The sequence below is a fragment of the Benincasa hispida genome, chromosome 12 (genome assembly GCF_027475165.1).
Source record: "Benincasa hispida cultivar pf3 chromosome 12, pf3_genome.v1.1, whole genome shotgun sequence".
Taxonomy (NCBI): Eukaryota; Viridiplantae; Streptophyta; class Magnoliopsida; order Cucurbitales; family Cucurbitaceae; genus Benincasa; species Benincasa hispida.
In genome coordinates this window covers 78993476-79065564 of record NC_143489.1, presented here as the reverse complement: position 1 = coordinate 79065564, position 72089 = coordinate 78993476, and the positions used below count along the sequence as shown (strand labels likewise).

Genomic DNA, 72089 nt, shown 5'->3' with positions numbered 1-72089 from the left:
TGCGATCGTTTAGTAAACATTGAATGATCGTTTAGCTCACACTTGTACGATCATTTAGCTCCCCAAACTGTCGTTTAGTAAATCCGAATTTACTTGATGATGCGTGAGTTTCTTTTTTGCCGGAGAGAAAACTCAAAATCCTTTTCAATCTTTTGTAAATACTTCTTTTCAAAAAAGGAAACCACTTTCCTTTTAAACTCACGGTTACCATGTTCCAATAACCACCCACTACTTTGGTTATTTAAAAGAAAAAGTATTAATTATCTAATAATTAATATTATTATAAATATAAATGATAACCAATTTATCATACTATATTTATAACCTATAGTTTTAATATTTCATCTCATGAAACATATAAACCATAGTTCTTTTTCTATTCTATGGTACTTAATGTAAATCTCATTTACATCAATCCTCTACTAGATGTATCTTATACATCATACTGATTATATCATATATAATCAAAATACCTCTTTTCAATTTGAACATTTCAAATCAATACTAGGAACTGATCCTCAACTGAATCCAAGCTACCAAGGGGACCTCATGGACTTGTAGCTTTGAAGCTCCAACGGTACGTGAATAACTGACTAAACACTTTAGTCACGGGATCCACCATCCATTAACTGCCAAACACTCCATTAAAGACTGAGAACTGAACTCTCCTTACCACAAATATATTATATGTCCATCTTAACCAATTAGCAGTGCGACAACCCTTCACAGATCGTTTGTAAGTACAGCTGGGCCAATAACCGTTATGCCCCTGTAGTTACATCTATCTCCTTAAGTACCACTGATCCCTCTAATGAACATAAGTCATAGTCCTACTATGACTGAGTCTTGTCTTCCAAAGAGAAGCTGTGGTCACTATGTTCAAGCCTCGGAATCAGTTCTTAAGGGAGCAATCTCTCTATTTATCCCTGCTTCGGGAAAGGAGTGAATTCCATCAAGTGAATTGAGTTCCCAGCTCCCAGATCAGACAAGTCCCTAAATAGGCAGGCATGTTGAGTTGACAATCTGGTCATTCTCACCCATACTATTAAAGGATCGTCTTGATCGCCGTCCAGTGATCAACATTCTCTATTGCTTTCTTAAAAGACAACGGATCCTCGACCCCATCATTCGTAATGATGTTTTGGGCTTCAGTCAAACCCTTGTAGGGATCCAATGGGTTCAGAACCCTCCTACTATGTCGAGGCAGTCTCAACTCTTGAGCCGGTTGACTAGATGTCTCGAGCTCAACAACTCTCGTTGATCTATCGGTCTGTTCAACAACTCTTATTGAACCCTCAACAGTCTCAGTCTCACTTGATATCTCATGTAAAACGAGCTTACTTCGTGGCTTATGATCCCTCATGTAATCTTCTAAGAAGATAACATTAGTAGAAACAAACACTTTGTTCTCACTCGGATCATAGAAGTATCATTTTCTCATTTCCTTGAGGTAGCCCACAAAGAGGCAAACCTTTGAACGTGGTTCCAACTTCATTGGGTTGTCGCTAGCACATGTGTCGGACAACCTTAAAGTCCTGAAGTGGCGTAAACTACCTTTACGGCCTCTCCATAACTCAAAAGGTGTTTCAGAAACATTTTTCGAGAGAACGTTGTTTAGGATATAACATGCAATCTGCACTACATAACCCCAAAACGAGTCTGGAAGATGAGCATAAATCATCATAGACTGAACCATGTCCAACAAGGTCCAATTTCTCCTTTTTGATACACCATCCTGCTGAGGTGTACCCGGGGCCGAGAGTTGGAATGCAATCTCATGTTCTATCATATAGTTCTGGAATTGAAGGTCTATATACTCTCCACTATGATCAGATCGTAGTGTTTTTATCTTCTTACCTAACAAGTTTTCAACTTCAGCCTTATATTCCTTGTACATGTCAAGGGCTTCAGACTTACGTTGCATTAGGAAGAGATACCCAAACCTTGAATAATCATCTATGAAAGAGATGGAATATTCATACCCACCTCGAGCTCTAACATTCATCGGACCACAGAGGTCTGAATGTACAAGCTCCAAGGCTTCCTTGGCTCTGTAACCTTTTCCAGTAAAAGGTCGTTTGGTCATCTTACCTTCCAGGCATGATTCACATACTGGCAAGGAGTTTTCTTCTAAACTCTTTAGATGTCCATTTTTTACCAACTTCTCAATCCTATTGAGGTTGATGTGACCTAACCTTAGATGCCAAAGATGGGCGTTTTCTTTTGGAGAAACCTTTGGTCTTTTAACTGTTGTTGTTGCACTGAACATTTCAGTGTTAAACAAGGCTTTTATGACAAATGGCCTTAGTACATATAATTTATTTTTCATTTAACCATAAACAATCTCCATTCCATTCTTGAAAATAAAAAATTTATTCTTAGAAAAGGAGATAGTATAACCTTGTTCAATAAGACAAGAAACCAAGATTAAGTTCCTCTTAATATGAGGAACTAAAAAAATATTATCCAGTAACAGATAACGTTTCTTGTCAACAAATAACTTTAGCCTGCCTATAGTAACAACTGAAACAACCTCACCAGTATCGTCTCGAAGAGTCATCTCTCCCTGTGGCAACGTTTTCCAGGAACTGAATCCTTGGAAAGAGGAATTGACATGATTGGTAGCACCTGAATCTAGGATCCAGGCAGAATCATCATTCTTTACCAGACATATCTCTAAGACCAATAAATCATATTTACTGTCTTGCCTCCTCTTTTCGAGACTAGTGGGATGGAAGTCGTTTGCCATGAAATTCGTTTCACATGATTCTTTCCACTGTAAGTAATCGGTCATTTTTAAAAGTTTAAACGGAAATACTAACGAGTTGCTGAAAAGAAAAATACATTGACCTTCGTTAGGTTTAAGCAAATACCCATTGTAAAACAAAACAACATCCAATAAGGTTTTAGCAAAACTAACATGAACCCCGTGTGACATCTAGTTTCACAATGACACTTCAAAGGTTTAGGACAAAAGCCGCCGGAGGGAGGTCAGTTATCCCTCCTCTGAATTGAGAAGATCTCAACCAGTCATTAATACCAGAACAACTCTTGCTCCTATAACGACTAGCCATCATTGATTTGGCCAAGAGATCATTAACTTACTTAACAATGTCCTGTAAGTGTGACTTGTCATTTTAAGTCCTAGAGGTTCGTCCCAAAAGGCCAATCCGAAGGGAAAAAATCCGATTGGGGCAAAACCTAAAGAGACCCTATCCATTTTTGGAGTTCACCTTGATATTGACCAATTGCACAAAACCCATTATAAGGGAGACGCTTCTAAGGCGACACATGGGCGTACAGAATGATCTCACGGTGTGAACCAATGACAGAGTTCATAGGACGTGTTGACACACACCCTTCACCCACTTACTATAAATACTCTTTCCGTCCACCTTGTTATTGACTCATGTAAACACCATCCGAAGGGGGATGCATCCTGGGCATCTCGAGGCCAAGCATGAATCTCACGGTGTGAACATACAAGGAGAAACGTGAGTGGAATCAAAGACAGATTTGATACGCCTCTTCCTCCCACTGAGTATTTTATTACCTAGGGTTTAGCTTACTTAGAAAAAAACATGACTAAGGATTTTAACTAAGTGACTTTTAGGTTTTCCCAAGAGTAACTTTTACCTTGGATAGTGAAACAACTTTTAATCATCATCCATTAAACTCTTTAATGGAGTCTTTGACCAAAACGTCACATGCTTCTTGAAAATCTATCTAATTCACCTTTCCATGTATGTTCCTAGGTAGGGATGTTACGTTTTCGTCAACTTAAGAACCCCAACCTAGCCAAAACCCGCTTTAGACAAAAGGTCCCTTATAGATAGATTTACAAAAAATTGAATCTTTTATACCAACCAATTTAATCCTATTAAACCGATTTTAAAAGATTAATCTAGGTTACTAAACTCTTTAGAACTACTTGAACTCAGGTCTATCTCAATCGAATTTTAAAACCCTTTTAAAAACTTGAGTTTACCCTAAGTCTGCATGCAACTCTGAATTATTGATTTTAGGTCTAATTTCCTTTATAACACTTATAAACGGAAACAACCACAATGCTAAGCTAAAACATGCAAGGCATTCATAACGCTTATAAACAGCCTAAGTTTCATGCTCAATGCATTATCCATTCATTGCTACTTATTTTACATAACACTTATACAAAACAGCAACGAAACAAGCAAAATATGCTTCCATTCACCCTTAGACTATAACACTTATAATAAAAGGATGATGCATGATAATGCTCACAGCATGCAAAATATAATTCTTATATTTCATGATGCATGCACATGCTTTCAAGTAATTTCTTCATGCAAGATTATAACATTTATAATACATGATGCATGAATAATTGCACAACCTAAGGTGGGTTTTTAACTATATGACAAACACTTTGGCATATAAGAACCATACATCACATGTATAAGCAATAAAAGTTGATGAATCGTGTAAAATATCCTTAAAACACTAAAAAAAAATAAAGCTAACTATTACAAAGACAAGGAGTCTCCGGTTCAAACAGGCGAACTGGGTCTTGAACCGCTCAGCAAAGCATCGCTTCTCCAACCATCGTGTACTAAGCACCCCGTGATCGTCTACATGATAAAACAAACACTTCGTTCTATCGCTTACCAGAGCTCCAGAGTTAAACGATCGTTTAACATTTACTATACGATCGTCTAGAACAATCCGAACGATAGTTTAGTTATTACTACACGATTTTGTACCTTTACTAAGCGATGAAACATGAAGTACACGATCGCTTAGCGTGCTCTGCAAAATGCCTGCCTTTTACGACCGTCTAAACGACTACAATGCCGCGAAGCACCATCGCCTAAGCAATCACTTAGCTAGCGTCTCTGTATCGCATACGCGCGATCGCGTAGGATGTAACTAAGTGACGAAGCTTGCTAACTACACGATCGTCTAGCGTGCGCCTTTTACAAAACGACGAGCATTGCATGCTCCCACTACAATCGCCTACCTCTAGTGCCTAGACGATCACGCAACCAATGCTACGTGACATGGTAAATGATTTACCCCATCACTTAACATTAGCTAAACGATCGTTTAGAAAATACTACACGATCGTCTAGAAAAAAAAAAATCTAAACGACCGGTTAGTTAAATCCCAATGATCGTTTACCTGAGGCAACACGATCTGACCAAAGCTTAGTCTTCTTATTCGTTGCGAACTGCATCGCCATGCACCGAAGCTTCATCACGAATGACTTGATGAACTCGAACTTTTCGAATTACAGACTCGATTACAAAGTTAATTTCTTCCAAAAACACAGGGGCCCTTACAATTAATACTTTGTAATATTGAAAGCTTTAACAAAAAAGGTTTTTAAACCCGAAATGTTCATCATATTCATCCACAAATGCAAAAAACGGTTAACCATAAATGCAGAAACCTACGCGACTAAAAAATGTGTTTGATTCAGATCTGTAATTTGGAATATCAGAGAACTTGACTCTGATACCAATTAAAGGAAATCGGATCTGAGATTTCCATGAGCAGCGAAACAATATTATTTCAAATTACAATCATGAATGAACATATATTTACAGTCGTCTTTAATACAAACGGTTATACAATTAAGATGCAGAAATTACAGCATGAACAACAAATGAACAGAGGTCAAACTCTACGCACATATGAGAATGCGTCTCCACGCTTCGTTGCGCATGAACACTCGAACAACAGCAGCCTTGAACGCCTGATTTACACGACCGCAACACTGCATGAATATAGCATGAACACTTCGTGCTCGTCCTCGATGATCTTCTTAGTCACAAACTCCTCCGCAACATGAACGAACTCCACAGCACCACGAACGACCTCCAGAAAAATCTCGACGGTGTCGAGTTGAGTCTGACACCATCAACATGGCGACCTGGGTATTCTCGGTGTGAGAATCCAGAGGGTGGGCTCTGTTCAGACTTGGTATGAGGTGGACAAACGGAGGAAACAACGATTGCATACACGATTGGGCAAGTGGGAGATGGTTGAGACCTATCGTATTAGTCAATGCCCAATCATTTAGATAAAGCTATGCGATTGTCTAGCAAATGTTATGCGATCGTTTAGCTCATCGTCTAGCTCGGTCTGTCGCCTACAGACTCTACACGATCGTTTACCTTGGGCAAGCGATCATCTAGCAAAGCTATGCGATCGTTTAATAAACACTGCACGATCGTTTAGCTTTCACCTGTACGATCGTTTAGCTTACCCAGCCATCATTTAGTAAATTCAAATTTACTTGACGACGCGTAAGTTTCTTTTTCGCCGGAGAGAAAACTCAAAATCCTTTTCAATCTTTTGTAAAAAATTCTTTTCAAAAAAGGAAACCACTTTCCTTTTAAACTCACGGTTACCATGATCCAATAACCACCCACTACTTTGGTTATTTAAAAGAAAAAGTATTAATTATCCAATAATTAATATTATTATAAATATAAATGATAACCAACTTATCATACTATATTTATAACCTATAGTTTTAATATTTCATCTCATGAAACATATAAACCATAGTTCTTTTTCTATTCCATGGTACTTAATGTAAATCTCATTTACATCAATCTTCCACTAGATGTATCTTATACATCATACCGATTATATCATATATAATCAAAATACCTCTTATCAATTTGAACATTTTAAATCAACACCAAGAACTGATCCTCAATTGAATCTAAGCTACCAAGGGGACCTCATGGATCTATAGCTCCGAAGCTCCAACGGTACGTGAATAACTGACTAAACTCTTTAGTCACGGGATCTACCATCCCTTAACTGCCAGACACTGCATTAAAGACCGACAATTGAACTTTCCTTACCATAGATATATTATGTGTCCATCTTAACCAATTAGCAGTGCGACAACCCTTCATAGATCACTCGTAAATACAGCTGGACCAATAACTGTTATGCCCCTGTAGTTACATCTATCTTCTTAAGTACCACTTATCCCTATAATGAACATAAGTCATAGTCCTACTATAACTGAGTCTTCTCTTCCAAAGAAAAGCTGTGGCCACTATGTTCAAGCTCTAGAATCAGCCCTTAAGGGAGCAATCTCTCCACTTATCCTTGCTTCAAGAATGAAGTGAATTTCATTTTGTGGATTGAGTTCCCAGCTCCCAGATCAGATAAGTCCTAAAAATGGTAGGCATGTTGAGTTGGCAATCTGGCCACTCTCACCCATACTAATCAAAGGACCGCCTTCAAAGGCAAGAGTTCCCAAAACACTCAAGATTGAGGTCGTGTCACCTATGGTCGTTTAGGTGAGATGCAAAACTCTAGTATCAACGGCGTTATATACAAAGTCTAGTCATCTTGTGGTCCAGGTCTTATACAAACTCTTTGTATAGGACACCCCCGATCCACGTCTCTATACGAATGGTCAGGATCTACCATCTGTAGTAGTTTACAACACTTGCAAACCTCTACAAAGTGGGTCGTATCCGTAATGTCATCAGGATCAGGTATCCCACCTTAATCCTTATACTACAGACCGATTTAGGTTATCACTTAAGGCATGATCCACTTGTATATCACATATACATACTTAAGTTCACATAAGATAACCAAGGAGCTTTGTTTATTGGGTGGCCATTTTGGGTATTACTGTTTCTGTTCGTAATCCAAGGAGATTAAGTGTTTATGGCCAATTAGAAGGGAATACGTGAAGATTTGTGACTTCAAGAGTTAGTCAATCTAAACCCTATTTTCTCTTCTTTGCATTGTGATTAAGCATGCTATATATATATATATATATAATGCATAATGTTGATCTTTAAATTGTCAATATTATGTGAAATTAAAAACTTGGGACCGATCCTCGCTTCCACATCGAATCTCATAGTCCATCACTTCGAGAAGTCATCCACATACAAAAGGACATAACACTTCCTACCAAGACTTGAAAATTGCATTAGACCCTTGAGATTCATGTGTAGAAGCTCCAATACTCTGTCAGTGGTAATGTAAGAAACCTGTTTGTGAGAGGCTTTAATATGCTTTCTAGCTTGATAGTTCCCACAAAGGACTCCGTGAACATCATGAAAAGAAGGTAAACCAACTATAGCATTCTTTGCTAAAGATTTTTGAACAAATCTTATATTGACATGACCAAGACGTTTATGTCACGACGCAGTTTCATTTTGTTTAGAATGTTGCAAACAACATTAATAACATTAGGAGACCAAAGATAACAGTTATTAGAGGATTGCATACCTATCAAGAAAAGAGTTCTAACATCATCTGTAACAAGCCATGTATCTTTAGTGAAGTTAACATTCAGTCCCTGATCACACAACTAACTTATGCTAATTAAGTTAGTAGTGAGCCCTTCAACTAACATTACATCTTTTAGTAGTGGGAGGCTAGGATATTGCAGTTTTCCTTTTCCAATAATTTTTCTAGTAGCACCATCACCAAATGTCACTTGGTAGATCTCACAAATTTGAGATTTGTCACAAAATACTTTTCCCTAGTCATATGCCTAGAACATCCACTGTTAAAGTACTAATCATCTTTTTTGGACGATCTACAAGATGTAAGTACCATATTATATCTAACTCCTGCTTTTACATGCCACTACTGTTGTAGCATAGGAGCAAAGGGCTTTCGAACAACACTTTTGCTGACCTGTGTAGAGGATAACCAAGATAAATTGTTATTAAAATGATGCAATTTAAAACAATAAGGTCTAACATGACCTTTTTTACCATGGCATGTTTCACAAACTTCAGAGAGGATGTCAAAGCAGATGTTGAGGACACATGTGTTGCCATCTACTTCTGATCACATCCACTAGTAATATTTTGTTTTCTCTTAAAAATACACCGATCATTAACTCTTCTATTTATTCAGAGTTTCTAAGACCTTTTAAACCACCAACTTTCTCCTCTTGAAGGAAGATCTTATCAAGATCATTTGTTCTTGAGGTCAACATCTTTATGCACTTATATATAGATTCTAGTTCAGTTTTGGCTTAATTCAACTCACGTTTAAGTTTAGAAATAGTGGTCATTAGTTTATGATTGTTAGAAAGAAGTGATCAATTCTTCCTTTCTAATTATGCATGACTTTTACATCCTCTAAGCATTGTTGGTGCAAAGTACAATAAGAAGTTTCAATCGATTCATGGGGATCTTCATTTTCTTCATTACTACTATGCCTACACAACTTTTCTTGATTTCTGCCCCTATGAATGTCACTAACAAGGGCTCTGACGTTTTCTTCAGATTCACTGGTATCTTCAGAGTCTTTATCAGGCAAAGTTAACACATAACTCTTATTCTGTCGTTTGAGATAATTTGGACATTCAGGCTGATAATGACCATATCCTCCATATTTCCTGCACCAGAAGGTTTTTTTTTTTTTTTTTTAATATTATGATCAATACTACTTGAATTATCAACATTCTTCTTCTGATTCTAAGATATGTATGGATTTGAATATGTGCTTCCGCTTTCTTTAACATATCAAGACACATAATTACCATATTTATTTTCAAAGTACTTTAGAACTTTGTTAAACTGTTGATATAGCAAAGATATCAAGTTTGCAAGAGATTCTTCTGATTTTATAATTTTACCTTCAAACTGATCATTTATAGAGGATTGTAGAGCAATACCTTGGTTTCTCTTGACACGTTTCCTATTAAAATTCATCTTAAAAGTAAGTAGTGATCTCGTGAATTTCTCTAGTTTCATATTGGCAATATCTCAAGCTTCTATAATAGTTACTTTCTTATTAAATCTCTTAATCAGAGATCTGAGAACTTTTCTAACCAGTTTCTCTTCTGAGATTTTCTCACCCACGACAAAAGATTCATTAGCAATGTCAAGTAAGCAAACATTAAATTCAACAATAGTTTCAACTTCAAGCATTTTCAAACTTTCAAAATTAGTGATCAATAATTGATGTTTAGACATCTTGACTCTTGATGTTCCCTCATAAGCAACAACCAAAATGTCTCAAGCTTTCTTAATAGAGATATATGTGTTAATCAAACAGAAGATATTTTTGTCCACACCGTTAAAGATAGCATTAAGCGCATGAGAGTTCCTTGTGGATGCCTTGTTCTCAACATCAATCCATTTGGTTGCAGGCTTAGAAACGTTCACAACATTAGGAACAAGAATCTGAGGAGTTCATCTAGTTACCACTTCTTTCCAAGTTGTATGATCAATAGACTTTAAGAAATCTATTATTCTAGCCTTCCAATATGAGTAGTTTGTTCCATCTAGAATAGGGAGATAAGTGATGGAACCACCTTCTTTTATTCCCTTCATGATCGAAGCACCTGAGATAAAGGTGATCTGCTTTGAAACCAATTAAAAAAGCGATAGGATGACTCGTCATCAATATATAGATGTTAAACGGAAAGCACTGACAAGCACTATAACAATAAAAATACTAACAATAAGTAAACAAGTAAAGGCACACAGAAGTTGGTAACCTAGTTTGGCGATTATCCACCTATGTCTGGGGGGCAGTATGCCCAGGAAGAATAATCCAATAATATTAAAGAGTCAGATAATTACAACGTAATACTTATATGTAATATACAACTACTATAATGACTCACATAGAGCTCAACTCACTGATCATCTAGGCTCGCCTAGATGTGAAACTCTCTCACAAATGCACTTAGGTTCTCCCTAAGTTTAATAATATTAGTATTGAACACTTTGACTTCCGATAGTGTATAAGACTCCTCTCAACATTGTTATCTTCCCTTCAAGTTAGCGAGCTCCTTTCATTGATTAATCTTAGGATCTCCCTAAGATGGAGAACTCCTTCTCCGCAGCTGAGTCTTAGGCTCTCCCTAAGACTGAAAATCCCTTCTCAATATCAATGGCTTAGGCTCCCCTTGAGATTGTGACTAACTTCAATATGTTGCACTTCAACGAATGAAGAATTTGCATGGTGGAATAGTGAACAACAAGCAAGAACACAATGATGCACAATAATGGCCGTAGAGCAGAAAATGTCTTGCTTGATTAACCAAAGCGACAATCCTAAATGATCAGCATGGTTCTCCTTTAATAATCGAGTCAAAGAAAGGAAACAAATCCTCATTTGGAAAAGAAAAGTTGCGGCTCAATAAAGGAAAACAACCTGATATTTCCAGATAGGGAAAAAAATATTATACAGAAAAATAACCTCTTGTTTAAAATAGATATTAAGACTATATTTAAGACAATTGCAAAAACCACTAAGCACCTCAGAAAAATATAAAGCCAATTAACAAATCTCCAACAATTGGATTTCACAACCAAAAGTATAAATTTTAACCAATTGAACTATGAAAAATTGAACAAATTGAACAAAATGAAATTCATCACCTCATTGACTTATTTACTTTTCATGTTTCATCCTTGTAGTATATAATTTATTTATTTTATTAGTATATTAATTAATATTTTCTTTTTAGCATATTACATTTTACCATTTCGTTAAAATTGAATCCTTAAACTTAAATAGATGTTGTCAATTTTATCATCTATATAGTTTATATGAAATTTTATCCACTACGATTAACAAAAAGGAAGTAATAAAAAAACATCTCTTCAGAGTAGTAACATGAAGATACAAGTTTGCTATAATCCAAGACAACATGAATCAACGACGGATCCACATGAGGACATAGTGCCGAGGGCACTTGCCCCTTTAAATTATCGCTTTTTGTATTTTTAATATAGATGACAAGTTAATAATATATAAAAGTAAATTCATAAGAGAGAAATTATTTCAAATGGTAAAACTGTTAAAAATATTTATAAGATATAACAAAATTTTAGAAATATCAATGATAGACTTCTATCAGTGATCAATGTCTATCAATGACATTGATAGACACTGATAGAAGTTTATCAGTGTCTATCAACATCTATCATTGACAGTTTAAAAATTATAATATATTTTGTAAATATTTTAGTTCATTTTTCTATATTTAGAAACAACTCTTCATAATATTTAGTAAAACAAATGCGCGAAGAATTGATAATGTGACGCGTTTTTGCTTGCACACCAAAATTTATAAAAGTTAAAATGCACCTTTAGCCTACTAGTAGTTTTACCTATTAAAAAAAATATAAAAGTTTTCAATCTCAAAAATATTTTACTGAAAATGTAACGTTTAGTTTTTTCTTTCTACGTAAAAATTACGTTCACATTACACACACATATATATATTAGAATTAAAACTATGAAGTAATTTCTTTATCACTCTTTAGATATGTGTATCAAGAGACAGTGACAAATAGGTTTCAAATTATTTTTAGTTTTTATATGTACTTCTAAATTTATGTAATAAATCTTAGAGTTAACTCTAAATCAATATGGAGAAGTATTTTAAAAGAAAAACATAGCTTGAAAACTTTCTAAATTCTCAAATTGTGGTGAATTATCAAGTGGTTGAAAACTTTCTAAATTCTCAAATTGTGGTGAATTATCAAGTGGTTGAAGATTAAATCAAGAGACAGTAATTAAGCGATTAAGAGATTCTCGATGTAGATCATATTACAACACTTCAACAAATTTTATTGAAGTTCTTAAAATGGATGACATGTTTATGATCCAATAGTCATTATATTAAAGTTCTTAAAATGGTTGCTGAAAAAAAAGTTATTAGAATGGAGAACATGTTTCTGATTTGAGGATGACAAAGTTGAAAAGCTCAATGAACTACTACAAAATGTTATTTGAATTCGTCCAAGGCCAACAGTGGGGTGGTGGCGCAGTTGGCTAGCGCGTAGGTCTCATAGCTATCGAGTTATCCTGAGGTCGAGAGTTCGAGCCTCTCTCACCCCATTAATTTTTCCTCGTTTTCATCCTTATATTAATTTATTAATTAATCTTCAGCACGTAATTTCTTAATGAAACTTTTTTGACTTTTTTCAATTTTTGTCAAGTGGTTTAAAATGTTATTCAAAGCGTCTAAATTTAATTTTGTTTTTAAAATTTTGAACATTTGTTTTAGTCCGATATCACGTGGAGATTGATAAGTTTGATATGTTTTATTAATTGAGAAATTTGAATAAAATTAAGGTGAGGCATAAAATCAACTTTGAAACAAATATTTGATTATCCCAAAGTTAAGAGTCCGAGCCTCTCACCCATTAATTTTTCTTACTTTTATCATTTCTTATTTTTTTAATTTATTTTGTTCAACATAGGTGTGACGATTCAAACCTCGTACCTTATGATCAAAAGTACACATTATATTTCTGTTGAATTTTGTTCACTTTTAACTTATTTTTTTTAATTCTACAATAAATATTTGAACTTTGTTCATTGTAACCTATTTTAGTTGACAAATAATTAGATATTACTTCTAAGCTCTTCGTGTTTATCATGACTTTATCAACAATCTAGAAGAGAAAATCCTGAAGCAACACAACACCAAAAGCTCACTCTAATGGAATGTGAAGTTTCTTGAGAAGTTCGTGGTGATCAACCTTCAAGTGAAGGCCCGGGATGCTCACCAAGGCTACAACCTAAGGATTTCTCACATTTAGAAGCTTTAATTAGGTGAGAATTGGCTCTCTAGAAAGGCACCAACAAATTTAATTAATATAGGTTTAGGGAGGCTTAAGACCCTCCCTCAACTTTATGCTTTTTATATGAAAAACTAATGTCATGTTAATATTAGCTAGCCTATTGGTTAATTTGTCTTTTAACTCCACTAGACCCAAAATCAAGCCCTACTCATTACATTAATTTTTTAGATTATTTTCATTGAAGTATAAAACCCCCTCAACAACATTTTTTTGGATATGCCATTGTAGAGAGGGCCACTATTGCTGCTGAAAAGAAAGGCTTTGGAGCTATCGAATATGATTCAAGAGGAGACACAATGTTAGTAGCTAAAGCCTTTTTTTTCCTTTCTTTCTTTCTTTTTTTTTTTTTTTTTTTTTTGAATATCGTTGATTCAGTGAAGTTAGTTGGTGTAATTACTCACCTTTCAAGGCATCCAAAAATATGAAAAAGTTGGTTTGGATATAGACAGATTCATTGATTTTATGGAAGTTCTTCTTACCTCTCAAATCACGGATTGATTCAAAAACTTAAATTGATGAGTGAAGGAAAATTTAATCTTATATCATCTAACATTATCAGTCAGCATCATTCTAAAAATGAAGTACAAATCTTTATAGTCTCCTAAACATGAGACAATAAATTATTAGGCTTCCTCCTCATACCAAGAGTTTGTGACAAAGAGCTCATGATCTTACCTCTCATATTTCTATCCATTAATCTAATTGAAAAAAAGTAAGCAGTAATCACTCGAGTATGTAATAAAATTTTCATCAATTATCTAGATCCAATTTTGGATTTTGTATAATATAATTATTTTTCTTAAATTTTGTTGTGCTCATTTAATATTACTAGTAAATGACTAAGTGTATGGCACATGTACAAACAAATATTTTCAATAATTTCATATATTTTGTAATTAAGTAATAGTAGAACTTTAATATTTTGTATGATTTATTTTGAGTCAATGTCACATTTATCATTGTTCAATACTTCGATTAAGAAAAAAAGAGGAGATTTTTATTTTTAATATATGATAAAAGAAAAAAAGTAATGGTATCTTTTAAAACTACTTTGGGTGTTAAATTATTTTAATTTCGTATTTTTACAAACACTTGATTACAATACATGCCACATTTGAGATTGAAAAAATAGTCTATGAGATAAAATAAGAATTTCTTAAAATGTTTGTATTTTTGTATAAAATAAATACAGTAATAATAATAAATAAATTTGATACATAAAAGTTGTATCAATATTATTTTTTTAATATAATAAGAGGTAACCAAAAGATTCGAACAAGATCTTAGGGTCACTAACATGTATATATATATCATTGCTCACTTGAACAAAGTGAGCAAAGTTGCATTATTTTATGCTGTATTGAAAATAATTTTTAACCTTAATTTTTCAATTTTATCTTGAAGGGGTAATTTTTAAAACGAAATTTTATTGTACTTTGAAATTAATTATTTATAACAATTTTTTTTTTTGTAAAATTATTATTTTTACTTATTAATTAATTGAATTTTACTTTTGAAAATCTATGTGATCCTTTACACTTTTCAAGCTGGTTTGAAAATTCTAATTCATTAATTATAAAAGTGATTTCTACTAATTGTATTTTAAATGGAACTATTAATAAATATTTATTTCAGTATTTTTTTTTACCTTAATTAATTGATTTATTTTTTACTTTCCAAAAATGTATAGGATGTTCAAGAATTTGAATTGAATTATTAAGTCTGGAGTTGTTTAGTCTAGTAAGTTTACTAATCTTTAGAGTTAAATAAAAAGTGTCTAGGGGTAGAATTATCTTTCCTAGAGTTTTGAATTCGGTAAGTTGCATTCTTTGTTACTTTTTTTTTTTTAACACAACCAAGCTCACTTTGATTGCCATGGGTCCACTTGACTCCTCTAGACTTCAAGCCTTCTTAAGTTCCTTGTACCTAGCCTAGGCTTCCCTAGGTTCAAGCCCTCATAGGCTTCTCCAAGTTAAAGCTATCCTAAGCTACTCATGTTGTTGGATGTTCGCATGACACCTGTGAGAGCAAGTCAAAATGAAGAGTGTAACCATGATTGACGATCTCTAAGATATGACACAAACCAGGCTATGACATAAAAGGTGCATTCTGTTTTTACTAAAAAGAGAAAACATCTTTTTGAAACAAGAAGGGAACTTTTGAGCAAGAGGTTTGTCTAAAGTAAGACTAAAGTAGAACATTCTGAAGAATCGTTCAAAGGATAGAAAGAACAAGTGAGTTTAAGAAATTATGTAGAGGAATAGCATTCTGAGTAACTGATCGGCGCAAAACAATGACTTAGGACTTAAGCTAAGTTGCCTTAGTATAGGATATGCTTGAGGACAAGCATACTTCTAAATTTAAGGGTGTGATAACTTGTAGAAATACAAGTTATTTATATCGTCTTACTTAGAATATGCGGCAGTAAGAAGGAAAAGTTGCGTCGAATGTAGTAAAATTGGCTTACAAACGTGAAACTTGTAAAAGCATCGCAAACACACCCGCTGACCACATTGCGAGGGTAAAAAGGATGTCCAAACCTTTGTTTTTGTAGGTAGCAGGTATCACCGCATGCGGCAATGGCTCATGGACAATAAGATTAACACATTCTCGGGGATTTCTGAAATCGTGCAGTTTTTTCGACGTACGGCCTGACAAATGGAACGTGGAGCAAAACGGACATTCCCACTAGTCGCGACAAGAAAAACTAACTTTTCAAAGCGGGACTACTAAGGCAAGAGGCACTAAAATCTATAAATAGCAACACTCAGCAAAGAGAGCTGAGGAGACGAAGAGAAAAGGAAAATAGCAAAAAGACGTTATGTGCAAGGAACACTCTTCTCCTAAGAACTCTTCTGATCCTCAAGTTCCTACTGATCCTCTAAAGAACAACTGTTTTGTGATCCAATCACTAAACCAAACTCTCTCAACCCAGTTAGAGGGTTCGGCCCCTTGTTCAAGACCTGGATTCAGTACTTGAGAGAACAACCTTCCTCATATCCTTAAATCAGGTAGGCATGAACTCCGTCTTGCACCCTATGTCTCCAGCTATCTATTAGGTCTTACCCCTGAAAAGGGAGTCATATTGAGCCGACGCTGTTGAGCCAACCCTCACCTATGTAAATCTAAGGGCAATTCTGAATAAACAAGAGTTCATAGTTACCTCAAGATTAAGATCGAGTTACCTAGGTCATTTAGGTGAAATAGTCAGTCTTATATAGTAAACAACGTTATAAAGTAAGAGTGACTTATTTCTTGGTCCGATCTTATGCAAACTCATTGCATAGGACGCCCCCACTCCTCATGTCAAACATGTACAAATTAGGATCACATCGTATGTAGCACTTCACAACTCTTTGTAACAACTATAGAGTAGGCCGCATCCAATGGTGTTACCAGAATAAGGTATCCAACCTTATTCATGTACCATAGATCGTTTTGACTATTTACTTGAACTTGATCCACTCTTATGTCTCCACATAAAATTCAAGTACTCATGCAATAGTCATGGATCTTAGTTTATTGGATTTAGACTTTCATACGATTTATGAAATCAATAATAAGTTTATTGATTATAGAAAATATTTATCATTTTACAAACTGCGAGTTTTAGGACATAAAACCCAACAATACTCCCACTTGGACTAAAACTCCAGTGGATTAATATATACAAATATATACAATGTTGAGTTTACATGGAGAGAATAAAATGTACAAATACAGTAAACTAGGGCATTACAATACCCATAAATTCTCTCGCTAGTGATACAAAACTCGTAGACCTAGTCCTAATAGGTGACTCTCGAACACTTTAGCTGAGAGGGCCTTTGTAAATGGATCAGCTAAGTTGTCTTGGGAAGCAATATGGGTGACAATTACGTCTCCTCTGTGTACAATCTCCCTAATAAGATGGTACTTGCGCTAGATATGCTTTCCTCTTTTATGGCTTTGTAGTTCCTTTGAATTTGCAACTGCTTCACTATTGTTACAATAGAGAGTGACAGGCAGGTGCATATTAGGAACTACTTCTTGATCTGTAAGGAATTTTTTGAGCTATACTGCTTCTTTTCCTGCTTCACTTGCAGCTACATACTCAGCTTCCATCGTGGAGTCAGTAATACAACTCTGCTTGATGCTTCTCCACACAACTGCTCCTCTGTTTAGAGTGAATACTAACCCTGAAGTTGATTTCCTTGAATCAATATCGGTCTGAAAGTCAAAATCAGTGTATCCAGTAAGGATCAGATCCTTAGCACCATACACGAGCATATAATCTGTCGTTCTCCGAAGATACTCGAGAATTTTTTTAACAGTAGTCCAATGATCATGATCAAGATTGGACTGAAATCTGCTAACAATTCCTACGACACAACATATATTAGGACGAGTACACAACATTGCATACATTAAACTCCCTACTACTAATGCATATGGAATTTGATTCATCTCCTTAACCTCTTGAGATGTCTTAGGACTCTGTTCCTTAGACAGGTAAATTCCATGCCTGAAAGGTAAAAAACCTTTCTTGGAATTTTGCATTTTATACCTAGACAACATCTTGTCTATATAAGATGCTTAAGATAATGCTAATGTTCTGTTCTTGCGATTCCAAACTATTTGGATTCCAAGAACATACTATGCTTCTCCCAAATCTTTCATTTGGAATTGTGAAGCCAACCATCTCTTAACATCAGCTAGATATTCTACCTCATTCCCAATGAGTAGAATATCATCAACATTTAACACCAGAAAAGCGACAGTTTTGTTGACGATTTTCTTGTATACACAGGATTCGTCAATATTTTGTTCAAAGCCATAAGATTTGATCGCAGTGTCAAATCTCATATTTCAGGATTTAGAAGCTTGTTTCAATCCATAAATGGATCAATTAAGTTTGAAAACCTTTTGCTCTTGATCCTGTTGCATAAACCCTTTTAGTTGAGAAATATAGATATTCTATGAATATACACTTACAAGAATTCATCATGTGACTGTCTTGACCGAATATGTACTTAGTAATTCGGTCAAGACTAGATTTTCGATGAAGACAGTCACATGATGAATATATATTAATTTTTACAATAACATTATAAAAACAAAGCAGACGACACATTTTTTTTTGTAGTAAAAAGATAAAATCAAAATGTTTTAAGATGAACTAAATGGTTAAATATATTCTAACAATAGATTTTAAGCCTTTAGAATAAGTAAAAATTTATCATAGTGTAGTCGTTGAAAAAGTATATGACAACCCCAAATTTTGTTTTATTCGTTGAAAAAGTATATGACAACCACAACTTTTGTTTTACTTTCCCAGCTCATAAACATATGTTTCCCCTGTAAAGATTCAGGTTGAGATTTGTTAGATGGTTTGTAGATTTATTAGGATAGTAGATACTTTATGAATATACACTAAGACATATAGATACTCTATGAATATACACTTACAAAATTTTTTTATGAATATACACTAAGACATACAGGTTGAGATTTGTTAGATGGTTTGTCAATTTTTTGCAAGAACTACAAACAGTATGGTCACAAGTTTTCCAGTTGCCCCATCATTGAATGCAGGTGCTACCACAAATGGAGTCATATCTTGGACAACTGTCCTACCAAACTACCTTGATCTTCAGGGTACACTTATAAATCCAAGAATTCCTCTAAGCATGGTGTTTCGTCTATTGCGGTTGTTGTCACTACCTTCGATGTGGTACCTTCCAATCCTTTGAGTATCCAGATCAGCAATCTTCAGGACTAATTGAAATAGGTGTTATCTCCCAACTCTCCTGCCCTTGCTGCCACATTAGGGACATCTTGGCTTCTTAATTCAGCCTGTTGTAATCACATGACCTCAAATATGACCTTATTGTCTTCCACACCCCTTGTAAAATCCCTACCAGTACACCGAGTATTAGCCTATCCACTACTTATCATGTCCCGAACCTGACCTTTAATCTTGTCTCTATTGGGCAATTGTGTGACCTGAGACTAACTGTTCTTTTTTCCTCTCATGGTTGTCAGGTTCAGGATCCATGAGTGGGTCAGATGGTTGGTACGGGTCGCAAGGTGGGAAGATTATTTGAGCTCATGTTCTTTTAGCCACCTATTCTTCCATCTGTTTTTGCAGCTGTCACAGATACCGACATGTATCAGTGGCACCTTTGTCTTGGTCATGCGTCATCTGACATACTTCATAGCCTAATTTCTATTGGTACTTTAAATAATGTTTCTCAGTTCCATCCATTTGATTGTTTACATTGCAAATTGGTAAAACAGCTTGCTCTGTCTTTTCCTACTTCAGCATCTTTATGTGATAAACTATTTGGTCTGATTCATTCCGATATTTGGGGACCTACTCCTATTTCTACAGTAAATGGTTATCAATATTTTGCATAATTTATTGGTGACTATTCTCACTTTACCTAGATATTTTTTCTTAGGAATCGTTCCTCTTTACCCCAAGTTTACATTGAATTGCTAAAATGGTTCAAACTCAATTCTCAAACCATCAAAATTCTTTAGACTGACAATGCAATGGAGTATAAGGATTCTCATCTACTTTCCTTTCTAGTCTAACAAGGAACTCTTATCCAACGCTCGTGTCCATATACTTCTCAACAGAATGGTCGGGTTAAACGAAAGCATCGTCAGATTCTTGACTCTGTCCATTCACAACTTCTCTCCACATCTTGTCCTAAAAAGTTTTGAGGTGAAGCTGTGCTTACATCTGTTTATGTTATCAATCGTCTTCCCTCTACTGTTCTCCACAACTTGCCTCCTTTCGAGCAGTTTTATGGGACTCCTCCCTCTTATTCTCACTTCAAAGTTTTTTGTTGTGCATGCTTTGTTTTGCTTCATCCCCATGAACATTCCAAACTTGAACCTCAAGCTCGCTTGTGTTGCTTTATTGGTTATGAAACTGAACATAAAGGGTTTCGGTGTTGGGATCCCATATCCAATCGGTTACGTATCTCCCGTCATATCACCTTCTGCGAACATCATATGTTTTCTAGTATTTCTTCTTTTCATGCTTCCCTTCTTGGCACCCAATCATTCTTCACTAATCCCACCATGGATCCATTTCCTACCTGTGATTTTTCACCTAGTTCTGAGTCTCACACTGCACCCATCTCAGAGCTTGATCAGTCTTTTCCTTCTGCTACACTCTCAAATCTACCATCTGTCCCTGATGTCGATCATGACCCTACACCTGTTCGTCGGTCTATCTGGGTAAGAGAAACCCCTCATTATCTACAAGACTATCATTGTTTTTCCACTGTTATGTCCTTAGTTAAACCTTAGTCCTATCATGAGGCTTGTACTAACTCTCTCTGGCAGCAAGCAATGGATGAGGAACTTCAGGCTTTAGAAAAGACTCATACTTGGAAGTATGTTGATCTATCGTCTGGTAAGAAACCTATTGGCTGTAAGTTGATCTATAAAATCAAGACCCATTCTAATGGATCTCTCAAACGCTATAAGGCTCGTCTGATGGCCAAAGGGTATTCATAGGAATATGGTATTGATTATGAGAAAACCTTCACTCCAGTTGCACAAATGACACCTGTTCAGAGTCTATTGGTCGTCGCAGCTACCAGACAGTGGCCCCTTCTTCAAATGGATGTTAAAAATGCTTTCCTCAATGGCACTTTATTTGAAGAAGTCTATATGCAGCCACCACCTAGTGTCTCCCCTCCACAAAAAAGGTCTGTCTTCTTTGTCATGCATTATATAGGCTCAAATAAGCTCCCCGTGCCTGGTTTGCAACCTTCATTTCTACCGTTACCCAACTTGGGTTTACTTCCAGTGCTTATGACTCTGCCTTATTTACTCGAAAACCTTCTCGTGGAATTGTTCTCCTCCTGTTATATGTGGATGATATGATTATCACTGGTGATGATCCTCAGACTGTTTTAGATCTTCGACGATATCTAGGAGAACATTTTGAGATGAAGGATCTGGGACCGCTCAGTTACTTTCTTGGCCTTCAGGTTTTGTCATGCTCTGATGAATACTACCTATCTCGAGTAAAGTATGCATTAGATCTTTTAGCTCGTTCGGGTATCACTGATCCTGCCACAACACCAACACCGTTAGATCCCAATGTTTGTCTGACCTCTTTTGATGGTGTTTCTCTCCAGGATCCAACATTGTATAGACAACTAATTGGCAACCTTATCTATTTAATAGTAATTCGTTCAGACATAACTTACCCAGTTCATGTCTACTCCCCGCATTATTCATTCCATAGTCGTTCTTCATATTCTGCATTATGTTAAAGGTACACTGGGGCATGGACTTCAATTCTCCTCTCGATCCTCTTTGGTTCTTTCTGGTTATTTGGACACTGATTGGGTAGGCGACCTTATGGATAGACGATCCACCACAGATTACTGTTTTTATTTGGGTGACTCTTTCATCTCCTAGTGAAGTAAGAAACAAACGGTTGTTTCTCGATCCAACATTGAATTGGAGTATCATGCACTTGCTGATGCAACTTTAGAGGTTTTATAGTTGCGTTGGCTCTTGGCTGACATGGGAGCTCCCCAAAATTCTGCCACTATTCTTTATTGTGACAACCATAGTGTCATTCAGATAGTGCATAATGATGTTTTTCATGAAAGGACAAAGCACATTGAGACTGACTGCCACTTTGTCCGCCATCATCTCTAGAGTTCTACTCTGCACCTCCAATCCATACCTACAATCGAGCGACTGGCTAACATCTTCACCAAAGCCCTCTCCTTCGGAAGGTTAGGATTTGTTAGATGGTTAGTAGATTTATTAGGATGGTTAAGATTTGGGGAGATTTGTTATAGTTATTTTTTATTCTTATATATTTATTTATACCTTGTATTTTACACTGTTAAGTATGTGAATATACACCCAGTTTTACAATCAGTTTTTGTTATGATATTCTAGATTATACCATTCACTTGCTTCTTTTAAATCCTACAAATGGTCTGTCAAAGTAACAATTAGGCACTTTTGCTTTTTGTGGGGAATATCTTGTTATTGAAAAATTTAGTTTCAAAAGTTGCTAGATAAAAGAAATGAAATATTTAGGAATTGATTTATGACTTCGCCTTTTATGATTCAATTGCTTGGAGTTCAAAGTTTTTCTTTTGTGATTTTTCTCTTTTTTATAGTTGGGGTTTTCAGGAGTTTAAGGTAATCGAAACAAGAGAAACGTTTGAAGGTATGTGTCCTTTTTTAAATTTTAGAATTAAACTTCGATCTATTTCTTTATCTGTGAACTTATAATTTATAAATGTAAATATGACTTTTTTCTTTGAATCTTTCTTTTGGGAGCTTATTGAAGTTAATCTTTTAATATATGACGTGTTTGGTGTTACTTTTATTGTTATATACTTAACATCTTTTAATATATCTTTTCATACTTTTTTTTTTTCTAGTGAAGTATTTGTCAGCCCATGGTTCTTTATAATAGGATTTTTTTAAAAGTTTGTTTTTTATTTTCATCTTAGGAATATTCAAGATCACTATGTGAAGTTTCTTGGTTTGTTATATTGCAAATGTTTTTTCAAGGTCACTCCAACAACTTGCTCGATTTCTTTATTGATGATCTCAATGTCGATTTTACCTCAACACTTAATTCCCTCCCATTGTTTGACTCAATTCAACTCACGATCCAGCTAGCACTCGATCCAACTTGACAATGTCAAGCTCTTAAATCTAATTGATGAAATGATACCATGGTGTTATATAGTTGCAAATTATAATATTTCTTGTATCGTTGGATAATTCATTTATTTTGTAATGTACAAGTGGACTATGAAATTTCAATTATGAAAAGAGGTCATAGTATTTTATGCATTATGAAGTATTTTGTGTGTGTATCTACCTAAAAATAAGTACCTGTAATGTAAATGAATTATGAAATTTCAATATGTAAGGTGGTTTTAGTATGACATAATAGCATTATTATAGGTTAAATATAACAATAAGAAAAAGTTATTATATGGTAAAGATAGCATTACGAAAAAGTTATATCACATGATAAAGATAGCATTAAAAACAAACTATTATACGTTAAAGATAGCCTCAATAACTAATGCTATAAAATGTTTTCATAGCAATGCATATATGCTATATCATCATACTTTATTATAACATTCATTATAATCCTACAAAAAAGCTATAAAAAGTCTTAGATTTTTAATAACATGGGTTGTCAGCACTTTTGAAAAAAGTTATCAAAAGTCTATTACAGTATTTTTCATTAACTATCATATGTGTTATTTCTTGTAGTGTAAGTAGACTGAATTTTACCCATAACAAGATGAGCGGTACGAAAATGGATGCAGTCTAGATTGCACTCAAGTATTTTTCTAAAAAAAAAAAAATCAGACCGCATCCAAGTATTTAAAAAAAAAACAAATAGACTTTCATTATATATACCTGAAAAGAAGAAGGAAAAAAAAAATATTCATGAACATGTGTAATGCATGTGACAACGATAGTATATTTTAATGTTGAGATTAAGACCATCACGAGGTAAGGAAAGCATTTTTATGCCATCTTTGAAATTAAACCGAGAAAAATAATTTGTCTTTTGAGCCAACCTTATGAAGATTCCTTTCCCTCTTATAGCCATGGCTTCAATTCAGTTTTGGATGGTTACATATAATCATATATATATATATATGATTATACCATAAAAATATATGTTTTAAGAATCAAAATCATATTACTATCAACTAAAGAAAATTTGTTTATGTATATACCTCGAATCAAATATAAGACATTTAACCCGTTAAGACATTAATATCTAAAAAAGATATTATTATTGTCCTAAAAGAATTTGGTTAAAATATCATTTTGGACGTCCATGTACTTGGAATTTGTTCATTTTTAGTTCTTAATACTTTCAAATGTCCAACTTTAATCCCTATATTTTTAATAAATCTTAAATTTAATTTCTTAAAGTAAATTTTATCGAAATTAGTAAGATAATAACAATAATTTTCATGCAAGAATATATTATACTATGTGAATATGTTTCAAAAAATTATAGTGAAAATGCTAATAGATAATAAAAAGTTTTATATCAAATTAAAATAAAGTAGGAATAGCCAAGAGGAATTAAATTTAATATTTATTGGAAATATAAAAATTGAAATGAAAATTTGAAAATATGAACACTCGAATTGAATAAATTTTAAAATATATAGATTAAAATGATATTTTTTTAAAAGAAAATATAAAAGAACTTAGGAGTGATAAAAAGACACATCAATTGTAAAAGAAGTAAACAGTGATGTAAAAAATATCTTATTTTAATGCTAAAAAAAGGATCTTATTTCATCAAAGTTATTTTGAAATCATACTCAATTCGTTTAAAACGATTATAAAAGGACAAGGAATGGAAAGAGAGAAATCTGTAAAACGTGGGGTAGAGTAGATAATTGTCAATTTCTATTAGGGTTGAGCAAATCAATTTATTTTATTATTTTATTTTTAAAGAGAGTTTTAAAATATGAGTAATATGAGATGCACTCATCTTCATGCATCCCTTCTCACCAATCATATCAAACAAAATATTAAACTGTTCTAAAAAAACAAAATTTGTCACTTGACAAGTTATAATTGAACAATTTGATGAGATTTATAAAGATAGGTGATGTCTGAGATGCATCTAAGTATTTTTCTTAAAATACTTATTATTAAAGTTTGCGCATTTATCAATTAGCTTTATTTTCTCTCTTTTTTCTCTCTCTAGTGTTTACTAACTTGAGATTGAGACTAAACAATTCTATACCTAAAGTATTTTTAATTTCAACATCTTAACAGATTTCGTAACTCAACTTAGCACCCACACAACCCACAAATATTTAGATAATCAAAATGACCAAAAATTCTTCTTAAACACAATTGCATGTAAGTTGTCTATCACAATTAAATTTGGACATTTTTTTTTAGTTCAATAATGTGTGAAAGTCTTATTCAAATTTTTTTTCTTTTAGAGGACAAATATACTTCATTTTAAGTCATGACATCATAAGTAATTCGAATTGATGTTCATATTTTTGTATAATATTCCACTTCCAAAAGTTGGTTAATTTTCAAATTCCTACCGTGAGAAATTCAATCAAAGTTAAGTGCTAATTTATATTATGTAATAAATTAAGATGTGTTTACTTGCTTATACTTGATTTAATTAGATCATAATACAAAAAAAAAAGATTTTTAAAAATTGAAAATAAGGGAAACTATTTATACAAAATAAAAAAATAATAATCTTCTTTGACGGAGACTTAATAGAAATCTATCAGTGATAGAAATTCATAGAAGTCTATTACTGATAGACGTCGATAGAAGTCTATCCGTGTTTATCACTATCTTTTTTATTTTTACTTTTTCTGTAAATAGTTTGATATTTTATGATGATTTTGAATTTTTGCACAAAAATTTGTAAACAAAAATAAAGAAAGAGAGAAAAGAGAGAAGAGAGGAAGTATGATATAGTATATTAATTAAGAAATCCACTTTTGTATGTATACAAAATGCCAGAGAGGAAAATGGAGATTAAAAGGATGAATATGGGAGAATCAGATTACGGCGGGTTTACGCGTAATAAAAATAAATTAAATTAAATAAATCAAATAAAAAATAGAAAAAAAAAATTAGGGAAAAAAAAAGTCACCATTGATACTCATTATAAAGTTTGGTAAACATTGATTCTCATTGTAAAGTTTGGTAAACATTAATTGTAATGAGGTGGGTCCAATAATTTTTTATTTTCATTCACTCATTATGATTTTTGAGCTGTAAATCGGGCCATAAATAAAATGTTTATTTACTGAAAACAAACTTAACCTTTATAATTTAGAAACACATTTATTCCTTAATTAATGTATCAATTTATATATATCACAAATTTCATTAAATTTTAATAATATTTTTTACATTAAAAATTAAATGTTTACAGATTTCAAGGTATAAGAAATAATTTGTTACGCATTAACTTTGGTGGACTAAATTGTTAGAAACTTAAAAATATATAGACTAAATCATTATATATATGTCGATGTCGACATGAGAAAACATATCTAACCTTCACATGACAACAACGACAAATTTGTAATTTGAAGAAGAACGCGACTTGCAAGATGTAAAAAGTAGAGACAAGCTCACCTGACAACAACGACAAATCTGCACATTGATGTGGTGCTTGTCACACAAGCTCCGATGTTTAAGTCAGTAAGCATAACTATGTAACAAGTAGAGACTTTGAGTATTAGAATGGATTTATTTCTCTGAAGTCATATAGATGTATTATAGTGAAATCTGGACCTACATATCCATCTCAGAGTTCCCAAGTCATATTAGGTTAACTCTCAAACCAAATGGGTCAGGGTGTGTATTTAGAATGTCTTGTTCATCAAATTTGGAGGCTCGACCTTAGTCGAGGCCGAGGCTGACTATATGAAAAACCTAGGATTTGAAAATTATGAACCTCAATTGTTTAACCCCTAATATCAAATTTAAAACTCTCAATCAATTTGACAAAAATCCAAAAGGAATGATTAGATTTGGATTATCTTTTGATCAAGGACCAAGAGATAAGGAGAATTAGTTCCTTACTCTAAGTTTGAATACTCCACAAGCAAGGTGGTCGAACTTACCTGAATGTTCTTGGCATGCAACTCTAAACTCAAGAATTGCAAAAGAATGGTAATGAGACTCTGTCACCCACCACAAAATTTTCATCCAAAGAAAATCTTAAGAACTCAAACATAAAAAAACCAACGTACTGTATTCTCGCTCCCTCCTTAAAACTCATCATACTTAACTAAAGGGACTTAAAAAGTCCATTCTACTCCTAACTCAAAAACTAAAAACCCAAATATAATATATATAGGTCCAACAATGAAAATACCTAAAAATGAAGGTATGTTTGCAAATTAAAAACGTAGGAAAGTTCAATTGGTTTTATTTAGTAGCATCAACTAATACCAATTATAGAGCTTCTGATCAGATGTTGCTGCTTGAGTCCCCTCATTTGAGTCTTCTCCAATGCTAACTGTAGCTTCTTGGCTCTTGAGCGTGTGATTGGTCGCGGAGGTAACACGAGGACATCCTGGTATAATCGGACTACTTTAGTTCAAAGTCAAATTATTCCTTTTCCTTAAGCCTATCTCATTGTATGTTTACTATCGCTTAGCTCGATAGTTTTCACTTCTTCGTTATATCACTTCTATTATTAGCAAAAATCACTTCTCACATCATAAAATGAAGTTCATGAAATGAACTCAATTGGTATTTTCTCAAAAGTCTATAAATTAAAAGTGTTTCTAAACTCCAAAAAAATTGTACGTAGAAACTAAAGAAACTTTTTAAAAAATCTTGAAATAAAAGAGAGAATAAAATAAAAGGGAAATTTGTACGGATGACCCATTTTTTTGGGTCCAAAATGTCAAATGGCCCATTCTTAAAAAATAATGTCAATTGACCCTCTGCTGACATCACCGCCATACCAAATTACGTAAATTGCCCTCATAAGTGCCTCACGTAGTAAGTCTCGCTCTCGTCTGATTAAACACTCTCGCTCTCGCTTGAAATTCACTGGTTTTATGTGATTGCTTGTCAGTGTACGAATGATTTGACAATTTTCATGACTGAAGCCTCAAATCAATAATATCTAAAAACAATAAAAGGTGATTTCTGTAAACTCTAAACTCCTTTTCAACGGTGATTATTTCTCTGGTTTTCGAAGGTGTTTTGTTGAACGGAGATTTTTCGAACGGGGATTTCCAAGACGAGGCTTTTTCAGAACATAATAGGTTTTTCAAAAAGGTGTTTCATTATTTTGAGCCTGTTTAATTATTTTTGCTGTGTTATTTCTGGAAATGTACCATTACGAAATTTTGTATTGGAAGAGAGAGATCGAGAGATAGAATGAGAGTGAGAGAGATCAAGAGTAAGAGAAATATCAAGAGTAAGTGAGAGAGTGAGATTAAGAGAGAGCGAGATTAAGTGAGAACGAGATTAAGCGAGATTAAGAGAGAGAACGAGATTAAGAGAGAGCGAGAGTTCACTTCAATTGCTTATATAACTTAATGACAAATGTTCTCTTGCTTTGTAGGATAATAGAAAAGTGTCTACTTATTCGATATGTAGGTGATTGGGATGAGAATGAAAGTTCGTATATTGGGGGAGAATTGACAGAAATCATTGTGCCTGTTACATTGAAGTATGAAGAACTTAAATCTCACATTTATCGGGTTACAAATGCCAGTTCTTCAGAGTTTGATCTTATACTGAGAGTTAAATATAAGCTTGAATATGAAGCCCCTCCATAATATATAAGGAATGATGATGATGTTCGCTTTCTTTTTTTCCGAGAAGAGCTTAGTAGACTTCAGTTATCTGTAATGCTGAAATCAAATCAGGACAAAAATATTAGAATGGGGTTTGGAAATGTGAGTTATGATGATACGACTATGGACAGACAATACGAGAAATCATATCAGTTTCATCGGGAAGAGGATGATATTCTATTGTCTACTAATACTGTACCATCAACATTATCACTAGACAACGACCGCACTAATCCAGCAAGATTGAATTAAAAATTGGGTAGTACTTCAATTGTTGGTAATGGGAGATCATCTATACTTGATTATATGGATTGTGGTCATCCAAAGCAAAGTTATGGTTCTCCAGTGAATGTTAATGAGCAACCAACAGGATTGATTGAAGTGGATCGTGATCATGGAGATATGTGTTGTTCTACAGCAACTTCAGTGGTTCCACCATCTGTTTCTTCAAGTCATAAGGCAGAGTTGATTATGTCTGGTACCTTTTCATTTGGGACAGAGGACGTTGAAGTTGGTCAACTATTTTTGAGTAAAAAGAACTTGAAAATGCGATTATCTATTTTGTTCATCAACAAAAATTTTGAATTTAGGGTCAGGAAGTCAACCAAATTTTTGTTCACTATCAAATGTATTGGGGAGACTTGTAAGTGGAGCCTTCACGCAGTGAAAATGGAAGGGTCTAATATATTCAAGATCACAAAGTACTGCAATTCGTACACATGTTCCATTAGAATTCTGAATCATGACCATAGACAAGCAACTACTACGGTTGTTGGTCAGTTGATTAAAGATAAGTTCACAGGAATAGGACGTATTTATAAACCTTGTCATATCGTTGAGGATATGAGGAAAGATTATGGCGTGAACATAAGTTATGATAAAGCGTGGCGTGCAAGGGAAGCCACATATGATCTCATTAGATGTACTCCAGAATACTCATACTGAAGAAACTCTTGAACAAGAGCATCCATGAGCAGAAGTGGATCTTTCTAATTCCATTGTGACAGAATTACCACACATACATTCTAATAAATAGATATGAATTGTAACACTAATTATAGGCATGCTTTAACAAATAAATACAAAGGACTAAGAGAAACGTACGAGTTGAAGACAATCTTCCAACAAACTCAGTCTAGCAGAAGTGAACTCCTCTACGTTTCTTATCGCCCAGCAAACAGTCACCTAACAGCACCATGGTCGTCTACATGGTCGGCAGCGCACGAACCAACAGCAACCAAGGACAACACCACCACCTGAAGCCCTTGGTATTCTCGAAGTGAGAATCCAAAGGGTGGACTTAGATGGAATTGGTAGAAGGAGGAGGAAAATACGATCGTGTTGAACGAACAAGCAAGTGGAGATAGTAGAAGACTATCGTATAGTCGTGTGCTTGTCATTTAGGAAAAGGTACACGATCATGTAGGTTTTTCTAAGCGATCGTTTAGGTCTGCTCGGCGCGCTAAGCGATCGTTTATAAATCGCAGGCGATTGTTTAGTGCACAGGTGTGCGATCGTTTAGGACGATAGGGGCTATCACATAGGCTCTCAACGTTAAGCGATCATATGGATTCACACCATGAGTGAATTTCTTCATGTCTTACAAAAGTAAAAATAATTTTCATTTTATTCTTCGGTTACAAGAACCTAATTCAATCTTCCCACTTTCACACAATTCTAGAGAAATTCTCGGCCAATTATCTCATAACCACTTGATTAATTAAATAATAAATATAATCATATTATATTCTTAACCTATAATTTGATATCATATATCTACTATAGTATTTTTCTCCTCTATATGATATAAATCATATTTATATCTAATTTCCTCCAAAATAATATATCTCATACATTTAGTTAATCATATCATATATAATTAACCAATTCAATTATATCATATATAATCGAACTCTCTCTTGTCAATTTGAATATTTGAAACTGATCCAAAAACTGATTCTCAACTTTATTCAAGCTATCAAGGGGACCTTATGGACCTATGGCTCAAAGCTCCAACGGTACGTGAATAACTGACTAAACTCTTTAGCCACGAGATCCACCATCCGTTAACTGTCAAGCATTCCACTAAAGACCAACAGTTGAACTCTTCTTACCACATATATATTTCTATGGCCATTGGATATAACCAATCATGATACGATGACCCTTCACAGATGCTCATAAGTACAGTTGGGCCAATTTACCGTTTTGCCCCTGTAGTTAAATCTCACTCCTTAAGTACCACTGATCCCTCTAATGAACATGTTAAGACCCCTCTCCTAACAAGAACAATACTCAAGAATATAGAATAAACTCAAGAACAATTCAATTATAGAAATATAGGAAAATGTATTGAAATATGTTATAACTCATAAGCAAAGTAACAAGATAAACCCTAGCTTTTCAAGAGGGCTAGACCCTCCCAAATTCCCAATTAGGAAACCTTCACATAAAATTCTCCATACTCTTATTCCCACCCCACTTCTTCTATTTATAACCAAAAGACCTAACCAACCTATTAACTATTTAATATTTTGCCATTCTATTAACCATACTAATATTCTACTAATAACTCTATTATATCTCTAACTAGGTCTCTTACACTACTCGCCCCTTAAAAACACACCTTGTCCTCAAGGTGTGGGTTGGATAATCCCATTACAAACCTTATACCAAAAAATTATCCATCACCTCATGCAAAAAAAGACTACACAAAAGTTTACTTCAAAATCCCTTGCAAACTTATAGAAATAAGAAAATTGGGCTTCTTCATACAACTCCAGCCTAACTATCATCTTAATCTGTTTGGTGCACATCCTTCAACAGCTGACCTCACCTATAGGCACTTCACTTGGGATTGGGCGATTTTTTTTTTTGTTATCCCGATAACTCCTTTGTAATGCTTCCCTCCTTGTTTGTGTCTTTGATGCTGCTCGCATTTTGCATAATGCTTTGTTACCCCACCTCTTTTTTTCATTTTTCACTTTTTTGGACAGCAAGTAGGCTTCAATAATTTCACTTGGATTTGGCCCATAAATTAACCCAATTTGCTTTTGTAGCCATTTTCCAACAGCCGGTTCATGGCTATCTTTTTCTACAAGCCCATCTCCACACCATTTGTAGATGTGTTTCAATTTGAAGATCTTCCTAAATGGGCTAGGCCCATAATCCACTTACTGCTCCAAACCCATTCCAGCTTCCTCGCCTATACATCATCTACCTTCAAAATCCCAAAGCGCTTCAGGCAGTTCCAACCCATATTCAAGTCCCTTTTCTGCTACTCTAACAAATGGGCCTCAATTTGTTTTTCCAGCCATTTAATGCAACCCAGACCTTCCCAAAAAATTTGGGCCCCAACTTCTCCATATGAACCAAGTTCGTTTAAGACAATTTGGGCCTTCTTATGCAAATACAACCCATTAAATAACTTAGAATTTCCATAACAACTTTTTCTAATTCCTAGTCCAACCACCTGACACTTCACGTGGGTAGAGAATATTTTGCCTTCCTCTTCACGAAAATTGCAACTTTTCGAAGTTATCATCTCCCTCTATTGCCATCCATTGTCCCCTGCCATTAATAAGGCATGAAAAATATTCATCTTCCTCTGATCGCCAATGACTGAATCTGTCTCTTTCCACCACCATGACTTATTTCTGCCTTCGCCTCCATCTCGATTTTCCCATAACAAGGCTACTAGTATACTTTCTTTTCTCCCTTGTTGTTTTTTCTTCCTCTCGATGTTTCCTCTACAGCCGGTCACGTCGCGACGGCCAAGTAATCGCCAGTGTCTTCCTTCATACCTCCACCCCCGTCCTCTGTAGCTTCTTTCAACAATTTCTTCAATGTCCCAGGCCATACGATTCTTTGTCGCCGGCTATGATTTTCATTGAGCGCCGTCTTTTTTTCCTTTTTCCCTTCAACTTTTTCTTTTTCTTCCTTGTGAAATTTCCACCGTCGGCATTGTTTCTACCGTTGTTACCTCCTTTTTCTTACCTTTGGCCGACCTTCTTGTTCCTCGACTCCTCTGTCTATGCATTTTCTTTTGTGGTTTAAAGACTTAAAACTCACCAACACACGAAACTTAGATTGATCATTCGAATTCCACCAAGTCCTTGTCTCTGACCATCTCTCCTATGATGCTGGTTATGGACATCAACGATCAGGTACCGCTTCTCTCCACCTTCTTCATGAATATTCTCCTCTGATTCCCCCATGTTTAATTCACCTTCTTTTCCTCCTTTTGCTTCTATTTTCGTCATTTGTATCTCTTCAGGCGTGGTGGGCACAAATCTTACCCTCACGTTGTTTAACTTTCCAACCTCCTTATCATTCTCTTTGACACCAATGGCCTCCAATAAGTACTCTGTTCTCTCTCTGTCTGCCTTCCCGCCAGTGTGTTTCCCTTTTCCCTTCCTCGTCCGGCTTCTTCAATCTCATGGAATTTCCATATCTGTGATGGTTCATCTACAATCGAGGTTGAGCTCTTGATCTCACCCCTGGGCGTTCTGCTCGAGTAGCAAACCCTATTGACTACCCCTGACAACTGCTCGATTTTCTCGGCCATTTCTTGCATCAAGGCTTTCAGCTAAAAAATCTCCCTTCCAGCAGCATCCATCATTTCTTTCAATGTTTTTTTAATCATTTTCTTTTCTTGTCCTCGAGTTTCTTGCATCTTCTCCTAGATTTCTCTTTCAACTCTTTCACGCTTGTAATCAATTATCCACTTATGCATTTACTCCCATGTCTATGGAGTTTCTCCTTTCTCGGCTGCCTCACGTTTACGATCAACAGTCCATTTACGCAACCACTCCCATGTCGATGATTCTCCTTCCCCCATTGCCAAACAAAATAAAATAGTATCCAAGAAAGAACAACTCTGATACCAATTTGTTAGGACCCCTCTCCTAACAAGAACAATACTCAAGAATCAGAATAAACTCAAGGACAATTCAATTATAGAAATATAGGAAAATGTATTGAAATATGCTATAACTCATAAGCAAAGTAACAAGATAAACCTTAGCCTTTCGAGAGGGCTAGACTCTCCCAAATTCCCAATTAGGAAATCTTCACATAAAATTCTCCATACTCTTATTCCCACCTCATTTCCTTTATTTATAACCAAAAACCTAACCAACCTATTAAGTATTTACTAATTTTCCATTCATCATTATAGAAATATTCCAACATGGTGCGGTGGAGCTGATTACTGCAGACGGGAGCCGTACATTTAAGGTTAATGGGCAGCGAGTTAAGGCATATTGCGGGAGTGATTTTCAGTAAGAAAAGACTTCTGTAGACCTGAAAAACCTGGAATAGAGAAAAATGGAGTGGCCCTTACACTAGTAAGTGACATTATCTGGGGAGCAAGCCCTCTAGAGTATCCTTTGTTTGGTTCTTGAACTCTCATTTCTTCGACACTTTAATCAACATTTATTATTTGCATTTTACTTATTACTTCTCTCATTAAAAAAAAATGGCCAAGAAAAATTTTTGTTATTTTTTTTTTCTTTTGACCCTCCCAATGTTTCTTTGTAAACAATCAAAGTACACGATTGCGGAGGCACTATACGAAGACACAACTTCACTTTGTCATGGCAATCCAAAGGAGGAAGATTGTCGCAAAACAGGATGTAGCAACGAACAATACAGGCGACAACGCAAATTTGAGGGGTTGTATCTTTCTTTCACTTTATTCCAAATTTTGCAATATCGCATCGCATTTTGATTTTGAAAGTTTTATCACCGTATCCACTTTGATTATCGCAATCATTTCATATTGATAAAATTAGTAAGTCACTGCATGATTTCTCTTTGCGAATGATGCCTTCAATGATGAAACACTTACTTCTATTCTTTCGTATATACTAGAGTCAACTTAATTTTAAGATAGTCACCTCATGAAATATTTCTAGAAGTTAAAGGTCTGCTAGCTTTCTTTTAAACTTTCTTTACGAAGCTTTCTGAGAATATCGCATGACTTCTTTCAATCTTTTGGCAATGAGGACATTGTCACATTTTAAATTTGGGGGTGAAGTATTTATTTTCGACCTTGCTATTCTGAAAAGAAAAATTGAAAATAACAACTCCACTGTCAACGCCATGGGAAAACCCATGTGGATAAGAGTTAAGTTGTGAAGGGCACTTACCCGTAGTTGGATGTCCGCATGACACACGTAGGGGCAAGCCAAAACAAAAGTAAATCGCTAGGATCAATGCATAATTAAATGACCGCAGCAATTCTCCAAGTAGGTATGAGTTTAATCTGAGAAAGAGCGTATTGCTCGTAGTTGGATGTTCGCATGAAACACGTGGGGGCCAGCCAAAATGAAGGTAAGGTACTTGGATCAGCGCAAGGATAAAAATCATTTGACACCCCGGTGGAAAAGTTTTCTTTTTGAAATAAATCATGCGATGTCCCGAAATTTAATAAAGTTCTTTTGAAGGTTAAGCTTGCGGTCCCTAGGTCTTAAAAATATTTTAAGAGGAGACCTGAACAAGACTTAAGGAAATTTTGGTGTATAGGATTTGAATGAAGTATTCTTGAGAAATCTAGGAAAAGAGATTTGCGGTCGACTCGCTAAAGGAAATGTTTAGCTTATGCTTGAGGACAAGCATTGTTTAAATTTGGGACTATGATAACGGGCAAAAATGCACGTTATTACAATGCTAAGTTCTTAAACAATTTGACTTGCATTGATAAAATATGTTAGATTGCGTCCAAAAAGCATTAAATTCATAATATTACGGTCGTATGCGTTCATCGCATAGAAACTATTGATTTTTGTATTTTTATGTAGAATATGCATTGACGCAAGGCAAAAAGAGCGATCACAAGAAATCAACGAACGAGCGCAGCATTACCGCAAGGCTTTATGGTGATTTGTGTTCGCAAAATTCTGCTCAAGAAGGATTGCCACATGGAGCCGACGCAACTTGGTGGGCGCATCTGGGTGAAAGGCATAATTAATCGCGATGGGACAGAAAGCTGATGACGATTGAATCTGAATTAAGTTGACAAGCCGTAACGATAACAAGTACACTCAGCTTTCCGGTGACAAATATTCGGTGCATCAATCAGAGAATTAAAGTCATCCCATCTATGCAATCATAAGAAAGAAGTCGCCTTTCACCCCGGAAGCTCTATAAATACCGAAGGCATCCTTCAGAAAAGGGGTTCAGCTGGTCATGAGTTCACAAGTTCTATTCATAGTTTAGTCCTGTTCTTAGATTTTATTTTACCTTAAGGTGGAAGCGAGAGAAGGAGGTTGTGCCGATAGATCATTTCGGTGAGTTTGGGAGAGTGCCGGAAGCTTCAAAGATCAGAGAGAGGGCCAGCTTCTGCGAAAGCAAGAATATCTTTTGAATTGAATAGAGATTACCAGTGTAAAAGCCTCGGTCAGCAAGGGATTGCTACCAGGCTCTACCTTTATATTCCATGGTTATTTTGTATTCAAAGACATTTATAAAAATGGAATTTACTTCTCTATATCTGTTCACTCTCTATTATTTACGCATAAGTAACTAAATCTATTGAATAGGTTGAGAAGCACTTAGCTAGCTTAACTGGGGATATTCATTCTATGCGATCATCTTGTATTATGTAAGCTTTATTCGTCCATTAGAGATACTCGGGAGGGTAGTCTAAGGACATGATCTAGGCTTGAAAAAATCAGGTTAGAATCTAAGCTCGGGAGAGTCAGATTAGAACGCATAATCAAGAGATAGGAGTTTAAGAATAAGCACTGTTTGCTATTAACGCATCGCATGTATCCTAGAGATAGGATACGATTGTGTGCGGTCACCTTGCCTTTGTGCATCTTGCATCATCGCATAGAAAAAGAATAGAGACTTAGGAATAAGCTTTATGGACACTTTTGCATTCAACACATGCGTCCTAGATTAGGAGCACCGCATTTGCATTGGAAAATGATTTATTGTACATGGGTGTAGCATGATCGCATAGTCTGAGGCATTCCTAAGTAACGCTAGCTAAAGACCTTCTCAACTCTTTCATCTGCATACTCAGTGTATCTATCACACAATCAAACTTTTCTCAAATCTGCCGCATATATTTATTTCATTACCACAACAAACAAAACTAACAACTATTTGAGTTACCAGTTACCGCAAGGTTTTCCTAAAAATTACCATCGCAACCTGTTTTCCCAAGTCCCTGAGTTTGACCCTAGACTTACCAGGAAACTCAGTGGGGTTTACACTTGGATTCCACTGAGAAAACTTAAGTGCTCAACGTATTTTCATCATCGCATTTCATCCATAATTTCACATCATAAAATAATGCATCACTTAGTGCTTCGCCAGTAAAGACTGACCCTGACATGGACTTACGAGAGTTCCTATCAGTCTGAAAGTCAGAATCTGTGTATCTAGTAAGGATCAAATCCCTAGATCCATACACGAGCATGTAGTCCCTCGTTCTGCGAAGATACTTGATGACGTTCTTCACTACGGTCCAATGACCCTGGCTTGGGTTAGACTGATACCTACTGATTATACCCACAACGTAGTCATAGTCGACTTCTTCTACTTGGGTATAACCCTTTTCCACAAGTCGAGCCTTGAAGGTCTCTACCTTCTCATCAGCACCCCGTTTGCGCTTGTAGATCCATTTACAACCTATAGGTCTTACCCCTATTAGGTTGATCTACAAGATCCCATACTGAGTTGAAGTACATCGACTCCATCTCAAGATCCATGACTTTGAGCCATTCATCCCAGTTAAAATCCTCCATTTCCTTCTGATGAGACAACGGATCCTCAACGTCATCATATTTTATCATAGCAAGGATTTTCGTGAAACCTAGATAACGAACAGGCGGGTGCGCAACCCTCCCACTGCGTTAAGGTTCCCTCAATTCTTGAGGTGGAACCAACCTACTAGATGAACTACCATCAACAACTCTTACTGATGAAGCAGGCTCTTCAACAACTCTTGTTGAAGTTTCAGTAGTTTCAATGGAAAGTTCACGCAACATGACTTTACTTCGTGGACTGTGCTTCCGAATATGATTCTCCTCCAGAAAAGTAGAGTTCGTGGAAAAAAACACCCTATTGTTCGACGATCATAAAAATAACCCCCTCGAGTACCTTTGGGATAGCCTATAAAGAGACATAACCTCGACCGTGGTTCCAACTCCTTGGGATTTTCCTCAAGAACATGTGTAGGGCAACCCTATATGCGGAAGTGGCGTAAACTAGATTTACGCTCGTTCCACAATTCCAAAGGTGTTCTCACAACACTCTTGGAAGGAACACAGTTGAGTATGTATATCGTAGTCTCTGCTGCGAAACCTCAAAACGAGTCTGGTAAGGAAGCGTAACTCATCATTGAACGAATCATGTCCAACAAGAATCTATTTCTCCTCTTTGCTACACCATTTTGTTGAGGTATACCTGGTGCTGAAAGTTGGAAAATGATTCCCTATTCTATCAAATAGTCCTAGAATGCCGAGTCCAAAAACTCTCCACCGTAATTCGATCGAAGTGTTTTAATCTGTCTATCCAATGCGTTTTAAACCTCAGCCTTGAACTCTTTGAACTTTTCAAAGGAGCCGAGACTTCTGTTGCATAAGATAAACATACCCATACCTAGATTAGTCATCAGTAAAACTGATAAAATACTCATAGCTACCTCGGGCTCACACATTGATAGGACCACAAAGGTCAGAATGTACTAACACAAGAGGCTCTTTGACTCGATAACCTTTTCCAGTAAAAGGTCTTTTAGTCATCTTATCCTCAAGGCAAGATTCGCACACCGATAAATAATTTTCTTCTAACTCACTTAGAAGTCCATTCTTCATCAATCTCTCAATCCTATTGAGATTGATGTATCCTAATCGAAGGTGCCAAAGTTGGGCATTTTCTTTTGAAGAAATTCATTGATGTTTAGATTGAGTTACGGTAGTTTTAAATAACTCTGTGTTATGGAGGGAACTTATGGCTAACGATCTTAGCACATACAAGTTACTTTCCAAACACGTTGTACAAATATTAACACCATCTTTATGAATAAACGTTTTATCCACATTAAACGAAATAGTGTATTTACATTGCAATAAGCACTTTACAAAAATAAGGTTCCTTTTAAGTTCAGGAACAATATATACATCATGTGAAACAAGAAACCTATTCTGTAAAGATAACTGGATCTCTCCCACTGCCACAGCTGAGATGACGTGCTCGGTGCCTACTCTCATCGTCATCTCACCAGCCTCCAGCTATCACCAGGATCTAATCCCCTGAAAAGAAGAACAAATGTGATTAGTAGCGCCCGAATCAATTATCCAGACAGAATCATCATTCTCCACTAAGCAAGTTTCAAGTACAAGTAAATCATATTTACCTTTATCTTCTTTGGGCTTAGCCTTGGCGGCCTTCTTTTCCTTTAGCCAGCGAAGACAGTTCCTCTTCCAGTGTCCATCCTGGTTACAGTGGAAACATTTTCCCTTTTCAACCGGCGACGGATGCCTTCTTAGGGTGACAGGTGGCGAGTTAGCAGGCATCTTCCCTTTTCCCTTACCACCCTTCTTCTTCTTCCCCTTTGTAGAGTTATAAGTAGAAGGTGCAGACTTCGTTCCTGAGGTCGAACCTCCATGGAACGTCTTGGAAGATGAAGCAACATTTGCTCAGCCTTCTTCCTCTCCTTACTTTTTCAATAAAGATTGATAGGTCTGTAACTCGTTGAGGAGAGTTGTAAAGATGTATTTCACTTTGTTAAGAATCACATTACTAACAAAGTGCAGGAAGCTCTCCAGCAAAGAATGCAGGATTATGTTAACTTGGCTACCCTCATCGATAGTAGACCCATTCAACTCCGCCACATTGAAATAGACCATCATGTTAAGCACATGTTCACGAACATAGGTGCCTTCCTCCATTTTGGAGTTGAATATATACTTAAGAGCCTCATGCTTGAGCTGTTCAGACGGTTTTCCAAACATCCCCCACAAGAACTCCATGATCTCATGCCTGAGACCATGGGCTCATGCTTCTTGGCCAAGACGTCATTAAGGCTTGCCAAGATATAGGCTCGGGCCTTCTCATTTGCCCGTGTCCATCGCTCGTTTGCCTCCCGAACATTTCGAGCGAAATTCGGAGCTGGAATAGGAGGACAGGCCTCCGTAAGAGCAAACATAAGATCCCCAATGATTAAGATTGTCGTGATCATGTGTTTCCATGTTGAAAAATTATCGCCACTTAGTTTCTCGGTGCTAAGCAAAGCTAATGTGGTATGGCCATTTTCAAAACTTGTTGCTGAAAAACAAACAAATTTTTTATTGGATTTTGCTAAACATCATTTTAACCAATTAATTTTGCAAAAAAATTTCAAGTACCCTAAGTGAAAGACTTCTATTTTGCAATGATGCCCCAGCGAGGCAAGACAAACGTCACTGGTGGGGTGATCAGATGCCCCTTCACTGAGATGAGACCTTCTCAACCATTAGGCAGAACCAACTCTTAGAACTGAACCTAACAGCCACCATTTATTTGTTCCAAAACTGTTAACCTTTAACAATTCCGCGTAAGTGTAACCCCTCGCTTTCAGTGCCAGAGTCTCGCCCTAATGAGCCCATCGTAGGGAAGAAGCAGATTAGGACAAGAGACCTGAGGCGATGCACAGAAACTTTATTCAATTCTCTTTCAGGAGATCAAATAAAGATACCTGAAAAACTGCCATCCTATAGGGGGACACTCCCAGGGTGCCTTGAAGCGATGCGCAGAAACTTTATTCAATCCAACGAGGGAGACTGAGGGATATACTATTGCACTTCCCGCTCCCACTTACTATGAACACTCTTTCCATTCACCTTGATATTGACCTACCCAAACACCATTCTTTAGGGGGACACTCCCAGGGTGTCACGAGGCCGAGGGTAGATCTGACGGTGTGGACTATATAGAAGAAACGTGAAAGGTTTAAATGAAGCATCATATGCCCTAAGTACCTCTCATTGAATGTTCTATCTAAAGGTTCATTAACCTAGACAATCCGACTACTGATTTTAGTCTAAGTCATCTTTTTAAGTCTGCTCATAAACAACTTTTGTCTATGAATAAACAAGTTCAAGTAGTCACATTTAAACACTTTAATGGACTGTCCTTAACTTGCATGCATGCATCAAATCTATCTAATTCACCTTTCCAGATAGGTTCCCAAGTAGGGGTGTTACATTTCTGTCAACTTAAATACCCCAGCTTAGCCAGAACCTGCCTTAGACAAAAGGGTCCCTTATAGATAGATTTGCTACACTTCAACCTTTTTATTAGTCAATTTAATCCTATTAAACTTATTAAAAGATTAAAGCCTAAGGGTTGCTAATCATATTAGAACCGTGATCTTAGGTCTGCTCATCCAAGTCGTAAACATTTTAAAACCATGAATAAAGCCTAAGTGAGCATGCATGTCTTTCTTATTGCTTTTAGTTCTAATTTCTCTTTAACCTTTTAAAAAGAAACAACTAAAAAAATATTGCACATAACTAGGTGTTTATAACATTTATAAAGAAACCTATGTGTCATGCTTCATGCAATGTCCGGTTATTACTATACATAACTTTTATATATGCGTAAGAACCAAGCAAACATGCATGCTTTCCATACACCCTTATACATAATAATTATAACATAAAGATGATGCATGTCAATGCTTTTTATGCATGCATAAATATAACTCTTATATTATATGATGCATGAGCATGCTCTTTCATAATTAAATCATGCTTCTCTAAATTATAACATTTACAATAAAGAAATGATGCATGACCAATGCATAACCTAAGGTGGGATTTACTATATGTGCATACCATATGACATATAAATAACCATACATCTCATGTAATAAACCAAAGATTAATGGACTGGGATGAACTTTTACAAAACCGGAATGAAATAATTCTATCCATTATATTTTCTATCGAGCAAACTGGTTCACAGGCAAACCGGGTCTTGAATCGTCGGGTGAAACTCCATCGTTTAGTGAATGCCACAAGTAAACGATCGCTTAGCACACACTAGACGATAGCGTGAAAAAGCTAAACAATCGTCTAGGTGATCGCTTAACGCGGCGAAAGACAAATGATTTACCATGCGATTTGCTCTGCGATCATTTAGTCAGTTACTAAGCGATTAAGCTTGCTGAGCTAAACGATCGTCTAGTGTGCACGCGCGTTAAATGACACCCGAGCATCTGATACTCAGCAATTGATTACCCTATTGTCTTCACAATCCAATCAACTCTTGATCGTTTTCTTCTACGAAGAACAGCAACTCCTTACTTCGAACTTCTTCACGAACGACTCAAGACTCAAACTGACTTTGAATTACATATCGATAACAATTAATTATGCCCAAAAATGCAGGGGCCTTTTCAATTAACCGAAAATGAAAAAGAATTAATCAAATCGAGGTTTCATCCCAGAAAACTCCATTAATCCACACATCCACAAATAATTTAACAATTAAACAGAGAGTAGATATGTTGCACCCACTATGAATGCATATGCAATTCTTTGCATCAATAAAATTGGAATATCAGCAACTTGGCTCTGATACCAATTGAAGGAACTCTTAAACAAGAGTATCCATGAGCATCTTTCCGGTTTCATTGTGATAGAATTACCACACATACATTCTAACAGATAGATATGCATTGTAATACTAATTATAGGCATGCTTTAACAAATAAATACAAAGAACTGAGAGAAACATGCCAGTTGAAGACAATCTTCAAACAAACTCAGTCTAGCGGAAGCAAACTCCTCTACGCTTCTTATCGCCCAGCAAACAGTCGCTTAACAGCACCATTGTCGTCTACACGATCGGCAGCGCACGAACCAACAGCAATCAGGGACGACACCACCACTCGAAGCCCTCGGTATTCTCAGAGTGAGAATCCAAATGGTGGACTTTGATGGAATTGGTAGAGGGGGGAGGAAAAGACGATCGTATTGAACAAACAAGCAAGTAAGAAATAGTAGAAGACTATCTATAGTTGGGTGCTTGTCGTTTAGGAAAAGGTACACGATCGTGTAGGTTTTGCTAAGCGATCATCTAGCAAATGTTAAGCGATTAAGCGATCGTTTAGAAATCGCGGACGATCGTTTAATGCTCGGGTATGCGATTGTTTAGGACGATGGGTACTATCGCATAGGCTCTCAACGCAAAGCGATCGTATGGATTCACATCGTGAGCGAATTTCTTCATGTCTTACAAATGAAAACATTTTTCATTTTATTCTTCAATTAAAAGAACCGAATTCGATCTTCCCACTTTTGCATGATTCCAGAGAAATTCTCGGTCAATTATCTCATAACCGTCTGATTAATTAAATAATGAATATAACCATATTATATTCTTAACCTATAATTTGATATCATATATCCACTATAGTATTTTCTCCTCTAGATGATATAAATCATATTTATATTTAATTTCCTCCAAAATAATGTATCTCATACATTTAGTCAATCATATCATATATAATTAACCAGTTCAATTATATCATATATAATCGAACTCCCTCTTGTCAATTTAAATATTTCAAACTGACCCAAAAACTGATTTTCAACTTTATCCAAGCTACCAAGGGGACCTTATGGACCTATGGCTCAAAACTCCAACGTTATGTGAATAGTTGACAAAACTCTTTAACCACGAGATCCACCATTCGTTAACTGTCAAGCATTTCACTAAAGACCAACAGTTGAACTCTTTTTACCACATATATATTTCTGTGTCCGTCAGATATAACCAATCATGAGTACGATGACCCTTCACAGATGCTCGAAAGTACAGTTGGGTCAATTTACCGTTTTGCCCCTATAGTTACATCTCACTCCTTAAGTACCATTGATCCCTCTATTGAACAATACAACATAGTCTAACTATGTGTGAACACCTCTCGAACCAAGAGAAGGTGTGTGATGCTACATCGTTCAAGCCCTGGAATTAGCCCTTAATGGAGCTATCTATCTACTTGCCTCTACTTCGAGGAAAGAGTGAATTCCATATTGTGTAGTTGAGTTCCCAGCTCCCAAATCAGACGAATCTCCAAAGTAGTAGGTTTGAGTCGGCGACCTGGTCACTCACACCCATGCAAATCAAAGGACTGTCCCTCAATGGCAGGAGTTTCCAACTCACTCAAGATTTAGGTCATGTTACCTATGGTCATCCTAGTGAAGTGAAGTCTCTATCATGAACGGTGTTATATAACAAGACGTTAACACTTTGTGGTCAGGTCTTATACAAATTCTTTGTATCGGACGCCCCTGCTCGCATGTCCCCTACACGAATGATCAGGATCAAACCATCTGTGACAAGTCATAACACTTGTGACCATTTCACAAAGTGGACCGCATCCGTAGCATTACCAGGATAAGATTTCCCTTCTATATCCATATACTACAGACCATTTTGGTTATCACTTAAGACATGATCCACTTATATGTCACCACATACATGTTTAAGTTACATCCAGATAACCAGGGATTTTAGGTTTTTAGTTTGTAGTAAAGCAAATAAAACATTCAACTGAGCAAAATCAAGAAGTGAAATAAAATATCATATATTATACATCACAAGCATTCATACAAACTGTTTACAAACTACAGGATACAGTGTTTAGGGCATCAACCCCAACACATATTACATGCTTATGGAGAAGCGTTAAAAATAGAGAATCCAAATACAGTGTTTCAGATCGAACTTGAAGATGAGATGCATTTCAAGTTTATGGCATTAGGGTCTTGTATTAAAGGTTTTGCAAGTTTTTGGCTTGTGATAATTGTTGATGGGTCGCACTTGAAAGGAAAATACAAAGGCACCATGTTGGTTGCGGTTTCTATGGACGGGAACAATCAATTATACCCACTAGCATATGCAATAGTGGACAATGAAACCGATCAATCATGGAAATGGTTTATGTTGAACTTGAAATGCAGAATCAAAGAACCTGATAATCTGGTGTTTGTGTCTAATCAGATGGTATCTATCAACAATGTTATTCGTGCATTTTTTTCCCATGGCATTTCATGGATTGTGCACTTGGCACATAAAACAAACTCTTATTACAAACTTTAAGGATAGTACGGCTGTTGGGATATTTAAAGATGTAGCAAGGGCATTTCGCATAACAGAGTTCCAGACAAAATGGGACGAAGTCCGTAGTTTTCGAGATAGTGTTGTCATGAAATATCTGGAAGACATCGGTCTTCAAAGGTGGGCACGAGTTTACTAAATAGAATGAAGATATGATAACATGACGTCCAACAGTGCATAGTGTTTCAATTCGTTAACTAAAGAGTATCGACTATTGCCCATAGTATGCTTGATTGAACATGTTAGAGAAATACTCCAATCGTAGTTCTATGAACAGAGGAATTACTGAGCATCTCGAACGACGTTGCACTCTGACTACTGTGAAACCCGATTGGCAAGTGAGGCTGATGAGGGTAGACAATATCAGGTTGAGCCTATTTATTGTTATCGGTTCCACGTGCGAGATAATCGATTGGACGTATTGTGAATTTTCACACGAAGGAATGCACATGTAAGGAATTCGACTCACTTTGTATCCCGTGTTCGCATGCGATTATTGCTGCCAAGGAATGAAATATACCCATTCAGATTCTTTGCAGTCGATTTTATACAGTGGACTCTCTAATGACTACGTATGCGGAGCCTATAAATCCACTTAAGCACATATCCGAATGGAAGATAGCTCCTGGATATGTAGAAAAGACTATCCTTCCTCCAAAGTGTGTGGCATAAGTCGGGCGATGGAGATTGAGAAGAATACCATCCAGAGGAGAATTTCGCAAACAAATGAAATGTGGTCGGTGTAGGAATTATGGGCATAGCTGCCAAAATTTTAGCGAACCACTCACAACCGTGCGACATACTGAAAATGCCAGAAACCATGACACAAATACCTTTCATCTAGTTTATTTTATAACTAACTTTATCTTGTAACGATCTGTTGGTATGTGTTATAAATACCATTAATCAGACCCCAAAGAAGAGTTTTTCATACTTTCTATTTTTTTTGTAAACAAAAACAAGCTGTAAGTAATCTTCATTTTTCTATAAACAAAAAACAATAACAAGCTGGAGTAAACAAAAAACAATAACAAGCTGGAGTATTTCTATAATAGCAATCTTCATCTTGTAACATACTTTCTATTTTTTCAAAGTCTCACTCTCTCTCAAAATCTCGCTCTCACTCAAAATCTCGCTTTTTCAATGTTTGAACTTTGAACCTTGAACTTTGATATAATGTTTTATATATCATTGATATAATGATAAGAGCAGTAGCTCAATTATACATGTTTTGATACAATGTATAATATTGAACTTTGAACTTTGATAAAATTATTTTATACATGTTTTACATACATAAAAAATACATGTTTTTAAATACAGAAAAATACAATAAAAAATACATGTTTTATACACATAAAAAATACGGAGTGTTCGCCCATAATTGACACGCTAATTGCATCCTATATTCACTCATTTTCTCTTGAGTGATTATGGACGGATCAACACCAATCACTAGAAGTTCTAGTAATTTTATTGCAAAGATGCCACAATCAAGCGACCCATGTTGTATGTTGGCGTTCATAGGTCGCGAGATTTTCCAACGGGATGTGGATAGGTCCGACTTTGAATGATCCACGTCACAATAGTGAAGTAGGGATGGTACTGTGACAATCAATGGCTCCAACCAATTCACCAGCTTTGTCATTGGTGTATATGAAGAATGTGAATCGAACACAAATATATGGCCTCTATTAATGTCCATTGCAAGGACCATCCAGTGCTCACTGATATTCATTACCGTATACACGAAATCCACATCTGCCCATTTTACATCAAATTTACCGGTGATGTAGTCCTTGTACGTGTTTTCATCCCCCCATGCTAGGGCAACCTCCAGTCTCATCTTATTCTTTATTCGTTTAAATACCCCGTCACGAGCAATAAGGTGACTCTGCCAAATAAAATGAGAAGTTAAGTAACGAAATATACCATAGTAAAATGACTCTACACAACAAAGTATATCAAAATTTATCGTTACACCAATTGGCAAGATGGTGAACTTGTGTATGCACATGTCAGGTCGGGTATAAAATTTTTATTTCATAAAATGAAATAAAGTATTTATGATCTGCACAAAAAATTATCATGTCAGTAAAAGTACAAGATATCCAACTGTAAAGAAGTCAAGACTAGGAAATTTACATCGCACTCTACCCACGAACTCGGTTCAATCAATTCCTTGAAAATTTGCTTGGCAAGTGGTTTAAAGGAATTCTCTCGAACCTCGTTATCGGTATTCCCATCTGAGATCCAACCCATCATTTTCGTAAAGATATTAAGTGGAATGTCATGTGCTACATTGTATGCGATAATCGCTCTGGATAGTGACGTAGGCACACCTAGAAGAGGATACTTAACCACACTTTTCTTCTTTACTTAAGTTGGAGGTGTATATTTATCAACAACTTTCCTCTTACGAGTAGTTCTTCGATATTCCTACATAAACAGATAATAAAATATTACTCATCAAGAAATGTAAAAATATAAACAAAGATTACTGATCAATAAATTACTCATCAATGTAACTCCTTCTATGGTTGTAATAATACTAGAAGTTTCGACCTCTGGGATGTCAGACATGTCGGCCTCTTTATGTGGCATGGTGAGTAAGTCAGACATGACGACCTTTGTTTGTGGGACGTCGGCCTCTATAGGTTCTCTGTCAGTGGGTGATGTGGTGGTATCGAGCTCTAGAGGTGGGATGGGAATAGGTGAAGTGGTGGTATTTTGAGGCTCTACAGGGGGGATGGGAGTATCAGAGGCAGTCACATCAGTAGTATCGGGATCCCCATATGGGATGAGTGACCTTGTTGTCTCCTCATTCACCGTGGAACCCTTCAATTAGTAAAGTAAAATGATGAGTTCATAAACAAGTAAAAACTAAATATATAAATACATAAAATGATAGTAAATGCAAACTTTGCACATAGACTGGAACAGTGATAGAATGACCGACAATTTTCCTTTCATGTCTGTCATGCATTCTTCCATATTGGATACACGACTATCTAAACTCGATATACAACCATCCAACCTCGATAGGGAGATATCAATGGTCCGCCGGTACAAATAAATAGAATTGTTGGGATTGGCTCCCTCTTTGCGGGCAGCACACTTAGGACCTTCTTCATCCATAGATCACTCTCTATAGGAGTCTGCAAGATGGACATTAGGTGGGTTCAACTCATCTTCATCGCGTACGTCCCACACCACATCATGGAACATATCATCATTAGATGTGTATGTCCTTCCTTCCACCCTTCCACATTCAACATCCTCGTGCTCAGAATGCTCATGTTCATCCCCTCCCTCCACCCTTCCACATTCATCATTGTTACCTCCACGATGATCATCACCATCGCTTTTAGAACTACCCCCACTACTCGACCTATTGCCACTTTCAGCACTATCATCATTGGCACCTAGATCAAATATAGGTCGTCTGTCCATAGGGTATCCCAAAACTTCCTCTCAGCGTCAGTCATGACAATACCCTCTTTAACCTTTATCTGCATTAACAACCCAGTAAACTTAGTTAGTGTCAATTTAACAACCAAACAAACATATTATGCAAAGAGTAAACGTACGTTGTTAAACTCGAACATGTCTCTCTCGAGTACTTTGAAGGACACTGAGTGGGAGCATGACCATCGTAATATGTAAGGCAAAGCCACCTTGCTCCTTCGCTCTGCAATGTTTCCAGCTATCAATGTAGCTAGGATCTCGTATGTCCATACCTAAATAAAATTTAACATATATTAAGAACAATAGTAATGCTACATCAAACAACACGATTATTATGTTAAGCAAATTTACCTGGAATGCTTGTGAAAATTCACGCAAAGAGTACTTCACTACGTAATTTTTATTTCCTTTCATCTTCATCTTGTATAGACTACTCTTATCATTTAATGCAGTCTTTAGGGCATCGAGTGTCCTCTCCCAAATAATGGTACCCCAATCTAGACTGTTGTAGTATTCTAGATCCACTGTATTTTTCTGTTTGTTCTTTTCCATCATTGCAAACCTCCGTATAGTAGACTAATGTGATCTTCACAGCATCCTCGTCATTTTCAAACTCCAACTCCTTGTATTTTTCTTCTAGTAAACGGACATATAAGGTGTCCTTCGTCACTCGATTACCAAAATACTTTATTGTAAGTTCATACGAAGACCGCTCATTCTGATCAACTCGTATAGGAGATCACCACAAACTAATCATCAACAAAAAATCATCCTTAAAAAAAGTAACGACCTTACCACAAACAGAGAATGAGATTGAGTCAGATCTCATCCTCTTCACCTCTCTCAACAACATATGATGGATAATTGGGTTGTTAAACACCATGTTAACGTCTACAAATCGCGCAAAAACTATTCTCTTGAACATCTCTAACTGCCTTGAGGTAAGCTTCTCCTTCACAATCTTGTTCGCATAAGCAATGTGGGCAAAGTTCATTACTTAATCGTGAAATCGGTCGACTACGGGTATTCTGAAACATGTTGACATCTTAAATCACTCATGGATGGAATAAAGATTCAATCAATAAACTCCTTCAGAAAAAAATTGTAAAAAACATTCTGTTTAAGTCTCGGTATTACTCTCGTTGGCTTCGCTCTCACTGGTATTGCTCCCGCTGGCTTGGCTCTCACTGGCTTCGCTCTTGCTGGTATCACTCTCTCTGGTGTCGTTGTCTCTAGTAACTCTCACTTCTCTCGCTCACATTCTCTCTTTTTACTCGTCTTCAACCACATAACACATTGAAAACAAAAAAAAACAAACAAAAAAACCATAGGTTCACAGTATTTCTAAACCCCAGAACGATCCACCCTTTCTGGTGTCGCTCTTTCTAGTATCACTCTCGCCGATTTCACTCTTACTTATCTCACTTACAAACTCTTTTTACTCGTCTTCAACCACAAAACACATCGAAAACAAACAAAAAACAAACAAAAAAAACATAGGTTCACAGTATTTCTAAACCCAAAACGACCCACAAAGCCCCATTACCGATCAGTTTAAGACATTTTCAAGCACAGATTGAAAGATTTACCGATCAGATTCGATTTGTCGACGGTAGTAGAATTGTTTGCAAGCCTAAATGATGGATTCTAAAGAGTTTTTAGTTCATGAGCGATACGAAGCTATTACACTTGGGAAATTTGAATGAAGAGTTTTTAGTTTTGGTTGGTTTTCAGTAAAAGGGTAAGAAGACGAAGAGGTAAGGGCAATTTACGTAATTTGGTATGGCAATAATGTCAGTAGAGGGTCAATTGACATTATTTTTTAAAAAATGGGTCATTTGACATTTTGGACCCAAAAAATGGGTCATCCTTATAAATTTCCCAAAATAAAAGGGAGAATAAAAGCTTATTAAATGAATATTATAGTTTATAAAAGGATGAATAAGCAAGTAGCCTATTTTAATTGGAATTATTTGGAAGTAGTTTGAGGACATCAAGTTCAAACTTATATGTAGAACTAAAGTTCGAAATATCGATGTCGAAGGAAATGTCAAGATCCTGATTTTATAGAAATATCGATAGAAATTTTGGGAAACCTAATGGAAATTGATAGAAATTGTTATAATTAGTTAATGAAACTTTGATTGTGACATTATTAGACTCTATTTGACCATCTTTAATCATCAGTTCTATAAAGTAAGGCAATGTTTAGAGGTATAGTGTAAATATATGTGTCGATGCAAAACCAAAAATTTTAAAAAGAAATGGAAAAATAATTATAAACTAATATCAAATACTAATAATTAATTACAAAATTAAAAGGCGTGAAATGTTTACATACAAAATAATTGTAAATTATTTATTATAAAACCTACATGTCTAATACCAAAAAGATTACCTTGGAGCATCTAATTCAGAATCTTGATAATTATGGTAGAAACTACAATATTGCTCCTAGGTCTTCCTATATTGAAAATGTTGAAAATAGTTATTTAAACGAAAATGATAGGCTCATATGGCCAACATATAGACCTTATTTGTGGATACATCTCAATGATTTTTCTCCTTCAGATGGATAATAATTATTCGATGGAAAGTTAGGCTAGAAATTGTTATTGTCAAGTCTTAAAGGACCATCAGCATCTGAGTAAGAATAATTACCTTTACCATAATTTTGTTATGTACTACTACTGTTTATGATCATAGTTTTCTAAGTCTTTTTCTTGGAAATGAAAACTTTGGATGGTAAAAGAAGCAAAATTCACATTAATTCAATTTTGAGGTTAAATTATGTAAAAATACAATGGAAAAAGGTTTGAATGAAATTTAAAATAAATATATGTTATTTTTATCAATTTTGGTTTCTTAGAAATGAAAGCTTTGGATGGTAAAAAAAATAAAACTTACATTAATCTAATTTTGAGGTAAAATTATGTAAAAATTCAATGGAAAAAATGTTTGAATGAAGCTAAAAATAAATATATGTTATTATTTTTTCTCAATTTTGGTTTCATTGAAATAAAAGCTTTGGATGGTAAAAAACAAAACTTACATAAATTCAATTTTGAGGTGAAATTATACATTGATGTGTGAAGCTATACAATTTGTGTAATCAATTCAAGTCTATAAACTTAAACTTCCATTGAGCCTAATTACTTTTTAAAAAATCACGAAATTTTCATTGAAATTTCAATATTTCTCGAAATTTCGATGGGAATTTCGAGAATGGGGAAAAATCGAAATTCTCCCATATCAAAATTTCAAGCTAGTCACCGAAATGAGATTTCGACCAAAATTTTAACCTATGTGTAGAACCCTTAAATATGCATTGTGTTCAATATCATCATTATTTAGTACAATAATTATGGAGATGAGAGACCGAATCTTCAACTTCTGAAGAGAAAATTATGTTAATTACTATTGAGCTAAACTCATTTTGGCATAAGAATAATGTTTACTTTGGCTAAATTCACTTTGTCAATTATCATTGGGTTAAACTCAATACTAAAATTGTAATGTTATGTAATTAGTCCAATAGAATATATCCTAGAAAAAATGAAGGTTCAAGAAAATAATAACGGTAATTATTTTAAATAGCAAAAATACTAAAAGTATTTTCAAATATAACAAAATGATATTTCAATGGACAATAATATATTATTATATTTATAAAAAAAAAAAAAAATTTGTTGGCAGTTGCAATATCGGGTGGTTACGGATCCAAATTCGAATGAGAATAACGGGACCCCCAACGGTCACTTAGACAATAATACCAATTTTAATTTCAAATTAATAACTAAAAAGTAAAGAAACCCATAAGCTCTCCGCTCCAAATTTCCAATTTCCAGATCCTTTCTTTTTCGCTTTTCAAACCCAAATCTTCTTCTTCTTCTTCTTCTTCTTCTTCTTCTTCTTCTTCTTCTTCTTCTTCTTCTTCTTCCAAGTAATTTGAATTACATAGCAACAGAAGAGGGCTTGCGAATTACAGAGTGATGGGTTGCTTTTTTGCTTGCTTTGGTTCATTCAAAGATCCGAAACGCCTCAAGAATCATCACAAATCTTCTCATTCACACCACCCATCCACCATTCAGGTCCTAATCTTCTTTCTTTTCACCATTTCTCTACAAAACCCTAGAAATTTCACCCAACAATTTCGCTAATTTGGATTTTGGTTTGGTGCAGAGTAATGCGATTCCTAAACCCGCCCAATCTTCTGTTCCTACATTGCCTGACGACTCTAACAATAAATTCTTGCAATTGGTTGAACCTGGGTGAGTAGTTCATATTTCGATTGGTCATTTTATTCTTTTATTTGTTTATTTTTATTTATTTCCAATTTGGATTTGAAACTTTTTTTAAGAAAAACACGACTTAAAAGGGTTATTTTAACATGGAAATAGATGCAATGACTAATGTGTAAAAAGTAGAAGGAATATCATTTACTTAAAGTGATATTGACATGGAAATTGATGTGCATAGTTTGTTATGTAAATAAATTTTAACCGTATGTTTTGAGATGAAATAAATGAATGGTAACGATACATTTGATTATAGGTTTCAAAAGTTTAGCTTTGAGTTTAATTTTCTTTTGTAATTTTCTTTTAATTTCTAGGTAACAAAATGTTATTTTGTGCCCTTGAATTTCGAGTTTAGCTTTCTTTGTAGGTTTCAATATTTTACCCTTTTACTTCGACTTTCACTAATGATCATTTTTTTTATCTATGACATTAGTTTCTCGGTTAATTAATTTATGAAGTGAAAATTTTTAATTAACTTTAATAGCAATAAAAAGTTAGTGAAAACTAATTTTAACTTTTTTAAATTAACTAATAGACATTAATTCTAAGGACTAAAAATGAGTATGTTTGGGGTGTTTTGACTCATAGAATTCATATGTTAGTGTCAAATAACTCAACTAGTTTACACATTTATCGGGAAACTTTATCTTCACTGATTTCTTTCTTTTGCAAATTAATCGAAATATTCTATCTTACAACTTTGCACCCCAAACACAGATTTTCTAACTCCAACGTATTAAGTCTAAACTTCATAACTCAACCCAACGTCTCAGACACCCTTTTAGTATAAATTCAGGGTAACATTGTAACATTTCAAAACCTAGGTAGCAAAAGGAAACTAGACTCAAAACCAATAAAAAATATATTTTTTTGGGAGCAAAGTTCAACGATAAAAATAGAACTTTTTAGGAACATAATTGAAACCCTACTTCTCCCATTTTGGAACCCTCCAAATATTTGGTACAATTTAACCCCATATTTTTTCCTTTTACCATTTTGATTTTGATTTTTGGTTAGAAATAAGAATGATGTACCTTATGATCATAGGAATAGGCGTGATGGGTCAGAAATAACTTCTGTGAAACCCCATGAAGATGAGCATATTGCTTTACCCCAAGAAGATGCTGCTTCAGTTCACAGCAAAAAACAATGCCTGAAGAAGGAAGAAGAAAGTGTGGAAAAATCAAGCAAACCTGAATCTTCAACTGAAAATTTTGTTGTTCCTCTCAATCCCAACTTCAAATCATCTTTCCCTCCGATTCATCGATACATGAACTGTAAAGATAGTGATGATGAAGATGAGGTTTTTGATAGTCATCTTGCCAGTGATGAAAATGATGAATTTGGAATGGTTGAATCAATGAAGGAAGATTCTTCTGTGGCTGAAAGTTCAGAGAATGTTGGTAGGCTAAACCCAACAAATGTGAGGCATAGGACTGCTTATTTTTGCAATGTACTGAATCCAGTTGAGAATCTTTCTCAATGGAATGCTGTGAAATCAAAGAAGGAATTTCCATCAACACCTCAGAAAGAGAATGTGGAGTTAGAACAAGAATCAAGTGTTGAGGAATTCCCATACAGCAGTTCGAAGCCGAGTCGAGAAGTGTGTGTTGATGCCAGCCTTTCTAACTGGTTGGCTTCATCAGAAGCAACACCAGTCAGTAAGATTACTGCAACAATGGGTTTAGAAACCTTAGAAGCCACCATTACTCCAGTGAAAAGTGGGACATTGCAAGGATCGAGCTCGGTGAAAAGAATCGGCCGCGGCGAGATGCCTGAAGTTGGAAAAGTTCGTATGTATTGCAGGCAAGGAGTGAGTGATAAGGATCGTGATTCAGCTTCTTCATTTAAAGGAATACCGAATACAACTAGCAAGTATAGAGAGGTATAGATTTGAAGTAGGTATTTTAGGAATCTGTTTGGAATGAGTTTCTAAGCACTTAAAAAAGTGTTGTTAAGTGAAAAAAAAAAAAAAAAAATTTAAGCAAACAGATCCTTAGTGTACGATGTGTTGAATCTTCCGAACTAAGTTTGTTTTTTTGTTTGTGAGTGCAGGATAAGACAGTGAAGTGGCACTCTACACCATTTGAAACAAGGCTGGAGAGAGCTTTGAATAGTAGAGGAGTTGTAGCTTGAAGCTCTTGGAGCACTATTATTTGCTGTCAACTGTTTGATTTTCTTCTATTAGGTTGTGTAAAGTATATTTATTTGTTTGTAAATCAATCCACTGTTTTATTTTCTTCTATTGGTTGTGTATAGCCTGCTTATATTGATTTGTTTGTGAATCAGTTGCCCACTGTTTGTTTTAACCTGCTGGGCTGTATTTTCATACATTACTAGCTAAAAGGCTACTGCTGAAAGTGAAGTTCATTATGTTCTTGTATATTCATTCAAACAACAAAAGGCTACAGAGATATCTCACAACTTCAAACATTTGAACACGAATGAGGCAACCCAACAAAACGAAGTGAAAAGGGGAGCATCACAGAGCATGTCTAGCAATCAACTCCACATTGTTTGAGGACAGGACCAGTTTGCTTGGGCAGGAAGGGATCGATTCGCACCCAAACCAGTGAAAATATAGAAGCGAGAAGCACGGACCAAAGGACGACAATGGTGGGGGTCCTGTTTTGTTTTCCCATCAGACCCTTGAGGAAAGGATAGAGATGAACAATGACCCAGAAAGCAAAAAACAGCTTTCCAAATAGAGGACCCCATGAACCATAGCCATTGTTGATTGCATCTGAAACTCCAGCAACCACTCCCACCATGTTCAAGATTATGAGAGTGGTCGGCGGGATAAGGAGGGTTGTCCACTTGAAAAGATAGAGCTCTCCAAACTCGGTGTCTTCAGCAGCTTTTGCTGTAACTGTGAAGTTCGTGTCTACTCCACCAAGGACCTTGAGAAGGCCTTGGAACACTGCAAAAAGATGTGCAGATACACCACCAATCACCCAGAATTGCTCATTACGCCACAAGTCTTCAATACTCACTTCACTCCATCGAAGCTCCAGCACGGCCGTCGCAATGATGGAAATAAACAAGGCCATGAACCAGACGCTAGCCAAGTTCGTCAACTGCAGAAAACATGCTCATATTTTAGTGCTTGCAGATGAAGTTTTTTTTTTTTTTTTTTTTTTTTTTGGATGATTGAGCAGAGATGCAACAAAAAAACAGTGTGAATCGCTTACAGTGGGGATAATGAATTTTCCAGTGAGAAGACAGACAGCAGGGATTGTGCAGTAAGCAAGCAATGGAATGGAAGTAAAAGGGTAAACAATAGTGTTGATGTAGGCAAGCCTCTCAAGCCATTTTAGCTTTCCTCCATAAGCATACCACAGCGGGCAGTGTCGGCTGAGGAAGATTTCAACAGAACCTAAAGCCCATCGCAAAACTTGGTGCAAACGATCCGAAAGATTTATTGGGGCCGATCCCTTGAAAGCTGGTCTCTGGGGCATGCAGTACACTGACTTCCATCCTCTACAATGCATCTTGAATCCAGTCAAAATATCCTCAGTGACAGAACCATAAATCCAACCTATCTGCAAAACAAACATATTGGTTTCACCAGGTAGTGTTAGTTAAATTCACATGGAGGTTTCGAAATAAAACAATATAAAAGCTAATGCCACGAACCTCTTTTCCCCATTCTGTTTTCTCTTCATAACCACAGCTTATCACATGGATGGCTTCTTTAACGAGTGATGTGCTGTTAGTCCCTTCTGGAAGACCTCCATCTTCCTTAAGGGTGGACGCAATGAAAACTGGTGACTGTCCGAATCTTTTCTCAAAATTCTTTTGCGACATGAGTGATGACTTCTCCAACTCATCATAACCTTCAAACCCTTCTTCAATCTCTTCAAGATCAAAAACTGGTCCAGGCGCTTTCCTTACATAACTCTTCCCCATCATTTTCTTCTTCTTGAACAGGCCTCCAAGCAAACCTCTTTCTCCTTTCCTCTTGGACTTCGATTTCCTCGAACCACCGCAGCAGCAGCAACACCAGGAAGGCCAGCAATCGCATGTCATCTTTGGCCTTTTCTCGGAGACTGGTGGTTCATATCCATATAAAGCCTGCCTGTTGAAGACACATCCTGTGCCAACATAAACTGGGCCTTGGATTCCATCTAGTCCTCGCATGTTGATCTGCGATTGTAATTAGTTACTCGATAACAATAGGTTTTAAACTGAATTGTTAATAACGTTAATCAACATTGCTGCTCAAAGAAATGACTAGTATGTCAAATGAACTACTGGCTTACATCAAAGAACACAATATTCCGATTAGCATATCTGTCATGACGATCAATACCATCAAATCTTTGAGGAAACTGAACATAGCAAAGTTTCTTTCCAAGCTGAGGGTCCATTAGAAAGCACATGGCTTCCCTTACAGCTTTGCTATTGTTGACGTAGTGATCACAATCCAGATTTAAGATGAATGGTGCATTTGTGAGGACTGCAGAGACTCGAACCTGTCAAACCCAATACAATGAGGTCCATTTTCATAGTCTTGCTTAAATCATTTGAAGCAGGAGAGGAAGCACTTACAAGAGCATTCATAGCACCAGCTTTCTTGTGGTGTTGATATCCAGGGCGTTTCTCACGAGAAACATATACAAGACGAGGCAACTCTTTACCTTCGACATCAAGTGCACCTTCACTTCCAAGATACACCTGCAACGCAGGAAACGTGTTGGGATTTTTGTCCAGTCGTTTGGAATATGGACTCAGATTTCAAGTTTTACAGATGAAATCTAGATTGAGATTGAGCAAAAAGCAAATGGTGGCTTGAGATGATATGGAGTTAAAAATGGCAAATGTTTTATCATTAGCCTTAATCGTGTGTGTGAAGAATTCTTGAACTTTAGATTCTCTAAATTGATATGAGCTTTTGAAAGTACAAAATTGAAGTTTTGATTTCTACATTAACTAATGAGTATCATACTTGGGAGGGCATAAAGAAGATGAAAGGTTAAACCTACAAACTTTGAAGGGAAAGCCAGAGTTAAAAACTTAAAGGTTTATGATGAAATCCTTTCAAGGAAAATACGGTTAAATTTCTATAAAAATAATGAAATCCACAATACTTAATAAAATAAATTTATGATGAAATTTAAAGGTTTAAAGGAAAATTTAAAGGTTTCAATTGCTATAAAAATGAAGCATAAAAAGAGATGAAAGGTACATTAGCGATGGCCTGATGGGCTAGTCCAAGAACAACCACACAAAACATGAATTTGTATTTTCAATATTATCGATAAAAAAGTATGTATAGAGTTAAATTTCATTAGCATAGAATAAATATGTAGTTTAATTTAAAATTTAAAATAAAGTAAGAAGTTTGAAAATTTTTACAATCAAAATATTCCAATGGAATTTTAAATATAATATACAAAAGTCACTCTTACTTCATATTAGGAAAAAAAAAAAAAAAAAAAAAAGCTGCATCATTTCTCAAAATAAATATTACATTTATGCTATCCATCGAAACTTACTAATTAAATTAATTTATATCATTAATAGAAATATTAAAAGAATATATATTTGCCAAAATGACCACAACTAAGTATGTAGTATCAACCTCGAGATTAGAGGTTCAATCCATAACCTCGCATATTGTCAAAAAAAAAAAATTAAAAAATTAAAAAAAATATATTTGAATAATTATTTTATATAATAAAAATCACATTTGTAATTAGAAACTAACATAAATAAGGTTAAATTACTAGTTGAATTATGAACTCTTAAGTTCGTGTCAAATAGGTTCTTAAAACTTTTGAAAAATGTGTAATAAGTTTTTGAACTTCCAATTTGTATTTCCTAAAAACTTTATAAAGAGTTCAATTAAGTCCCTAAACTTTTTTTGTCTAATAAGTCCTAGTGCTTTTGATATTGCTTTCAATATTGTGTATATCTAATAGGTCATTGAACTATTTAATAGTTTTAAAAATTTACAAATCTATTGGACACAAATTTGGATAGTTTGATGTTGTATTAGACACATTATATATATTGGATTAGTTCATTAAAAAAAAAAAAAAAAAAATGATGTTGAATAAGTAAGAGATTTTGTGAAAAAAAAAAAAATTGAAAATTTAGAAACCTATCGACATTTTTCATGTTAAACTTAAACATAAAAGTTTAGAGACCCATTTGACATTTTCTTTAGTTGAGAGCCTAGTAAACACCAAAATTGAAAGTTTGGGACCTACTTGACACATGTTAAAATCAAAGACTTAACACTAAACTTGTATATTAATGGATAGATAATACATCTCTTTGGAACTAAAAATAGATAATGTTAATAATGGTATGTAGTATATGGGGAGGAAAAATTGAAGGTTAGTACTAAAATTGAGAGGATTTGTAGTAGCATAAAAATGGTGGACCTGTATCATGCCAGGATGATCACGGGTAAGGTTTCCAGGCCATGGAGTCCCATCTTGCATAACCCATCCCTCTTCTGGTTTCTTCTGAGCCTTCGCCACCAACGCATTGATCCTCACCTTGAACTCTTCGTATTCCCTCTGCCCCCAAAATAACCACAAATTCAGTTTCAATTTACAATCAAAATCAATCAATCAATCAATCCATTAATCAAATCAAATCTTACCTTCATTGCCCTCCTCTCCTTCACAAAGCTAGGCAACACCTTATCCTTCAAGTAATCCATCTTCTGTGAGAAGTAAAACTCCGGAGCCCTAGGTTCGACACTGAACTTCTTGCAAAACGGCACCCATCTCCGAGCAAACTCCGCAGTCTCCGCCAGCGTGTCGAACAGCAGCATCGACGCTCCATCGTCCGACACGTAGCAGCTCACCTTATCCACCGGATAGTCGACCGAGAGGATGGAGAGGACGGTGTTGGCGGTTATGATCGGTGGTTCTTTCAGAGGATCCACCGTGCTGACGAAGAAGTCGATCGGTGCGAGGCGGTTTGGCTCGCCGTCGCGCTCGAACCGCATGGAAAGGCGGTCGAGGTAGGTTTCGCGGTTGATTGGAGCCCATTTGGGGAACTGATCGAGAATCCAGGAGAAGCCGAACCAGATTTCACAGATGACGGAGATCAGCCACAAGGGGAAGGCGTCGTACGCCGGAGTAAGGATTCGGAAGCGGAAGAAGAACGCAAGAATTACGAGGCGGAGGACTATGACTATACGATATGGACTGATTTTGCTTGACGATATCGGAAGTTTCCGCCATAGCGGCTGCCGGGCTTCTGCCAATCTGCCACTCAAATTCTTTTCTAATTACAAATAAAATTAAGGGCTAAATTGCAAAAACTAAAATTATTCATACATTCTTGTAAGAAAGTTATAGTATCACACATCACTTTTATAAATATTTCAAAATTATTATTAGAGTAAAATGGACTTTGCTAACAAGAGTGTAGCTCAACTGATATCATACAAGAGTGTAGCTCAACTGACATCATACTGTTGATACTATCAACCTCGTGTTTGAGGTTCGATTCTCAACAAGTGAAGTGGTGACCTAAAATAGTATGGTGAAGTTTGAGTCCCAATTTAGTTATATGCGCAATATTTTAAATTCTAATTTCATCCAATATTTAAAATATTGATAATTTTGAGACATTTAAATATATAAAAAAAATTAAGGTTAATATTGCAACTTTTGGAAGAATAAGAGTATTTTTTAAAAAAATGACAAAATTGAAAATTTATTTTCAATAAGTTAGCTTATAATTAATGTTAACTTACCAACTTTAATCCTTAAAGTTTTAAATTTGTGTAAAATAAGTAGTGAAAATTGGCTCCTTTAGAGCATGTGTAATAAATTCTTAATCTCACAATTTTGGTTTTATTAAGTTTCTAAGTATTCAATTTCGTGTCTAATACATCTTTTAACTTATTCAAACAGTTTTTTCCTCTCATGAAACTATATAACATAAAATTGAAACCTTAATGTCCTATTAAACAAAAAAAAAAAAAAAAATTATGTCTAATAAATTTGTTAATTTAAAAAATGTCTAATATAACACGGACTTGTTAATACAAATAAGATGTTCAATAACCTAATTCATATTTTTTGAAATTTAGAGACCTGACTGATACAAATAAAAAAAGTTGAATATCTACAAATACTTTTTTAAAATTTTAAAATCTATTAAACACAAATTTGAAATTGAGGTTTTTATACATATAACCCAATCATAAAAGTGTTAATGCATAATCACTCATTCTTCGCAAACAAATGAAAACTAATCTTATACCAATGTCACATAGCATTATCGTGTTAGGGACGCAAAATAATCGGAGCCCTAACATGATATTCATTCCAATTGTGGCTTTTTTTAAGAAAATCAACTATTGTTTTTTTAAAATCAACCATCGACCAAATCGGTGATTAAAAATAAAAAGTCACATTAGGGCTCCGATCATTTCGCAAAGGATGAGATATCCCTAATACGATAATGGATAGTAGAGTGCTCTATGACATAGACAGAAGATTAGTTTTTACTGATTTTTTAGATAATTGGAATTGGGTCATCTGTACAAAAATCGGTTTGAAATTTCATAAACCAAATTTAGGAATGAAAATGAAAATTAAGTGGTGTTCATTTGCTTACAAGTAGTCATCTTCTTCTTGATCATTGTTACTTCCATCCTCTTTGTTCCCCAAACCTCTCTTCTCTTGCCTCACTTTCCATTTATCAATTCTCTCCTTCCATTCTGCACTTCCATAACCTTCCTTCTCCCCATCCATATCTTTCCCATTCACTGCACAAATTCCATAACCAAATCATCATCTCAACATCCAAAATTCCAAATTATTAAACCAAAAACACAGCACCCTGGATTAGCATTATACCACTTCCGGCAACTGAGAACGAATTCTGTGCATTTCTTTGCCAATTCTGTTCGTTGTAGCCAGTGTTTTCCTGGACACCATAAAAAACCCACAAATTCCTTTTAACTTACTCTGTTTTTACTCTGTTTTTTACTCTCAAAATCAATTCTACGTTACCGAATGATTAGGCTGTTTTGTTTGAAATTCGTCATTGTTGTGGTGTTTAATGGGGAATTCGTCATCAAAATCATCTGCATCGTCACCTTCTTCGTCGTCGCCAATCACTCTGGATGAGCCTATACAATGAGAAAAACAGAGAAATGATGTGTGCTCTAAGTATTTGGAGATGTAGTCGCATTTTCTATCTAATTAATAATGATTTTTACTAGTTTCTTCTACAAATTGATGGTTCTGGAAAGTATCAAATATTTATATAATTAAATTTAATTTAAAATATTATTTTAATCCTTATATTTTAAAGTTGATTTAATTTTAGTCTTAATTTAATCTCAAATATTCAACTTTAGTTTATGTATTTTTTATGAATCTTATATTTACACCCTACGGTTTGTCTATTGTGATTTTTTAAAAAAAATTTGTTATTTGTTAATATTTTTACTATAGATTATGAAAATATAATCACGTATTTCCTTTTATAAAAACCATTATTATTATTTAGTCAATTTCAATAAACATTAATAAGGACTAAATTTAAGATATATTTATAGTATATGGACTAAAATTGAACATATCCCAAAGAACTTAAGATCAAAATAGTATTTCAATCTTAAATTTATAATTATGAGCTTAAATTTTTGGGTTGATGGGTAATTCTAAAAGTATAATCATAATAAAAGGAGGGGAAAAAAAAACGAAGGTGAAGTGTACCTTTGTGACGTTTGTAGCGAGTGTTGCACTGGGGACAACACTTGTTGCCTTCGCTCCTTTCATACTCATAACAAGGGCGGCAAACAGGGAAATTGCACACAAGACATGCAACAAATACTTTTCCATCCTCTTTAAGTCCTATTTCATCACTGCAAACTCGACATGTTTTCGAGGATAGTGGAGGTCCACAAAAACTCTACGCATATATAGCACTGAAGCTTAGAGACTTATTAAAAAAAAACTTTTAAAATAGACAGACTAAAAATATAATATAAGTAAATGATAAAATTATAACGTTCGAAAAGAGTGAAATGAAGGAATGATATGTGACCTCATCGGCAACGTGGGGATAGTGTTGGGAACCAGTGACCAAGCCGGCCATATCTTTGGAGACAGGCCAAGACCAAAACCAATGTCGATGCTGATGCCGATGTCAAGAAAGGAGGGGAGATAGAGAGCAAAAGGAAGAAAGGGGTAAGAGTTTGTATTAAAGGGTTGAGTGTGAGAAATGAAAGAATATGCAAGAAATTAGAAGGATGGTATGAAATAAAACAGAAAGAGGTACTACACCAAACTGTGAGTTGGGAAGTCATGGGTTGGTTTTGAGTTAAAAAGAAGTCAAGTCAGGTAGTGATAGGTGAGAGAGGGATGGTTGGTTTCATTTTGGTTCAAATTTGCTTTGCCTTGCCTTCAATTCAAAGGAGCCTCTCTATATCTATATTGTGCATCTGTCTGCATCATGTACAATGTTATACATATATATAACATTTCTCTTGGGAAGATAGGGAGCAACTTAGGTGAGATCTAATATGAAATATCTATGCAATTTTCTATTCACACATAGGAGTTGGGCCATTAGATCATCATCTTGGCTCGAACATATATTTAGATTCGATTATGTATGTTACTTGCGCATTTGGAATAACATATAGAATTTTTTTTTTTAATATATATATATTTTTTGTAGGTATATATGAGAAATGAATAATTTAAAGTGAACTTTGTATGCCTTTTTGAATGATTTTGTATGATCAAAAGCATTTTTTTTATGAATATCTTAATATTAAAAAAACACTTTAAAAAACGTGGATTAATTTACAAGGTATCTTTTAATAAACTAAAGTATCCAAAAAAGACTTTTCATTCATTGGATTATACAAATCGGTCTGTGGATTGCTTTTCTAGTTTACTTAAGTATCACATAATACTAACGTCTAGTTTTATTTCTAGATGGATGTGGGCTAAGTGAAGAATTTAAAATAAAAAATACTAACAAAGTATAGCAAGAGAATTTATGAAAAAACTGTTGTAGCAATTTGATTTTGCAAATTAAAATTATAGATCAATTGACTTGGCAGTTTCAATTCTCTCCGAGTACAATTAGTCATCAACCCAATTAAGAAATCAATATTTCTATTTAATTTTATTTACAAACGAGGCCGTGAGTCTACTTTTTTAGGCAACTTCTAAAATAATTCTACATCTCTCAATCTTACAACTTTTAAATCGACTCTTGAACATAAGATTTAAAATACACAATTAATTTAGGATGTATTTGACTTAACTAAAATAAGTTGTTTAAAAAAATTGAAATGTTAATTTAAATAAAAACAACTTTTTTTTTTTTTTTGCAAAATATCTCTCTCTAATCAGTATGAACAAACCCTCAAACTAGAATTAGATTTTTTACCCATGAATAACAGAAACATCCTATACTTGCAGCCTACTACTTCTCCTTGTCATTTAGGAGCCTACTATAGCTCACTCCATCAACAAAGCACCAAATATATATACAACTATTTATATATACAATTAAGTTTTCTACTATATCTATTATTTGCTATAGTAATTACTATTTTTCACTCCTCTATTTTCATCTTTGATATCATGTTCGACTAAAATAATATACACCAAACACTATTACAACTCATTGACTAGTATAATCCACTAATTATAATAACTAACTCAACATCCCAAACGTCCCCTAATCATTTACCTCAATACCAACCATTCCAACCAATCAACCACAAAAACCTCTTCTGAAAATGTCACCTAACCTAACCTCAAAATCATCCTACCAATAAATTATTATTTCTAAAATAATAATAATAATGTACCTCAATTTTTTAACATCTTATTCACAATATTCTCAAGAATTTTATGGTAACTGTCCATCTTCATGGATTGATTTAGAATGGAACCTTGGTATTCAATTTCCCCATGACATCGAAATTAACATAAGAAATGTAATTCACATTTCCATAAGATCAAGATCTCGAGATCAACATTTTAAACTGTGAACGGGACTATTTAGATGTGAACAAACATACAACTTTTTATCATCGAACACCACTGAACACCAGATTCCCTACAAGAGCAAGCAAGAACGACACAACTTTCTAATACTTCTTCCGATAATAACGTTATAAAACTTGCATCCTTCGTATCTATAAGCGAAAACTGCAAAAGTTCACATAAAAGAAAGGAGCAAAAAGCAACGTTATAAAACTTGAGCAATCCATTAAGATTAAGAAACCTCAAAATTGAACCTGCACCTGTGTCTAACAAAGCAGGAGCAAACCCAACCAAAAGAAGACTAGAAGAAAATCTTAAACATGGCACGACCTATAATGGCTTTGGCTATACTCTCAGACGATGGCATTCGCAGCACTTGCAATCCTCGGCCAGAGATCAGCACATTCCTTTCCTATGGGGCCAGTAATAGCCGAACCTGCAAGCAAATGCACAATCGTTATAAATCTTCGTCTGCCTGTTGCCAGCACCATGAAATAGGGAACGGGTGCTATCCAACCGAAACACATACAGAGTTCACCAAGAATAGTAAGCAGGTTTCATCAAAGACAATTGTTCTTTATTTACGAAATAAGCAGAGCCCTAACTAGCCAAAGCTTCACATTCTCAACCCTGAATTGCCTTCAAATTTCAAATTCTTCAGGATAATTACCATCTTCTGTGACATGTCTCGAATTTAAAAACATACTATACTCACAGACCAGGAAGCCATTGCATTCTAAGCTGACCCAAACAGTCATTGGAATAAAAATAAAATAACAAAAATACATATTTAGAAAAATAAATAAACATTACCTTTCATCTCGCCCTTGGGATTGACAATAACACCAGCATTATCTGGGGGAAAAAAAATACAATACAAATAAGAAAAGCACAAGAACAAGTTGTAATGGTGGTAAGAATTTACATTGGAAACCAGTACAATCATCCTATTCGCAACTTCACATCAATAGTCCAGCTAACTTCTAGATCAAAAAGGGTAGAAATGCATTACTTCCCCAGCCAACATTAAGACAGAAACAAAGACTCTAAATTACAACGGCAAAGTCTCAAAAGAAAACCATGTCCAATTTCTAAAAGAGAATTGTTGATTAATGCAGACAAAGAACAGAAACCGTCATAATGGGATCCTCATCAAAGCCAATCAAACTGAATCAAATTACCAAATAAAAGGCAGTAGCACAATCAAACTGAATCAAATTACCAAATAAAAGGCACTAGCAATCTTTCTTATAAACTTTGACAAATAAGTAAACTAATCTTTCTACAACCTTACAAGTTGCAAGTTCCAACGAAGCAAATTCACACATTCTAGAAGTTGAATATACTGAAAAAAAAAAAAAAAGTTGACCAAGTTGTAAAATGGCGTCTTAACACAATGCTCATCAATCAAATGGGCAAACCATAAAAATATAGTTTGGAAAAATTTTCAAAATGGGCAACTTATTTCCATATAAGAAAAAAAAAACAAGAAAGACACTACAAGAATAAAGCAAAAGACCTTCATTAAAAAAAGTCATTGAACACTAGGCAGCCAAATTTTGATTGAATTTTCACACGCTCATGAGATAAACGACCATCCCAGCAGCGAAGAGAAAGATCAAATTAAGAATTGCAAGTTAAACCTACAAATTACACCGATAACCCAACAATTAATATCGTCAATACTCCTAATTCAACCCCGAAATTCAAGATCATCCTCGATCCAATTTACCGCTGCCTAATGGAGGAAAACAAAACAAACAAGCAAGCAAACAAAAGCGCCAAAAAAGCAAATAGGAAAAGGATGGAAGTAGGTAAAACCTTCGAAATACATGAAGACACCGTCCTTTCGGCGCCATGGCTTGCGCTGCCTAACAATAACAGCAGGCAAGACCTTCTTCCTGAGATCAGGCTTCCCTTTCTTGACGGTGGCCATAACCATATCACCAACACATGCGGATGGCAACCTATTGAGGCGACCTTTGATCCCTTTCACTGAAATGATGTAGAGATTCTTAGCTCCCGTGTTGTCTGCACAGTTGACAGTAGCAGCCACTGGAAGACCCAGTGACATCCGAAACTTGTTCCCTGCAGATCCTCCCCTTCCTGTGATAGCAATCAAATTAGTTCCAGCATAGCCATTAGATGATACAAACGACAAAGCAAGTTCATTTTGAATAATGAGACGCCATGCGAGAACAAGGAGTAATGGAGAAGAAGAAGAGTACCTCGCTTCGACATTGTTGATGAACTTTGGCTTCTCTCCCGCGGCCGCTATAACTGAAGCATTACCATTAGTTTTATATGCTTTACGCCACATTCAGAGCTCTAGGGTTTTGGGTTGCTATGAAAGTCGGGTATATTTACATAAATACCCCCACAAACTATAGGTTTTTTCTTATAAATGCCCCTCCTTGCATTATGACGTCAAAACAGTTCCTACTTTTAAAAGGTTTGTATTTATATTTAGGGTAAAAAAAATATTTTTGGTCTTGAGTTTTGAATAATAAGTGTATTTAGTTATTGATATTTTAAATGGGTCAATTCGGTTCTGAATTTTTAAAGATAGGTTTAAAATATCTATTTTAATATTAAAAAATTTGTAAATGCTAACGTGGCAAGATAACATGGAAAAAATATTTTTTTAATACTTACCTTTCTTTCTCCCTCCTCGCTTTTGTTCTCTCCCTCATTCTACATTAACGGACCCTCTCCTTCTCACTTATTCTCCCGCCACTATCAATGCCGAAATTTATCCCCAATTTGAAAATTTCCAACCATGAGATGTTGGACTATTCACACACCCATCGCCTAATTAGGTACTTCCTTCTTCATAATCTTTCCTTTTAAACTCTTTCTCATAATCTTCGTAATACTCAACTCATTCCATGGAACAAACCCCTTTTTTATGTTTCTTCTTCTTTGCAAGTATTGTTGATATAATGTTTAGCTCATGTGAATTTGAGGATGGAGAGGTTGTTGTAAAAAGACTGTCTGAGCTTCGAATAGGGGAAGGGCTGAATGTTATAGAGGGATTAGATGTGTTAGGTTTAGAGCTAGAGAAGGACACGGGTGATCAGATGAGGGAGTCGGTGGTCCAAGTGTCAGTGGGGGGGGCGGGGTGGAATGCATATATTTGGGCTTGGTGTTGGGGTGGTAGGGGAATGGTTTTGATGTGGGCTTGTGCTCGGGTTAGGACTAGTAGAGGTAGGAATTTTGATGGTGGGATTGGGCTAAGGAACACAAGTGGGTTGGTCATCCCATGGTGGTGGTGGATAAGAGATGGAAGTGTGTGTGCTAACTGCAACCTCTAACAATGGATCAGATCCAAAACCTATTGCAAAAGGAAAGAAAAGTTCATCAAAATCAACATGTCGTGATATTAATATTTTTCTTGACTGAGTTAGGCACTTGTGTCCTTTATGGACAGGGCTGGGACCTAAGTAGACACATCTCTCTGATTTATACTGAAACTTTTGCACATTTTATGGACGAAGACATTGATAGCAAGCACACCAAAAAACTCTTAATTCTGAAAATTTTAACTGCTTATGAATGAGTTTTTCCATTGAAGACCGTCCCTTTAGAACTGTTAAAGGTAAACCATTGATTATAAATGTTGAAGTCGTAAACACATCCTACCAGAAACGTAGAGTCATCGAGGCTTGGGCTAGTAATGTTAGGCCTATTTCAACAATGTGTCGTTGTTTCCTTTCAACCCTACCATTTTGTGTTGATGTATAAGGGCAAGACAACTGTGACTTAATTCCTAATGTAGCACACATTTGATGTATTTGTTTGTATTCCCCCCCATTGTCTGACTGAAAAGCTTTTATAGATGTTCTAAACTGATTCTTTACCATGCTAAGGAAGTGAAAAAAGGCAGTCACTGTATCACTTTTCAATTTTAAAGGATGAATCCATGAAAACCTACTAAAGTCATCAAGGAAGTGTACATAGTAACAATAATCATCAGAGGACATAACAGGTGCAGAACCCCATAAATCAGAATATACTAAATAAAATTGTGCAGAAATTGTTGGGGTTGATGCCCTAAACTCTCATTGGGTCCTGTAATTTGTAAACATTGTATTAAACAAACGTTTGTGATGTAATAATATATGATATTTTCTTCATTATTATCTATGAAACATGGAATGTTTTATTTGCTTTACCATAAACCAATAAACTAAGATCCCTGGTTGTCGTTATAACTTAAACATGTATATGGAGATATACAGGTGGATCATGCCTTAAGTGATAACCAAAATGGCATGTAGTATATGGATATAGGAGGGAAACCTTATCCTAGTGACACTACGGATGCAGCCTGCTTTGTAGAAGAGTTACAAATGTTGTGACTTGCTACAGATGGTCTGATCCTAATCATTCATGTAGAGACATGCAAGCAAGGGTGTCCTATACAAACAAGTTTGTATAAGACCAGACCACAAAGTGTTATAGCCTCATTATATAACACCGTTCATGATAGAGACTTCACTTCACTAGGATGACTATAGATAACATGACCTCAATCCTGGGTGAGTTGGGAACTTCTACCTTTGAGGGCGGTTCTTTGATTTGTATGGGTGCGAGTGGCCAAATTACCGACTCAAACCTACCACTTTGGGGATCGTCTAATTTGGGAGATGGAAACGTAGCTACACAAGATGGAATTCACTCCTTCCCCGAAGTAAGGGTAAGTAGATAGATTGCTCCTTTAAAGGCTGATTCCGGGGCTTGAACAATGTGACGCCACACACCTTTTCATGGCCCGAGAGGTGTCCACACATAATAGGACTATGTCGTATTGTTCATTAGAGGAATCAGTGGTACTTAAGAAGTTAAATATAACTATAGAGGCAAAATAGTAAATCGGTTCAGTTGTACTTACGAGTATCTGTGAAGGGTTATCGTACTGTTGATTGGTTATATCCGATGGACACAGAAATATATCTATGCTGAGAAGAGTGCAGTTATTGGTTTTTAGTGGAATGTCTGGAAGTTAACGGATGGTGGATCTCGTGGCTAAAGAGTTCTGTCAGCTATTCACGTACCGTTGGAGCTTCGAGCCATAGGTCCATAAGGTCCCTTTGGTAGCTCAATGGATTCAAGTTGAGAATTAGTTTTTGGGTCAGTTTGAAGTGTTTAAATTGACAAGAGGGAGTTCGATTATATATCATATGATTGAACTGATCAATTATATATGATATGGTTGACATAATGTATGAGATACATTAATTGAAGGAAATGGATATAAATATGATTTATATCTAGTGGAGGAGAAAAGACTATGGTTCATATGTTGCATTTGATATGATATTAAACTATAGATTAATGAATATAATATGATTATATTTATTATTTAATTTTAACAATTATAGGATAATTGTTGCCCGACTTTTTCTCCGTAACTGAATGAGATAGTGGGAGGTTGCATTTAGTTTTCATAACTGAAGGATAAAATAAAAATTGTTTTCATTTTGCAAATATCAGACATTCGCTCACCGAGTGTATACTGCCTATCGCATAGCAAACCGAGAGCCTACACGATAGCTCAAAATTTTTAAACGATCGTATACACGCGCGTGGTTTACTAAACGATCGCATAGGATTTGTTAAACGATCGTCTAGCTCTTTCTAAACGATCATCTATACGATCTTGTCCTTTTTACTAAAAGATCGTGTACCTCTTCCTAAACGATCAAGCATCGTCTATACGATAGACACTCGACTTCTCCCACTTGCTTGGTCGTGGCATACGATTGTCTATTCCTCATTCCCTCTACAAAATCCAACAGTGCCCACACCTCCTAGATTCTCACTCTGAGAATACTTAGGGTTCCAAATGGTAGTGTCTTCATTGTTGCTGAGTTCGTCAGGAGTCCCTTCATGGGTAGACGATTTAGTGGACAATAGCTTGGACATTCTCAGCGAGAGCGAGAGAAGCGGTCCTTGGACGAGAATGAGTTTTCTATGAATAAGGGTTCTTTAACTGGTATGTTTCTTGTTCTCTTGTTGTTGTTAAAGTTCAAAGCATGCCTATAATTTGTTGTTAAATGCATATCTAGTCTGTATGATTGTGCATGTGGTAATTATGTCACAATGAGTTTGGAACGATCTCGCTTCCGCTTAGAGGTACTCTTTGATAAGAGTTCCTTCAATTGGTATCAGAGCCAGGTTCTGATATTCCAAATTCATTGATGCAAAGAATAGCATTTACTTTCTCGTTGGGTAATGCATGTCTACATTCTATGTAAGTGTTAAATGGTTTGGTGGATGTGGATTAATGGAGTTTTCTGGGATGAAGCCTCTGGTCGTTTAAATTCTTTTACATTTGAAGTTAATTGTAAGGGCCCCTGCATTTTGGGCGTATTAACTTGTTATCGAGTCTGTAAATTCAAAGTGTTTGAATCGTTGAGTCATTCGTGTTGAGGCTTCAAGGCAAAGAGTTGCCGTTCTTCGAGGATGAAGACGACCAAGCATTGGTCGGGTCATGTAAACGATGGGGTAAACGATCGTAGAGTATCGGATACTCGGGAGCAGGTAGACGCGCACACATTAGACGATCATGTAGCTCAGCAAGCTTCATCGCTTAGTTCTTGACTACATGATCTCGGGGTAAATAGTTTACTAAATTATGTAATCGTCTAAACGATCGTGCTTCACAGCAACGTCGTCGTCTAAACGATCGTTTAGACTCGCATGTTTTGTCTTGTGCACTAAATGATCGGGTACCTCACGCTTCATCGCATAGTTATTGGTACTCGATTGTAGCTAAACCATCGTGTATACCCGACCGCGTTTACTAAACAATGGGAGCTTCGCCCGAGCGGTTCAAGATCCGGTTCGCCTGTGAACCAGTTTACTCGATGGAAAATGTAATAGATAGAATTTTTATTTTCAGTTTTGAGGCGGTTCATCCCGGTCCATTAATCTTTTGTAAATGTACATAGGATGTATGTTTATTTATATGTCATATGGTACGCCATATAGAAGAAATCCCACCTTAGGTTATGCATTGGTCATGCATCATCTCTTTATTATAAGTGTTATGATTTAGATAAACATGATTTAAATTACATAAGAGCATGCTCATGCATTATATAATATAAGATTTATATTTATGCATGCATAAAGCACAGACATGCATCATCTTTATATTATAAATGTTATAGTATAAGGGTGTATGGAAGCATGTTTGCTTGGTTATTACTTGTATATAAAAGTTATGTATAATAATGAATGGGCATTGC

The 72089-nt window shown here is 35.5% G+C and overlaps 3 protein-coding genes and 1 non-coding gene across 6 annotated transcripts; 2 read left to right on the top strand and 2 right to left on the bottom strand.

Moving 5' to 3' along the window:
• Positions 1-12765: 12765 nt before the first annotated feature.
• On the top strand, positions 12766-12850 carry TRNAM-CAU (transfer RNA methionine (anticodon CAU)). Its single transcript is given in 2 exon segments — positions 12766-12803; positions 12815-12850. It is a non-coding gene; the product is annotated as a tRNA-Met (tRNA).
• Positions 12851-52354: 39504 nt separating this feature from the next.
• LOC120067313 (uncharacterized) lies at positions 52355-55197 on the top strand. Of its 2 annotated transcripts, none has more exons than XM_039018870.2 (4): positions 52355-52630; positions 52722-52810; positions 53885-54722; positions 54893-55197. In XM_039018870.2, exons 1-4 carry the CDS (start codon positions 52532-52534, stop codon positions 54971-54973), a joined length of 1107 nt encoding a protein of 368 aa, XP_038874798.1. In that variant the 5' UTR covers positions 52355-52531; the 3' UTR covers positions 54974-55197. The 2 variants fall into 2 exon arrangements, with proteins under 2 accessions (XP_038874798.1, XP_038874800.1); XM_039018872.2 differs by having other exon boundaries at positions 52357-52630; positions 53891-54722.
• On the bottom strand, positions 55193-63101 carry CESA4 (cellulose synthase A4). The gene is made up of 12 exons (XM_039018869.2): positions 62870-63101; positions 62539-62734; positions 61828-61946; positions 61672-61741; positions 61430-61580; positions 59454-60066; positions 59230-59367; positions 57389-57514; positions 57100-57312; positions 56474-56983; positions 56029-56379; positions 55193-55914 (listed from the first exon to the last, which is right to left on the bottom strand). The coding sequence occupies exons 1-12, from the start codon at positions 62918-62920 to the stop codon at positions 55333-55335; spliced, it is 3120 nt and encodes a 1039-aa protein (XP_038874797.1). The 5' UTR covers positions 62921-63101; the 3' UTR covers positions 55193-55332.
• A 1669-nt stretch (positions 63102-64770) lies between these two features.
• Positions 64771-67202, bottom strand: LOC120068378 (large ribosomal subunit protein uL14x/uL14z/uL14y). 2 transcript variants are annotated; one of them, XR_005479183.2, is made up of 5 exons: positions 67062-67191; positions 66655-66939; positions 65647-65688; positions 65094-65269; positions 64771-64998 (listed from the first exon to the last, which is right to left on the bottom strand). XR_005479183.2 is itself a non-coding variant. In XM_039020128.2 (5 exons), exons 1-4 carry the CDS (start codon positions 67072-67074, stop codon positions 65187-65189), a joined length of 423 nt encoding a protein of 140 aa, XP_038876056.1. In that variant the 5' UTR covers positions 67075-67202; the 3' UTR covers positions 64771-64998; positions 65164-65186. The 2 variants fall into 2 exon arrangements, 1 of the variants encoding a protein (XP_038876056.1); XM_039020128.2 differs by having other exon boundaries at positions 65164-65269; positions 67062-67202.
• Positions 67203-72089: the final 4887 nt, after the last annotated feature.

What these genes read in the sequence shown, in the direction of transcription:
- CESA4 (XM_039018869.2), bottom strand. Translation starts at nt 62,920, where the DNA reads ATGGCCGGCTTGGTCACTGGTTCCCAACACTATCCCCACGTTGCCGAT. An exon ending in GTTCTCAGTTGCCGGAAGTG is followed by an intron (nt 61,581 to 61,671) that starts GTATAATGCTAA and finishes GAATTTGTGCAG; the next exon opens with TGAATGGGAAAGATATGGAT. An exon ending in AGGAGAGGAGGGCAATGAAG is followed by an intron (nt 59,368 to 59,453) that starts GTAAGATTTGAT and finishes TTTTGGGGGCAG; the next exon opens with AGGGAATACGAAGAGTTCAA.
- LOC120067313 (XM_039018870.2), top strand. Translation starts at nt 52,532, where the DNA reads ATGGGTTGCTTTTTTGCTTGCTTTGGTTCATTCAAAGATCCGAAACGC. An exon ending in TTGCAATTGGTTGAACCTGG is followed by an intron (nt 52,811 to 53,884) that starts GTGAGTAGTTCA and finishes TTATGATCATAG; the next exon opens with GAATAGGCGTGATGGGTCAG. An exon ending in CAACTAGCAAGTATAGAGAG is followed by an intron (nt 54,723 to 54,892) that starts GTATAGATTTGA and finishes TTGTGAGTGCAG; the next exon opens with GATAAGACAGTGAAGTGGCA.
- LOC120068378 (XM_039020128.2), bottom strand. An exon ending in TGTCTTCATGTATTTCGAAG is followed by an intron (nt 65,689 to 66,654) that starts GTTTTACCTACT and finishes TTTTTCCCCCAG; the next exon opens with ATAATGCTGGTGTTATTGTC. An exon ending in TCCCAAGGGCGAGATGAAAG is followed by an intron (nt 65,270 to 65,646) that starts GTAATGTTTATT and finishes ATTTGCTTGCAG; the next exon opens with GTTCGGCTATTACTGGCCCC.